At 36.0% G+C, this 72089-nt stretch overlaps 3 protein-coding genes across 12 annotated transcripts in view; 1 reads left to right on the forward strand and 2 right to left on the reverse strand.

Moving 5' to 3' along the window:
- Nucleotides 1-12447: 12447 nt before the first annotated feature.
- Pten (phosphatase and tensin-like protein) lies at nucleotides 12448-37801 on the reverse strand. Of its 9 annotated transcripts, XM_017627685.1 has the most exons (11): nucleotides 37748-37797; nucleotides 31440-31483; nucleotides 31201-31365; nucleotides 30761-31090; nucleotides 30511-30680; nucleotides 30305-30449; nucleotides 30042-30229; nucleotides 29848-29952; nucleotides 29593-29749; nucleotides 29414-29523; nucleotides 12448-17490 (listed from the first exon to the last, which is right to left on the reverse strand). In XM_017627685.1, exons 4-11 carry the CDS (start codon nucleotides 30858-30860, stop codon nucleotides 13873-13875), a joined length of 4593 nt encoding a protein of 1530 aa, XP_017483174.1. In that variant the 5' UTR covers nucleotides 30861-31090; nucleotides 31201-31365; nucleotides 31440-31483; nucleotides 37748-37797; the 3' UTR covers nucleotides 12448-13872. The 9 variants fall into 9 exon arrangements, with proteins under 9 accessions (XP_017483174.1, XP_017483159.1, XP_017483207.1 ...); XM_017627670.1 differs by having other exon boundaries at nucleotides 30761-31365; nucleotides 37744-37801; XM_017627718.1 differs by lacking the exon at nucleotides 37748-37797 and adding an exon at nucleotides 37527-37737 and having other exon boundaries at nucleotides 30761-31365.
- Nucleotides 37802-57833: 20032 nt separating this feature from the next.
- Nucleotides 57834-60976, forward strand: LOC108372115 (HEAT repeat-containing protein 3). Its single transcript, XM_017627770.1, has 10 exons — nucleotides 57834-58389; nucleotides 58449-58866; nucleotides 58928-59107; nucleotides 59170-59319; nucleotides 59632-59786; nucleotides 59868-59944; nucleotides 60017-60260; nucleotides 60318-60458; nucleotides 60518-60655; nucleotides 60724-60976. Exons 1-10 carry the CDS (start codon nucleotides 58048-58050, stop codon nucleotides 60844-60846), a joined length of 1968 nt encoding a protein of 655 aa, XP_017483259.1. The 5' UTR covers nucleotides 57834-58047; the 3' UTR covers nucleotides 60847-60976.
- Nucleotides 60977-68353: 7377 nt separating this feature from the next.
- The window catches only part of LOC108372124 (general transcriptional corepressor trfA), a 14980-nt gene continuing 11244 nt past the window's right edge, over nucleotides 68354-72089 (reverse strand). For both annotated transcript variants that reach the window (XM_017627784.1, XM_017627778.1), the window contains exon 5: nucleotides 68354-70630. In XM_017627784.1, the coding sequence (XP_017483273.1) occupies nucleotides 68798-70630 (1833 nt within the window). In that variant the 3' untranslated portion in view covers nucleotides 68354-68797. The remainder of the gene's footprint in view (nucleotides 70631-72089) is intronic.

Here is a 72089-nt window from a genome sequence, read left to right on the forward strand (position 1 = left end):
AAAGTTTTTTGAGATAGAGCGTTTTCGAACTGGCTGCCGAGATAGGTCGATCTTCCACTCAGCCATCGATATGTACATATGTATAAAGCAAAGACCATATAAATGTTAAAGATGACAAAACAGAAGCATTTACAACACCATCGAGCTGAACTCGCAGTTTATTGCAGCTGGAACCTTTTCTGGTATGACGCGCATACTCAAGATTTGCTTATTCTGAGAATATTTCCGCGCCCTTCCTTGGTTCTTCTTAAATAATGCTTTATAAAATTAACACTTTTAAAATTATATACAACGTAAATTATGTGGACTTTCATGTGAAATGACTTATGTATTTCAGTATTCAAATATGTATGTATGTATATGAAAAAAACTGGTCATCAATCAAATTGAAGTATTTTATATCCGCACTAACTGGAAAATAAGTTTAAGTAATTGCATATAATACATAAGCGCAAATTTATTTATTTTTTCAAATAGTATGACTTATTAATTAGAATTTTTTTTTTTTTTAATAAATCTGCGTAATTACCCTGCAGAAAAAAAACATTATCAATTGATTACAATAACCAACTTCTAGTTAGCTTTTTTTGGGGGGGTTCGATAAATAACTAACTTTTAATTAGCTATGACAAAACTAACTTTAAGTTAGTTGTGAAGTCGTGCAGAAGTCATGCAGACTCAATCGGGGGGTTGTTTCCTTTACAAGTTTCTATTTAAAAATTCTCATACAAAAATTATTTTGAATAAATTTTTTTGTGCACTTCACAAATTCTTTTTCGAATTCAGGACAAATAAAAGGAAGATCGAAATTTTATATTATCATTTTGAAGTTATGTCTGACGGTGTTCGAATATGGGCCCACCTACAGCAGAATATGTAAACAAATATGAAATGGAATAAAATAAAGTAAATAAAAAAATAGAAAAGTAAAAAACAAAAAAAAAATATTTTGTTTTTCTTATTGATATTTTATGTCCTAAAGTAGTAAGCTACAAGTAAGTTGACATTGGCCATCGTCCTTCAAAAGTAGTTAGTTACGGCCAAAGGAAATAGTTAATAAATAGTTACTAGTCGAGTGCTAGTTCGTTAATAGTTAGCTACAAACTCGTCCCATTTCCTGCAGGGTGGATTCCCAGAATTAGCTAGTTCGTTTTTTACTATTTTTGGCCGCTGTAGTCCCACCTGTTGCCCTGTTGTGCAATTTCCTCCTAATAAAAAATTGTCAAACATACTCTATATGGTAGAAAATGCGAGATACCGACAGCAAGAAAAAAAATCAGAAATCAACGGATTTTTGGGAAATACCAATGCATACGAAAAGTTATGCTCAAAATTCTGATGAATTAAATTAGACGAATTTTCTAAAATTGTGTACAAAGTTTGAATTTTGGATTTATATATATGGTTTTGGTTTTTTAAGGAGCTAGTATACTTTTACAAACAATTAATGAGCATTATACAAACAAAAGCACATTAGTCAAAACTGTTCAAAATGTTGAGGTGCTACATTTTTTACCGCCACTATATGTACATATATGTATATTATAAATGTATTGTAATATCTTTATTGTACGCTTTATGAAATCTTAACAACTAAATATCAATTTTCATCACCTAAATTTCTTGTCTCTCAATTTCGCATGCTGCCTGTTTTATCAGTTATACAATTTCTCATTGATTTTACCATTTATTTTAACAATTAATTTTTGTATATGTCCTTTTTGTTATTAGTTGTTATTTATATTTGTTTTGTATGAATCTTTTTTTGTTTCTCATGAAAAGACGGTTACGTTGCAAACTTCACCTAAATACATATTCTACTCTCTTCCTCGCTATCTATCTCTCGTCTCTATATCTTTTTCTCTCTCTCTCTCTTTTGTATCTTCAATTTGTGATTTCACTTTCGCATTACATATGTATATGCACGTATAAAATCGTGCTGCATTCTAACACCGATTAGGCAATTGTTTGTTTGTCGTGTGCTGCACGGCATACTATTTTCATTTTAGTCCGTTTTTTTTCATTTTATCTGTTGTTGCTACTACTGACGAAAGCTCTGCTGCCTTAAATGCTGCACTTTGTTATTATACTTATATTAAGTAATATGTATTAGGGTGCATCGCTCTCTACATAAAAAAAAAAAACAAAATCCCATCGGAATTATAAAACTTATTATACTCCAAGACTTTCGCAAAAATATTTCGAAAAAATATTAAGATTTATTTGGGCCATACCCGATTTGAAAATACCTCCAAAAATCTCCTAATTTTGATTCCGTGGAAAAATGTTTAAAGATTTTTGTGTATCCTTTTAAACTTAAACTCTTCCATAAAATACGGTGATTTTTTGGGAAAAGATATTTTTAAAAACTAATTTTATATATAAAAAAAATCGATTTTTGGAGATCTCTTCAAATCGGCCTAGCTCATGTAAACGTTAATATTTTTCCGAAATATTTTCCCGACATTTTTAAAATATAACAAGGGTACATCTATACGCGCAAGTTTCATATTTGGGCAATTGGACAACTTTGCGCAGTGTGTTTCATGAGGACAATTTTATATTTTATGCAATTTCTGACATGTAATTATTTAACAATACTTAATTTAAAAAGTTGAGAAATTGAAACTCAAATTTAAGTAAATATTTAAGTCTTACGAAAAAGCGTTGAACACAAATCAAAATGAAAGTTAACAAAATAGTTGATTGAGAGCTGCACAGCAACCTGCGAAAAATTTGCGCGACGAAATAGCCGCGCAAAGTTGCCCTTTTTGTGCAAATGGCTTCTCATACAAATTTTGACATTTCTTTTGCGAGCGTTTAAAATTGCACAGATTGCCCTATTTGCGAGAGTTTTGCGCTTTTACCCTTAATAAATTTTATAATACCGATGGAAAAACTGCGACTTTTTTTGTGATGCACACTATTATGTATGTACAGTGGTGGCGAAAACACAAACGAATTCTTTAGAAAGGCTGCCTAATACTAGTTTTTGAGGTAAAAACCGTATTTCTATTGGTTAAGTTTAATAGCTTAGTGCTGGAAGAAATGTAAAGGTGGCAAAAGCTTAGATTTTTGCATCAAAAATAAAATTTTCATTAAATGAGTTAATATAGTGAAAAATTTAAGGATCAAAGTTCATATATGGATGGTTGGTTGGTCATATATAGAACAAAAACCAATATGATAAAATTTCACATTGTAAAATAATATTTATTTGCAAATCCGTTACTATCAAAGAAAGCTTTGTATTGGCGAGGTATGTTAGTAATTTGTTTAAAGAAACTCCGAAATATAGCTTTCCATGCGTCATCCGATCCTCTGATTTTTAAATATAAGAATTTTACTTTAATGCGCCATTTTATTATTTAGTTGCTGATAAGGCTGTTCTTTTCAACTTTTCAGCAGAATGATTGAGAAATCCACATTTTTCAGGTTTTGAATAGAAATTAAAATAATTTGGACACATTTTTCAAAAATACGGGCTACATAAAAGATTTTTATAATTGGCATTTTTTTCTTTCAAGCGAATAGGTGCCTCTCGGTCGTCAAGGGTTAAGAATTTATTTTTGAAAAAATGTGGGAAATCATATGCTAACCAATAAAAAAAATCATGGATTTTTTCTTACAAGGAAGTATTTAAAAAAACCGCATTTAACATTTTTTAATAGATAAAATATCAAACGAAAAGGTGACCTTTTGGACCCCACGGTCGTCAAGGCTTAACCATTTTTTGTTTGCAAAAATTTGGGAATAAAAAATTAATGATTGTTAAATAATCTACTTGTTTAGCCATACTTAATTTGCCAAAAAATTTGCTAGATTTCCCATAGTGGAAAGTAGTGAATTTGTTTCCTAATTTTGAAAACTATAAATAAATACTTTAAAATCGGCAGTTTATTTTTGACCACGCCTGCTCCAAGGCCAATAGTAAGTAAGAATAGAAATCTGTTAAGCGAAGTTTGATTTCAGTAAATTCAGTATTTCTCAAAGATGCCATTGATTGGATAAGATTTAGGTAGAATTTCAAAAACGAAGATGTACATATTTGCTTATGTTTTGACCGCCACTGTATGTATGTATGTCATAGTAACATTGACATTTTCAAATCATACATACATTCATCATTTCATTTTTTTTATACCTACGCGTGTATCTAAGTAAGTATGTATGTATAATATTTACTATTTCGATTTATGCGCATCACATTTACTGCTCATTAAAATTTCAAATGTTTTTCTTGTTGTCGTCGGTCTTAATTATTTGTTTGTTTTCAGTTTGTTTGAGAGGTTACCTCTCATTTTTGCTCATTTAATTTTTCTTAATCGGCTGCCTTTCTTTCTACGTGTATTACATTCTTAGCTCACAGATGGTCAATACATTTACTTGAAAGCTTGCAGTTTTCGTAACATTTTTTTTTTCATATAGTACAAATACATAAAGCTTTTACTTATACATACATATACATAAATACACTCTCCTTTTTTAATCAATAACTACTGTCTGATTTTCAACTCTCCTATTCTTCTTTTTCAAATTAACGAGCCTAGACTTTTTACTTTTTTTTTTTTAGTTAAGTAGTTAAAGAGGTTTAGCGCTCGCTCATTTGTATCTATATGTATTTATAATAGGTATTTGTGTTTTTTTATGATTTTGTATTTCGACTGCTGAGTGGAAGATCGACCTATCTCTACAGCCAGTTCGAAAACGCCCTATCTTAAAAAACTTTTCAAGAACGCCGTTTTTCAGAACTATATTTAAAAACACTCTATCTCAGAACTTGGATGAAGAACGCCCTATTTCAGAATTCGATCCAAAAATGCCCTATCTCACTTCAAAATGTATTGGAAATGTGCTGATATAGGGCGTTTTTGAAGCGGCAGCTGAGATAGAGCGTTTTTGAAACGAATTCTGAAATAGGGCGTTCTTCAACCAAATTCTGAAATAGGACGTTTTTGAAAAGTTTTTTGAGATAGCGCGTTTTTGAACTGGCTGCCGAGATAGGTCGATCTTCCACTCAGCAGTCAATTTGTTGTTTTTATGCTTAATTAAATATACACAAATGCAATTGTTGATTGGCTGGCTCGCGTTTCCTTCCATGTACGTAGTACGTAGGTACTTACTACATACATACATACATTTAACATAATTAAGTACGTACGTAACTTTGCGCACACGCGCCCCTAATTCGCCTTATTCCAGGACCATTGCGTTCGTTCGCTCATTCACTTCTAAACGAACGAAAGTTTAAGCATTCGCAATTTTCCAATTGCCAATGCGCATGTGCACACGGTTTACAGTTATACATATACATATGCAGGAAGGCAAGTGTTCGCTGCTTCTTAGCTTTCAGCTTCCGGCATCCAACATGGAAGCTAGGAGTTAGCATAGCATAGCTTAAGTAGTTTCACGGCGTGGAGGGGGATGGGAATGTGGATGTGAATTTTTCGCACTCATATTACCGGCCGTGTTGTGGTTTAGCAGCAATTTTTTCAAGTTATGACCAGTGGTGGTCTGACAGCGCCTCATGAACAAAATAGCATCGTATTCAGAGTCGCCTAAGCTGCCACCGCTATCGCCGTCACCGTTACCACATACGCTGTCACCGCCGCTAATTGTAGACCCGCTTTCTGTCATTACATGTTGCCCCTCCTGCTCCTCCTCCCCCTCCTCTGTGATCAATTGATATTTAGCATCGCCATTGCTGTTGTTCCCACTACCATTACCGCCAATAACAACGTTATTACAATACTTGTTGTTGGCGTACGCCATGTTCTTATGCTTGCCAGTAGTTTGTCGGGATGTCAGCGCTTTCTTACCGCCGCCTTTACTTTCGCTTACATTGTTATATACGCCGCCGCCATGATCCTTTGGACTCAAGTTTGTTGCAGTAGTGTTGTAAGGGTCAGATTGTTCACTGTGGTGGCTGATGTTGTTGGTAGCTGTAAGAGAATTTTTCAAATTTTTTGTTGTTTTGTGGGTTGTCATAAAAAGTTTTGGAAAGGTGCAAACGTTTGCTCTGAGCGCATACCAAAGGAAATCTAAATATCATAGATGTGCGCTGAAATCAAGTTTAACAAACTGAAGTAAGAAATTTACACAAAATGGAAGTGAAACTCAAAAACCTACAAAACTTAGCAAAATTTAAACAACCGAGCTTGATTACCAGAAGATCCAACCAACGCTGAAACACGATACATATGTATAACGCTAATTTTTAGAAGCGTTGATTAAACGAGTCTTCTAGAAAAAAGGCTAAAGACCGTTAACAAAAAGCACGTACCAGGTACTCATGAAATTTGATGTGTAAACATCTGCGTCCTTAACTAGACCAGAAAAAATCCTGAAGTAGTCCCGGAATTATCCCGAACTAGACCCCAAAAAGGTCCCGAACTAGCCCCGAAGAGGTACTGAAGTAGTCCCGAACTAGTGCTAAACTAGTTCCAAACTTGTTTCGAAACTAGACCCGAAGAAGCCAGAAATGGTCCCGAGAAAAAGTCCAGACCTAATCTCGAACTAGACCGGAAAAGGTCTGAACTAGCTCCGAAGTTGTCCCGAAAAAGTCCCAAACTAGCGCTGAAATGGTCCCGAAAAAATCATTACGTAGTCCCGAATTGGTCTCAAAGTAGCCGGAATGGTTCCGAAAAAGTCCTGAACTTCTAGGCACAAAAAGTCCTGAACTCGTTCCGAACTTCACCCGAAAAAGTCCCACCCTAGCCCCGAAATGGTCCCGAAAAGGTCCTGAAGTAGACCGGAACTCACCCCAAACTAATTTCGAAATGGTCCCAAACTATATCAACGCTAGAGCAGCTGATTAGATTTGTTTTCATTTGTACTACTTCCGAATTCGTATTGGTTAACGCATGCCCAACTCGGTAACATAAACAAAAACGCCAAATAAACAAAAAAAACCAAGTGAATATAATTTCAGTATTTTTTAAAATTCCCTTTTGCTTTTTAGCAATGCACTACTGTAGTGCATATGCCTAAAACTATTCCACGAAAGGTTGTAGCCGTTCATATTTGCCTTGTGGAATTCTATCAGCAAATACTACAACCACTTGCAACAGCAGTAAACACCGGCTGTTTCTAATGAAATAGCACAAAGCTGGGTTAACGAAAGTTTTTTTTACACATGCCGGGAGCAAAGAACTTTATTTATCGGTTACAACATTTTTGTTAAAGCCCATACACCTGGCAACACTAATCCAAAAGTTGACATTTCAGGCAACATTTCTAGAGAAGACAGTTCTGAACTTCGTCCCTCATGCAAAAAGTTATTTTGATTCGCAAATGAGTGAAAATTTTAGGGACAATTTTAAAACGCTGCAAAGACGTGGCGAAAAAGTTGTGTACGACGAACCCAGGAATGGTTTGGTTGCCAAATGAATTAAGAGACAAAGAAATTTAGTTGACCGTTGCTGTAACGTAACGAAATCAAAGTATTTTTGAAGAGAATGTTGTTGTTGCTGTAACGGCGTAAAAATTCCCCAAATACTTTTTGAGGAATCCTTGGCCGGATATATGTAGATCTGGGTCGGTCCTTCCGGTTACGTACTGTCATGGGAACGAATAAATATGGGCGATGAAAAATGGGGTTGAATAAGAGATAAAGCAACGCAAGTGAATTATGGCCATAGACCCTCCACAAACGACTTCATAGGCTGCTAATGTTAGCGCTTGGTGGGGTTTGAAGGGAATTGTCCATTATGAACTTCTAAAACGTGGCTAAACGATTAATTCGATGCTCTACTGTGCATAACTCGACCGTTTGAATGAAGCTATTAACGAAGATCGACCAAAATTGGCGAACAGAAAAGGAGTTGTGTGCCCACATGACAATGCCAGCCCACACAACTCAGAAGGAACTGACGGAACTTGACCTTGCAGCGTGTAACTTCCATTTGCTTCGGTATCTGCGAAACTCGCTTGTTGGAGAAAATTAGCCGGCCGAAGAGCTGTTGAAAATCACTTGGCCAAGTTTATCGTCGATAAATCGCAGAAGTTCTACACCGATGATGCTATCCGAAATTATTATGAAGCTATCCGAAAGATGGCAAAAGGCCATAGATAATAACGGTCAATATGTGCTAGAGTAAAAAATTCGCGTGGAGTTTTAATATTAGCAAATATTTTGGAATTCATCGACCATCGATGCAATGTTGGAAATGTGTTTTCACTATCTTTGCCTTGAATATGTCAAAAAACACAGCCCAACCAACATATAGAAGATAATTGGAAGAGAATTTATCAAAGCGGCGGAAGATACGAATTGGAATTTTTAAAGGCATATTTTCAAATAAGATAGGTCAAAACTTTTTTTCGCTCTTATTACTTCACCTGGTATAATTTCATCATGGTAAGGTCTAATGTACATAAAAACTTTCGTTGAAACTAAAGTAAAATTCGAATTTAAACAAAAACAAAAATTATTATTTTTATACAGTATTAAGTGCATTTCGTTCTTTTTCTCTTAAACAAAAATTTGTTGTGGTTTGTTTTTATTTTTTACGCAAAAGATAAAATTTCTTGTAGAAACAAAAGAATTAAAAAAAAATATTAACAGATCGTAATCCTTATACTTATGGTTTTCATACGTGTATTTACACAAATTTTTTACGCGAATTTTAATGCAACTCAAATATTTTCCAATTTTCCAATTGTTTTCTTTCATTGTTTTTGTTGTCGTTTCTACAACTTATCATTAACAAATTATTTATGTATGTATGTATATAAGTAATTCAATTACTTGTGCTTGAGAACTTGACATTTAAAACGTAGACGTAAACTAAATCTAACTTAAAGAGTTATTTGTTTGTTGGTTTTGAATTTTTAGAAAATAAACAAAACAGAAAATTAAATCAAAATTAAGAAATCGTTATACAAGCTTTAGTTTTTGTATAATATCGCACTAAAATTAAAATAAATATAATTTGTAATAGTTAGCAACCTAAACTAATATACTACACATATAGCAATTAAAACGAAACGAAATATATTTGAAATTTCTAAAGTTTACAAAAATTCCAATGCAACGATACAAAAGTTTTTTTTACTCGCATATTTTCATTTAGCATTTTCCATTTGTAAGCAAATTTTTCGTTTTATTTTCTTTTTCTTTAATTAACAAATCATTATCAAGTGAAACAAAAAAATTATTAAAAAATTTATAGCTAGCTAGCAAGTAACAAAATTAAAATCAAATATTATAGATCGAAATATACAAAAATTTATGTTTTTTACACTTAAAAAAAAAAAAAAAAATAAAATTAGCATCGAATTGTAATTAAATTACATTAACTCAAAATATGTACGTACATTTAATAATAGTTAATAGTTTTCTGTTTATACATATGTATATAATAAATTTTTTTTAGATTTGTGTGTACAGATTGCGTGCGTGTGTTTGTGTGTGTATATATGTATATTGTGTGTGTGTGTGTTCCACGATTTCATACAAGGGGGTATATGCAACGCTCGCAGTATTTGTTGATTTTGCTTTTTCTTTGTTATCGTATGTATATTACACGCGCTAATAATTTATTGTAAATCCTTAAGTGTCGGCCCCTTCTACACTTCTCATCTGCTTGTATAGAGGAAGTATTAACGGTAGTTTGCACGTAGCACACAGTGGTAAGCACCCAGGTTGAAAATGTGAATGCGAGAAAAATAAAATTGGTAATGTTCTAATTTTCTTTATAAACCGGCACGCAGAGGACGGCAACGGTGTGGAAATGAACTTCCGGAACGAAACTTCCAAAAAAAAAAAAAAAAAACTTAAAATGTGTTTTACGGTTAGTGCGACCATGGAAATGGGTTCCTAAACACAAGAACAGCAAAATGGTATGTTTAAATTTTTTTAAAGTTCATTGCGTACTGTTTTCATGTAAAAAACGAAAAAAAGTGAAAACCCTATATTTTTTAAATTCATTTCAAAGGTCAAGGTAGCTAGCTGCTCTCGTTTTTGAGGTATTAGATTTTGTCACAAAAAAGGTTGATTTTCCACACTGTGGAGTACTAATTTTTGCTACATACCTAAGTATGTTATTTCTGCTAAACTTTTACTTAGTGCCGTTAGGGTTTAATGTCTCTATGTATGTAAGAGAGGATAAAAATAAAATGTATTTTCAATAGTTCATGTATTGGGGTAAACAAAAATGTAGCCAAAGAATGTTTTTTTTTTGAACTGAAAGAAAAGTTAGAAATTCGAAAGTATTTTTCATATCTACAAATTTTAGCATTATTTTTGTTTTTTAATTTCGAGGCTTTCGAGGCATTTTGAATACAAGAGAGAGTTCCTGCACTTTTTCTGTTTTCACAGTTTTTTATGTAAAAATTACAAACAACAAAAGAAAAAAAATACTAGCGAAGCATGTGGCTGGTCCCTTTGGGTACCATAAAATGGTTTACAGCCAATTTTTTTTTTTTTAATTCAATTTTACACTGGGCGCCTACCAAGTTCAAATGTATACGTACTGTGTGTTATTTTATAAATTATTTATTCCCTTTTTTATATACTATACATATATATGTATGTATTATTATTGAAGGTGAAATAATTTTCTATACGCTATTCGCATTGTAAACTACACACATTAACTGCTTTTTTTCTTTTGGTCGCACGTGTTCCCAAAAAAAAAAATAAAAATAATTAAGACAAAAACAAATATGTATTCAAATAATCAGTGAATGATAGTGATATTTTTTGTTTTTATACACAGACACAAAAAATGCGATAATTTAACAAATTAAAACTATCACTTAATGAATTTCTTGTTTAATAAGAAATCAACAGAGGAAAAATTATGCGAAAAATTTCGTAGTCGAGCGAAATCACAAACGAATGAACGATCGAGTTGCTGCCGCTGTGACGTTTTTGGTTGCGGCACGGCAATGGTAGTTGCTTATAACAGTTTGAAATTGTGAAAAATATACTACACTCAAAAAAAAACAATGTGACTGCGACTTTCACTTGTGAGTACTCAAAGGGGGAAGGTGTGAAGTGTTACTTTAAAAACTGTTACTTTTTTATTTTCGCTTTATGTAGTTGGTGTTGAAGTTCTTTTGTATATGTAAACATATTAAAATACATAACTATATATTTATTTATATGTATTAAATTACTAAAAGTGTTAAAATCTGAGACAGAAACTAAAGACTTTTTAATGGTTGGTATTTTTTTTGTTTTTCGTGTAGCTACAAGATCTTTTGTTTTGAGAATTTTTATTTATTTTTGAACTTTTATTTAATCGATTACAGTTTACAGATATTTTATGATTCTTACTCTTCGACAAAAAATGAACGTTTTGCTTGAAGTTTTTTGATCTTTTATTTATTGTTTATAATTTATAGATATTTAAGGATATTCTTCGACAACTGATCGATAAATCGACCCCTTTGTGCAAAATTATCGTATGTTACAAAAGCCAAATTGTACAGGAAAGTATTTTTTTTTTGTATTTTTCTCTGATTTGGCTGGCACCATCAATACCAAAGTTTAGATTTGTTGAGATAATTGAGAAATATAACTAAAGGCAAAAAATTTTCGTAAATAATTTATCGATATATGAGCATATTTTTTGATAATAACCGATCGATATTAGCTGATATTTTTCCAGCTAAGTATACCGAATTGCATAGCTGTATCGCTTTTCGTCGTTTACTTATTTATACACGACAGTAGATAATGCCAATGTTGTCGAGTCGTACAATTTAGTCTAATTTAGGACTTACGCAATGAGGCTCAATAGCCCATAAGAAGAAAATGTGTCTTCATTTTTGGAGTAAAATTTAAGTGCGTGTTTATACACGGAAACTCTTGCCGACGCGATTTTTCATATTCCCTTTTGGTGTTGCTCGCTTCATTTACACACGGCGACTGTTTTGTATGCAATTGTTGTTGTCAGCTGCGAACCGCTAACTGAATTTAGCATGAGCACGAGCAACTCGGTGCCCCTCTCCTTTCCTCATCGCGCTCTCTCCTACAAACTTCCAGTTGCCGCAACAAAAATCGTCGTGTGTAAATGAGCATTTTTTCGAGTTTTTGAAAACGTTATTTGATTTTAATTTAATGATCTTAATTGATCGTTATATTTGGATTTCAATTTTTTCGCACATAACTGAACTATTAAATTATTTTTATTATTGCGAACCTTGCCATTTTTATTGGTTGAATGTATTTGATGCAATACATGGAAATTATTTTCTATTAGTATTTTAGCGAAAAAACCGAAATAGAGTATAAAAATGGTGAAAAATTCAAATCTTAAAATATGGATCAGGAATGATCGAAAAAATAAAAATAATAATACATCGATCAGGAGTGATCGAAATAAAATAAAAATCAAACACACGATCACATATCTTCAATGTCAAATTAAAATCGTAAGTATCGATCAGTTTTTTTGTTTTTTACTTAAAAATTACTTGTTTTAATTACAATATGATCAAGAATGATCGAAAAATAAAAATCATAAAACATCGATCAAGAATGATCGCAAATGATTAAAAAAGTTCACAAAACTTTCGAAATATAAATATCGTTAAATAACGATGAAATATGATGTAAAACAATTACTACGAATAACTTATTAGAGAGTTCACAAGGTGTTGTATACTGTCGTGTAGTTGAAGGTCGTATTTTCCTAATTGTGAAACTTTACGGTCTACAACTACACGACAGTATACAACATCTTGTGAATTCCCTAAATGATTTTTATTATAAACTTGATAGCCGTTATGATCCCTGGTTAAAACTACTATAAACGCTGTATCTTTCTATGTATGTATGTGCAACGTTATGTGGTAGCTGTGTAGTAGACAAATAATTAAAAACTATTGTTTTCAAACCGTCACATAAGATAATTTAAAATTATTTTTAAAATTGGGTTATGTATATATTTTTATTTATTTATTTATTTTTTTTGAATATGTAATATATTTTTATGCCTGTACAAAGTTTTAACTGAAAGTTGCGCTAACAAACGTGTTCTATTTGGTTGATTTTCGGTTAAACCGACTTCTATTTTTTATAAAATACAGTTTAGATAAGAAATTATTTTTCTTCGTTTGTCACTTCGTTCGAATGTGGGTTATCGATAGTGAATAGGTTTTAGTACTGGTATAGTGTTTCATTTGAAATATTTTCTGCTCTGCCATTTTAAATATTTGGCAACCTAAAAAGCTACTTTCATTACGTTACTAATTATTTATGTTTTAATATTAAAAAAATAATAATCATAATAATAAGGGCACAAAAACGTATGCAAATGTATCCGTTCTGTGCCTACAATATTTGTTATTTATACGAGAAGTCGTATGAGATCTTGATACACGTATGTAGTGTGTAAGAATGAATATAAAATTTGTGGCGCAAACGACTGCGACGCTGGCGGTCGGACGCATACATGTAGAGCATAGAGTGCCACTAATATATAAGAAGCCAAATACAGCACAATTCTAAAACTATTTGGACGCACTGACGCTCTATAATAGCAGTTACAAATAAACGCAAACGCAAAATATTTGCCGCTGTGATGGCGTATAGCAAAAAAAAGTGATAGTGAGAAAAGACAGTGAAGCAATTGACTCTCAAACAGATTTAAAACTAAGCTTGTTTGGCAGGCGAAAGAATTCTATGAAAGCAAATATACGAATATTTACTGTATATGTACTTACATACATATTAAATTCAAGCTTCATTTTCATGGTATAGTAATAATAAATACGCTCTATATCACAGCGACAAATAATTTTTAGCGCACTGCTAACTAGAGCATTCGTTCACACCCCAACATATTTCACCCGTTAGCTGTTTTTCAAATACATACATTCGAAAAAAAATTTTCAATACAACCGCGAAACAGTGCACTGTCATTGCTCAGCGGTGTGCTCGGCGGCATCTGCGGCATCGGCGGCATCGTTCGTTGTCACAGTTGCGCTTGCGGAAGCTGGATGGGCTGTAGACGCCGCTGATTTTGTTGCGGACACCGCCTCCACCGTCTCAAGCTTTACATTTGCAACACCACATTGAGTCGATAGCCGGCATTTTTCAAGCGTCATACATGCAAACGCATCAACATTTTGATCGCTATCAGTGGCTGCTGCACGCACATCATTCGCTTTAGGACAATCACTACTATAAGCTATATGGGCAAGTTCGTCTTGCATATTTGGAAATGTGAATGGGTAGTGTGATGTGATTGCTTTAATGCCGCCTCCGTCAATTTCAACCGCACCACCCGCACTAACCAGCGTGGGCGTGTAATAGATGCTCGACGCAGTTGTAGCACCATCTTCATTACAATCCTCATCGACTTCATCGATTTTCGTATCTAACATATAACTGTTTAATAACGGTGCTTGACATTTGTTGATCATTGCCTGCTCCTCACGCTTCTTCTCATTTTTTTCGTCCAGCTGCTCGTCGGTTGTTACAATGGTTACATTTGCGCCAACCGTTATGTCACTAGCGTTTATATCATTTGCTTCGCCAGCATCTTTTTCATTGACTTCGACTTCGGCTTCGCCATCATCAGCGTCTGTGTCATGTGTCCTTTCCTCGGCGACATTGAAACCAATCGCATGCGTTTTAGCTGGTTTGGCTGCAACCACAACAACATTCAGTTGATGTAACTGTTGTTGATGCTGATGTTGTTGCTGCTCTGGCATGTGTGCACTTGCAATTCGTAGCATGTGCAGTTCGCCGCGCTTTAATGCGCGCAAATTTGAATTCCGCTCGTTGAAGCTGGTGGCATAGTGAAGCTCGTGTGATACACTGTAAGCGCTTGAACTGCCAATATCGACTAGTGAACGCGGACTTTTACATGGCGAGTTATTAAAGCTTAGCTGATTATCACAATTTGATGAGTAAAAATCCTCAAAAGCGTCACTACTACCGCTGCCGCCACCACTGTGACCAACAGCACCAACGCCGCTACCACCGCCTACAGTCGACAAACTGCCATTCGAAGCAGTCATCGACTCGGACAATGATATTTTTGTGCATCCGCCACCACCACCACTGCCGCCGCCATCGCCCTCACCGCCACCGACCACATCGATGTTAACAGCAGCAGCGACAGCCGCTAGTGTCCCACCTTTGAGCACGCCTTCGACATCTCCATAAATATCACAACTTTCCATTTGTGCAGCTTCTTCACCTCCATCAATAATGCAATTTTCACTAATAAACTCTGATGTTGCCAGCAGTGGTCGCTGCTTTGGCAAAGACGACACCGGCGTGCCCGTTGTCGATGACATGGACATCTTGTGACTGCGACTACTTACGCTACAATTACTGTTGCGTCTAATAGAAGTCGTATGTTGTACAACATTCTCGCAAAATTCTACAGGATTTGCGCGAAAATGATTCTGCAACCAATGCGATAATTTTTTTGTATTATTTTTCAGTTTATTTTTCAGTTTGCGACGCGAAGTGCTTGCCAAACCGCTGCAACCACTCGTCGCCGGGGAACAGCTCAACGCTAGTACTGCCCCATCAGTTGTAGCTGGATTGGCTTTAGCTACAGCAATGGCTGCTGAGCTAACCACGCCCAAATCACGCATTTTCTTGCCACCAAGTTTATGTTGAAATAATAGCGGCTTGTGTGTCCACGAGCTGACCACGCTGCTGACATTGCTCATGGGGCTTGTTTTGTTACTGCTGACAGCGGCGCCATCAGTTTTTTTGGGCGACGACATTGATACCTGAACTAAGACTTTGTCTCTACTGGGTGGCGGAACTAATTGTGGGTACTGTGAATCAACGCTATGCAAACCTTCCGTCGCACCAATGGGGTTAGGTTTTAGAGCTGCTAGCTTACCGTCAAAGGCATTACCTGTTGCAGTATTATTTGACCTAAACTCAGTATTAGACCTATTTTTCAAATCTATAGATTTAAGAACTTTTTCTATACCGCCATTTGATTTAGAAGCAGTGCAACTCGATCGTCGCTCGTTGGTGATAATCGATTCGATTTCTTTCAACTTTTCCGTATTTTGGACATTGTCACATTCACATTTTAAATTGCGATTAATTTCATCATCATCACAACAATAACTACAAGTATAACTACCACTATTACTGTTTATATTCATATAAAATGTAGAAGGTAGTTGAGAAATGGGAGTGGAAATCAATTTGGAGTGAGTAGTAGCAGTGGTAAAGGGTATAGTACTTGTAGTAGTAGTAGTAATAGTATTGTTAGCTGTAGGAGGTTTGGAAGGCGCTAATAGTGTAGATGACTGTAATGCTTTGTAGGCAATTGTGTGTGACATTTTTGGATGGCACTCACCGGACTCCCAGTCTTCTTCTTCACAATCTTGATCACCAGCCGATGTCGGTACCGACGACGATGCGGACGATGTGGTTGATGCAGACGACGATGATTGGCTGTTAATGCTGCTTTTGCTACTGTTGCCACTAATGCGACCGTTCATCACCTCACCACCGCCACCACCGCCGCAACCGCCAACTGCACCATTACTTTGCGCTGCTGCTGCTATGTTTCCTTTATCCACTTGCCTGCTATTACTGTTGTTATTGGTGGTGTTGCCAACCAGTTGCAATGCTGATGATGCTTGTTGGTGTTGCAATATATTTTTTTGGCCACCAGTAAACACTGCTGCTGCAGATGGCGTCATAAACTTCGCCGCATTGCTTTGTTGTTGTATTGCCGTTGCCAGCTTAAAAGAGTTGATCGCTGTTGAAGGTGCAGTTACTGTCGCTAGCGTGGCCTTAGCTACATTTGGTGTTGTGGTTGTTGTTCTCAGTAAGGACTTCATTACCTCATGCTCCTGCATTTGTTGTAAATATTGTTGTTTATCCGCCGCAGGCCTAATATTTTCCAAATTCACATAAGTGTGTTGTGGTGGTTGTTGTTGTGTGGGCAATGCACAAGCAACATTAGTTGTAGCAGCGGTTATTCGGCCACCAAATGGTGTAACGTCTGCATCACAATTGTAGCTATCACAACCAACACCACCGCCGCCGCTGCTGCCTCCAGTTATGTTTTTCGCAGCGCCGACATATTGTTGTTTATAGCTAACGGAAATCCGTTGCTTTTGTTGCTGTTGCTGAAGCGCATATTGATACGGCGGAAGCTGCTGCATAAATTGCGTACTGGCGTAGGCGCCCTCAAGGCAGGAATAATCTGCAGCATTTGCTGCATCACCCGTGCTCGTGTCGCCGATACTTCCACTGCCACCACTACCACCAATTAGTGGTCCACCAAAGCTGCTTACCGAAGCGGACGCTGATGAGGAGGACTTTTGATCACAAATATAGTTCAGATCGCTACCACTGCTGCTGTTCTGTGGCAGCTGGCAGTTGCTGCTGCTACTGCTATCGCCTCCACCGCCACTGTATTGATGCGATAGGCGAGCATTTTGAGACTTTCTTTGATTATTGCTAATTTGGCTAGCGATGCTGCTGACATTGGCTTGCAAGCCGGGCCGCATTGAACTTTCCGCATAGAAAACAAGTTGCACCTGAACGGAAAGAAAAGCCAACAATTAGTGTCCATTTGAAAGGATTTTTTTACGGTTGAAAGTTGCTTCAAAATTTAAATGGAAAGGACTTATTACCCAACTCGAATAAAAATGTATTAAAAATCAATAAAGTCTGTGTTCGGGCGGACCTGAAATTTTCTATACCCAGAGAACGTACATATCTATAAATTAAAGCTTCTTTGGTTTTTCACGAAAATTTGTTTTTGTGATTTAACTATAATTTCTGGCGATACTTCTAACTATGAAATCCAATGGTAGTATCTAATAGCAAGCGATTTATAAGCCTGAATCGGTTTATAGGGAATTCCACGTGGAAAAATATTCCCAATTAATTATAAAGCAAAAAAAAAAACAATTTTTTGCATTTTATTTTTGTTGTTAAATCTTGGGAACGATTGATTTACATCGGATTGGCGATAAGGCTGAATATGATCGATGTCAGCTAAATCAGCCTTATACAACCCGAACCTTGTATTCCTTTCTACGAATAATGATTTCACTTAATATTTACGATATGCTGAAGTAAATAACACAACCCCCATCTTTGTGCATGGACGGGCTCTAAACGCAAGCCTCATGGGCGACTACACACTCGGAGTTTGGATAGCGACTATGTGTAGAAACCTAATTGAACAGCAAATGAAACAAACTTTTTAACAAAAGCAAGTCCGATAGATGCGAAACAATTTCGAGCGATGCAGAGACGTTAAACCGTTTAACATGTCCTCTCGCGTTGATATAATGGTTGTACTTCCGTATGACATAAAAAAAAATTTAACTAAGCATAATTTTCATATCGTACTGATTTACAACAGTTGAACAGCCTGAAGGGACATATAAAATATGAAAGCATATGACTTGGCTTATTTAATATTTTGTAAGGCATTTTTTTTTAAGAAAAAGGAATGTGGTAGAAAAGTTGAATTTAATAATTTTGTATTCATCGTACGCCCTGTCACACCAATTAAAAAATGTTCAGAATTGCACGTTTTCAGGAGATACACATATTTTTCTGCAAGGAAAGATTTATATTATATGTACGGCAGGATTTCTCCCAAGGACATCGAAAAAATTAATTAATGTAAAAAGCATAGTGGATATGAAGGGGTGTATTACAAGGCTGCAAAACTATATGTTTTTTAGTCGAATAATTTGTGCATGTCCTGAAAATTTGCAATTTTAGACCATTTTTTAATAAAATTTTTATTTTCAACTTTTTTAACAAATTCTTTTCCTCCTTTACAAAATGCATTTCATAATATTAAAGAAACAAAATAAAGTGTTTTAATGTTTGACATGTCCTCTCGGGTTGATTAAAGAATAAATGTGGCAGTATTAATTAGAAAATTTGAAAAATATCCTTTGAAATTTTTATCCTTTAGTATCCTTATAAATTAAACTAAACTAAGATTCTTCCAATCTCGCTTGAAAATTAAAAATCTTGAAGGATAATATTTTTAAAGGACATTTTTGTTATGTTCCAGAAGGATAATTGACAACAAAAGTTTTAGTTAATCATGTTCCGAATTCTTCTTTCATTTGATACCCATATCTCCATATTTTGTGTAAACTTTTGGAAATATATTATAATTTATGGTCCTTTGGAAAAAAACCTGACTACTAGGTAAAAAACCAAAAACACAGATTTACTAAATATTATGTCCTAATACTGTAGGGAGTATAGTAATACCGTCTTACAAGGAAGTAAAATGAGTAAATTAACAAAACACGCGAACTGCAACAAGCTTATTCTGATAACTTTTACTGCAAGTCGGCACGGGTTGCCGTGGTTAGAATTGCATAAAACTTTATTCGGATATTTTTTAAGATAATACCAATGAAATGAGGGAGTATGCTCAAAAAACAATGTTGGTTTTTTGGGACAGTCTAACATACATACATACATACATATACATATTGGAAAAAATTGTATTCGAAAAAAGCATTTTTCATAGTATTGAAATATACTCCTCGAAAGAAAAAAAATTAGATCACTTTCCATCTTTTCCTAACAATCCGCACCGGATCCGGTAATTAGAGAATAAGCGAAAAGTTTGCTCGCAAAAATGGAACAAAGTCCAGAAGTACGGGAACGCCCACAATTTTAAAAACGGCAGCTTCATGTTGTCTTTGTCACTTAAATGCAAATCCTTGGAATATGAATTTTGGTTTCACAATTTAAATTATATAAAGATTGAAAATACACCTACAAGCCATTCACTATTCCTTAAAGACACCAAGTAAATGCAGGCACCATGTAAACACAAAACAGCTGATATGCACTTTGACTCTTTATCCATTTTTACCCGGAGAAAAAGTCCGGGCTGTTTAGGGCAGGAAGAAGCAGACACTTACGAACCAATGCGTTCTAATTTTCGCTCTCCATTACCCATTTAGTTGAGTACGGGAATGATTTCTGGACTGTTTTGGGCACCCGCGGAATCCCGCGTTGCGTACGGGAATGAACCTACAAACGGTAAAACTAAGAGTTTAAAAGATTTTTGATTGTATTTTTAAAATCAACGAAATTTTCAGATTTTTAGATTCAGTGGTTGATTTTTTATACCGAAAGGTTAAATAGTAAGTCAGGAGATGACCTGTATTTTCGGCCCAGAACAGTTGAACAGTCGCGTTGAAACGATGGACGGATGAACCACAGGCGAAATTGAATGTGGAACTTCGAAAGCCCAATTCTTAGCAGAGCAACAAACCCGCCGCTAGATAAAGTTAACTCTGATGATTATACGATTATTTCAACAGGATAAAACATCGACAGCCTTTAAGGCGTAATTATGAGCTAGCTCTCTGATCTTGCTAACTTCGTCACTGCCAGAAATCTCGACATCTCTGGAGCGAAATCCATATCCATACGTATCCTTCTCAGTGCAGGCCTCAGCCACCTTTGAAAAATTAGGTGCCAGGAGCAAAGACCTAAAATCGCTAGCCGGCAGCAGATAAAGAGATTTTGCTCACAGCTAACAAAGCGGTGGGCTGGTCGGTGATAAACTACGTAGCGCCAGTAGTGGAGAAACTAAAAGCTGCCACCTCATGTCGTCTGAGGCATCTCCACGAAGAAAGCCAATTGCTGACAATGAGGAGACCTACTTCCTTCTATTCTTCGTGGAATGTCAACCAATCCAACAATGCTCTGCTTCGAAACGGATACCAGATGCACCCTAGCACACCTCCGTTCTCCAGCTGCCTGGGAAGAGGAAAGAAACCCTATGTATATAGGTGAACTCTTTCCTAGAGATGCGTACGTGACTTACGACGTCAGCCACCCACACGCGATTATTCGAAAACTTTCCTCGCGTGTGCGTGAGTGACGTCGTGAGTCACGTGCGCATCTCTACTTCCTGCCGGTCCTAAGGCAAAGAATACCCTATGCATGCACAGATGTGTTCATTTGGGTGAATCACACCCCATTTAAAAAAAAAACGGCTACTGCTTTTCCATGGGAATTATAAAATTTAGCATATTTTGTGATTTTAGCCAAAATATTTCGGAAAAATATTGATATTTACCTAAGCTATAACTATAACGAATTGAAAATAACTCCAAAAATTGCACTGTTTTGGTTCCGTTGATAAAATGTTCAAATATTCTTATAACTATCTGACGTAACTTTTGGAAAAAATATTTTTGAAAACATATTTAATTTCGATTTTGGGAGGTCTTTTCAAATGGGTCCATCTCACGTAAATCTTAACATTTTTCTGAAATATTTTGGCAGAAGTATTTAAATTAAATATAATAAATTTTATAATTCCGGAGTAAAAACCGCGACTTTTTTATGTGAGGTACTCTAATGTACATGTGAGAAAAAACAGCTAGCTGGCGTATTTCGTTGTTGGTTTTGGAATCCATATACGTAAACCAAGGCGAATTTATATAAGGTGGTGTCGATTCAACAAATACAACAATTACTTGCATTTTGTTTTTTTGCTTTTAGCGAACCATTGTCAAATTTCAGCTATTTTTCTTCGAATGAAAAAGTGCGACAGAAAATACAAACACTCTCACGTTTTCACTCATTCACTAGCGAAATACAAAATAATAGATTTAGATTTAGATTTATTATTATGATTTTTAAGTTTGAAATAACTTATTAGAACTGCAAATGTATCGGAAGAAAGCAAATACTCATTTACTAATGTTTGCTTAGCAAATTGCTTTGGGAAAACTTTTAATTTATATGATTTTCATGTTTTCTGTTTCATACTTTTGTATGTAAACAAAATTTCGATCAGCTGTACTAAAAACTTGCAAGTTTTTCCTAGTTTTGCCTTCCCGTACTTTTGCTAACATTTATCTCTTTGAGAGAGAACAGATAAAAATGTATTAGAGTTTTGCTGCTGAGTTTTCTGCTGGAAGAATACGCGAATACGCCTAGTTTCTTTATGCAAAATTATAACTTTAGAAACCATCTACATACATATGTGCTCCTCGATGCGATTTAATAAAATTATATTTTAAAAAACTTCTGCATCTTTTGGGCGCATCAATATTATATACAAATAGAACCTGCTTCATAGACATGCAATTTTTAAGAGCTATTAAGGAGCCAAAAACCGGAATCCCGGACAAATACGGGAGATTAAAAGAAATAGAGAACATTTGGCGTCCCGTATGAAATAAATAAATTACCAGGACAATTGAGGAAAGAAGAGGACTGTCCCGTATAATACAGGACGGATGGTCACCGTAGTATTTCATAATCGGTCGACGCAAAAATACGTTGGATTAATCTACTTTCAGTATATACCCGAATATCGATTCTATAAGAACTGATGCAATTTAATAATTGTGGAGGAAGATGAGAAAGCAGGGACTACTAACTAACGAGCGCAGCGTCGCGACGTACCAACTTACAACTTTTGTGGCATAAGGTGCTCAACTATGTAGACAACAAGTAAATGTGTAAGTATTTGTAGGATGTGCCTAAAAAAACTTTACATGGCTCTTGTCCGAGTATAAAAAACGCTGTTTCGGATGTATTAGCCATTTTCTAAATCGAATTTACTTGTATGAAAATATTGTCAATTTTAGTAATTTTTAATTGAAATTAAGAAATTTCAAGGCTCTTGCCGGTACCGAAATCTTCAACGTACAGATTTCTAATTTTGCACCGTTTTTCTTGACCCCAATACACAACTTTCTCTTCTCCCACTTTTGTATATTTCGAGGCGCCCTAGTGCCGATATCATGCACTTTCTAGAAGCCGTACCAATGTACTGCAGGTCCCAGATGGTGTGGGAATAACCGGACTAACAAAACCTCGCTCAGCTACTACTGACAGGACGCCAATTTTAGTGCAAAACGCACCCGATTTTTTTTTTTTATTGGCACGATTACTTTTTGAAACATGGATCATTAATCTTTTAAATATTAAAACATAAATAAAATTTTTAGTTATAGATGCAGATATATATTTTAAAATAAGATATTTCGATTGGTGTTATCAGTTTGGAATATCTCCTTTAATTTCCGAGATATTGAGCAAAAATTATCGTTAATTTAGTACAAATTTGTATCACAATTTGTCGAATGTTATAAAAAGTGCCTGCAAAGTTGTTGTCAAATGTAGGTTAGGTAAAGTTGATGTGGTAGTCGTTACACTGACCAACTCGCTTGCAGGTCGCCTTGCTATCCGAGAAGATACTAGTCGTAGTCTTCGTTACGGCATGTGTATTAACGTAAACAGCCAACTCTTTTATAGCTAGAACTTCTATCTGGTAGACGCTGCAACGGTCCGAAATTCGGGAGGATAATTCCAGTCCTAGTTCTTTAGAAAAAACCACGTAACCAACCCTATTGTCTAGCTTGGGTCAATCCGTGTGAAAATTTATATACCCCCTTCTCCACGGTCTTGGTCTTTGCCACTCTCTTCTTGACGGGGTGTTCGTCTTAAAGAGCCTGTCAAAGAAGGGTTTGCCGAACCGCCGATCTTTCCATAGCGCCATACTTTTTAGACTGAGCGCCGAAGCGGCGGCCGATTAAAGCCAATATGGATTACGGGGTGTTAATCCCCATCTTATTTCGACCGCTTGTTTGCATGTGTATAAAGCAACCTTGCACTATGGTCTGGCAGCTACTAATTGTTGGCCAAAAAAAATCTGCCTTATCCTGAGTTTCACCCGAAAATTTGTATACCGCTCATAGTAAATACATGGAAGCCAAAAGAGAAAAGAGAACCGGTTCGGGGAAAATTTGACTCATAATAAGGCAGAATATTTTAAAGAATCGATAAATCAATTTATTTTGTCCCTTCACTAAACTAATTCTCCAGAGTAAAAGAGTGCATACACATTCTGCCTTATTCTGAGTTTCACCCGAAAATTTTTCATCCGCCTATAGTAAATACATGGAAACAAAAAGGGAAAAATGAACCAGTTCGGAGAAAATGAAACTGATGATAAGGCTGCATGATTCAATAATACAAGGTTCGATAAACTGACAGTTGTCTCTCTCGCACCGCTCCCTTAGCAGTGGCACCGTGTTGCTTCTTTGCAAATTTACATGGAAACAGTGTAGCTTTGGTGTGAAATAAAAGTATAAGCTTTTGTGCAATATGTTTATTTGTATATGCATATGAAGCATATTTAACTGATGAAAACATAAGCATTGGATGTTTGCATCAATCTCATAATCTCTTATTTTAATTTTGAGTCATTTTGCAGTTTTTATACGGCTAAATAGCATATAAATTACGTAATTCACGTAGATATATCAATATTACGCTCAACATTTCGTTTAAAATGCCAGATTTCCTGCAAATACATTAGAATTTACAAAAGGAATTTCACTACTAATTGCCTACTTTGCGTACTTTTCTACTACCATTTTCGAAACAAGGGATTGCATTCTTGCCCTTTCTCTGTCCTTCGTAAATGCAACCTTTTGTAAGGGAGTGTCAAACCGCAGCTGTCAACAATTATCTAACCTTGTATTATTGAATCATGATAAGGCTGATTATTTTCTGAAAAAGTTCTCCCGTTGAGATATCAGCTGTTAAAGTTGACATTTCTACAAAAAGTTTACAATTTTTTCTTTCGTAGTCAGCATTTTTATTCAACGTACTGTATCAAGATTTTTTGTAACCAGTACTCTGCAAATAAGGAAAAAAGGAGGACGAAAACTTTATAAGTCACAACAAAGGCTGTGTAAGAGCCTTAAATTAGTAAGCAGTCCGTGAAGTAGATATTCAGGGTAAACCTTTAGCCAAAGGCTTATAAACAAAAAAGCAATTCGTGGTCTTGACGGGTTGCAATGCAAAAAGAAAAAGGAAATAATCAAAGTGCTACTAGTGTAGCACACAGAAACAGAAATTATATTTTTCGACGAGATTATTTCATAATCCCAAAGATATTGAAAATTACGCAGCTAAAATGTCATATATCTCCAGAGCTAAGACAAGTATTAAATGGTTCCAAAAAGTTTCTCTCGCGATGGGGTTAGGCGCGATTCGCAAAATGTCAAGCATCAAATTAAATTTTTCAATAAAAGGGCCAAAAACTTCGAATATTATCTTAGTATCGCATTTATAGGCCATCTGATCTTAATGCAGTGCAAATATCTGGAAATGGTACATTTTCTTTTCAACAGGATTCTTTCCCGACAAGTAAAAGAAAAAGCGAGAAATTCGTAAAGCTAGTGAAAAAAATTGTTCGCCGAGTTTTATCTCAGCGGAAATTTTGCCCCAATCTTCTTTATACTTTGACTCATCGTTAAGAGAGTTTGGGGCTGTATGACAAGCAAACTAGGTAACATAAATAACATGACCTTGGATAATTTCAAAAAGGATTTAACAAAAGTATGGGACAAAATATTAAACGAACTCGACCTGCGAAAACCTTCTCACATGTTTAAAGCAAGTCCTGCAAATCAAGAGGACGAGGATTGAAATTAACGGCTTAAAATATGTCGTAAATAGTTTATATTTTTATGAATGAATCATTAATTAATCGATTAAAGCTAATCACATCGTAATTCAAAAACCCCCAAACACCAGGTTTCAAAGTGGTTACCCCTGGACTTTTGGCTAACAAATAGTAGTCGGCAGACCATAGTGCGTTGGCCTTCGTAACTCTTTCCAAAATATTAAGTTTTCACGAAAGCGTCCTATCTAATATCAGACCCAGATATTTAACATTCTCATTTAAAGCAATATCCACACCTTTGAAAATTAGCGTGGAGACTGCAGGGAGCATGTGCTTCCTTGTGAAGAGAATTACTTCATTTTTATCGGCGTTTATTCTGAGTCCCCTACTCTCTGTCCACCTTCTAAGCGTGACCCTTTAGGATATATACGACAAAATTTTACTAAAGAAAATGCTTCATAAACTAAAAAACAATTAAGAATAAAAATAAAATAATTTAAGAATATCGAAAACTAGTAACATTCTCCGAGACTTGAGAGAAAAGCAATCGTCGCGTTTTTGAGAAATTGCAGTCCAAACTTCAATCGCGATCTCCCCAAAAATTTTGCCAATCTTTTAACCAGGCGACGATATGTATGTACTATGCCTTATTTACATTATTCCAGTAGCAAACCTTTTATGCCTTATTTACATTAGTCCAGGAGCAAACCTTGTATCCTCACTGCATCGCCACTGTAGTGTTCATTTCAGTGGTTTTTAAATAACAAAATTGATGTACAGAGTCGTAATTTCAGACCACTGGATTAGCATGCTACTGGAATACTGTAAACGGGGCATTGCTGTTTTGTATTATAATAATTTCTTGTATTTTGGACAAAATTTGGAGTAATATTCTTAACTCAGGGGATGTGAGTGAATGTTTTGAAACTTTCCTACTCCAACTAACTGATATTTTCTCTCTCAAGCCCTGTTGTTGTTGTAGCAGCATACAAATTCCCCAAAGACTTTTTGGGGAGTGTTGCTGGAGTGACAGTCCTTGGCCAGATATAAATCTGGGTCGTTCCGGTTACGTAGGCCCGACTGTCGTGGGAACGCCTCAAGCCCTCTTTAATTCTGCCTAGGATTCATAAATTGCTTTGGTTACTAATAAGCCCAAAAATTTTAGAAACAAAAGAAACAAGTATCATAATCTATATAAACTTAATAATTACATCATGAATCTAAAAGAAAAATATCTTAGTTTCATAAAAAATTGAATTTTCTTGACAATTTCGTTTACAGCAAATACATCGTTTTACTCTAATATACCAACCTGAATGAGCTTAAATGGCATTAGCTTTCAATCATTAGCTAATCGAGTAAAATTTTCAACTGAATCTTTCAAATCTCACTTTGCCGTTGATGAAGATATTGCTTATGCATACGCCCATTTGCCTCGGTGTATCACAATGTTTTAGACTTTGAGTCACTCTCCATAACCGAATCAGATCTTATGATTGCTATTTCTAGCCAAATTCGTCTTTAAAATATAATATTGAGGGTCTTTGTGCTTATTTTGGTAAACATTTCAATTCTTCTATTAGCATAGCTCTATGTATTATTTTCAATCTTGCTTTATGGCAGCAAAATGTTTTGGGTGGTTCACAAGGTGTCCAAATATTGTTGTATGTTGTAAAGTTTTTAACGGCTAAATAAATGTTTAGAGGACTTGAAATCACCACCAACTATTTTTTAATTGTGTGAAATTTCATAATAAAACTTTTATGTTACCTTGCGAATTCCTTAAATATAGTTTTAGCCTTTAAAAGTTTATGACATACAACAGCACGACAGTATACAACACCATGTGAACTCCCAAGATGTAACAATCTATAGATCTCTTTCTAAGTAAGCGGTTTGCTCTAAACTCTTCGAAAAGTTGGTTAGCTTTAAACATTAAAAAATGTTTCCCTTTGACCATATCTATTCCTTCATCATACAACATCTTAAATAATCGGCTCAACACTTTTAAAGACTTCATCTTAACTTAGGCTGTTAAAAACTTAGCTTTTCTGTGTAGATATGTGAATTATTTTAGAAACTCTATACCAGGTAATTTTACTTTACAAATTCATTTAACCTTGAATTTGCAGTTGAATTGAAAGAGTACAAAATTCATTATATTTGCTGTTCAACCTCTTAACTTATCTTAGCCCCTTCCATCTTATAAGGCTCGTTGCAGGCTTAGCAATCTGAACTCGCTAGAAAATAGCAGAACTGCCAGTAACTAATGTTTGTTTTCCATCCGACCTCTGGTAGCATTGACCCCCTGGCCTTCCGGGCCTGGGTACTACTTAATGGTCCTTGTCTTAATTGACAAGTTTTTTGTATTACGTATTGCAACAAACGTCGAAACCTAGCAGCTATTCCATTACTATATTTTGGTGAGAAACCTATCAAATTCGTGCCAAAAGTAACTACCCTGGGGTTTATTATTAATACCGGTTTTAAATGCATTGACCGTGTGAATTCAACAGCAAGCAAAGTCTATTACACTAGAAGGAACGTTCCCACGACAGTCGGGTCTACGTAACCGGAACGACCCAGACTTACATATATCTGGCCAAGGACTGTCAATCCACCAACACTCCCCAAAAACTCTTTGGGGAATTTGTATGCTGCTACAACAACAACAACACTAGAAGGAATTTACGGATGTCTGCTCCATTCACACTAATTGAATCAGACGTAAACTCGCAATCCAACTCATTATGCCAATTATCTGTTATTCTGAGGTAATCTATAGCAGGTAAGATTCCAAATAAGCTCACAAAATAGATGTAGTATTTAACCAGATTACGCGCTATGTGTTTGGACTACCAAAATATGAGCATATTTCTGCTTGAAGAACGCGCCTACTTAACTACGAAATTTCTGAATATCTTAATACTTGAAATTGTAGATTTCTCTTTCATCTCATGACGATTAAGGCATCCAAATATTGTTTAAAAAACTAGCGTTCTCCAAAACACCTCGAGTAAACGACTTGGCTGTTCCCACGTTTACCTATTATTTGTCAATGCCATCCGCATCTGGAACTCTATTCCATCTCATATTCGCAGTAGTTTAAACAAAAGCAACTCTAAAATGTTCTGCATGCGAAGTAGCCTAACTTCAGTCCCTGAGATGTGTTCACTATGTACTTATTTAATTAAGTCTTATTATATGTCCCGGAATTGAAAAACTCACTTGAAAATAATACTTTCTTTGTTACTTATCTAATGTTACTTATATTTAGTTTTAAACAAATTTCATCGTTTAAGTTATATGTACTATGTATATGTACTGTTATGAATATTTTGTTGCACTATGAAAGATATTTATTGAGCTAATGGTTCGATTAATATAATTAAATAAAAAATTATATATTGTATTTGTTGAAATTTTTCTAATCCAACTTAAAATATGTCCTGAGATATCCTTGCACAGTTAAAAATTAATGTAAACTTTTTAACTTTTGATTCAATATACATATCGTCACCTGAAAAAGCAAAAGCTGCAACCCACATCGCCACTGAAATGCAAATAGTCGTAACTTATAATTTTTTTTTTTCCATTTCAGGTGACGATATGTATATAAATATTCAACACCGGTCCACTATATGAACTACATAACTTATACTACAATAAATTTCAGAAACGTATATTATTTAAAAACTGGCTTTGTATTAAAAGTAAACTAGTAATTTTTAGCAAAAACAAAAATGACTTCAACTCCCATATAAAAAAAAATATATATATATATATATCTCATGATCCGCTGATCGGATCTTAACCAGATTAGTATGGGACCACCTCTGAGACACTACCTTTCCGATGCAAAAAGAATTATCGAAATCGGTTGACGTGGTCCAAAGTTATGCGGTAACATACATAAAAAAAAAAAAAAAATATTCCGACGAACTGATAACCTCCTCCTTTTTTGGAAGTCGGTTAAAAAATAATAATTAAAAAAACTGTAATGAAATAATCTATGTATTTACCTTAAAGCCTTCGGAAAAGCTTTTGTGCTCTTTGTCTTTGTGTGCATCATCTATTTCACATTTATTAAGCGTGTACACGAGTTTCGCTTCCTCCCCTTCTTCTTCAATGACTGTAAATTTAAGGAATTCATTACAATTCTTGTTTAAATACAAGAACTAAGTAAAATATGCTGACATACCAGAATCATCACGAACAAAATATGTATTAAACCAGAAATGAAATAATTTCTTTTTATGTGTAAGCTCCACTTTAATGTCACCAGCCACGCATAGCGAATGATTTTTTAGATCCAATGTGTAACTTTTTCGAAAATCGATTGGCAATCCCAGCAAAGGCTAAGAAAAACCCAAGAAACAATTACAAAAAAATGCACATTGAGTTAAAGATTTAATTCGGATTTCTCTTAAAAATTGTATACAAACTTTACACATACCATTACTTTAACCGAACATCCATTATCTTCCAACACGGAAATTGAGCAATGCACTGTGCCATGACTATGCAACAAATTAGCCTCAGTAAAACGAATTTCACAAAACTGAAATGTGTTTTAAAAAATTGTGAATTGAGTCAATTTAGAAGAAAAAATATATGTATACATATATACTTCAAACTGTTTCAACTTACCTGCAGAATACGCTTTTCATATGTTACACCAGATCGTATTAATTTTGCGAAATACTGTACATACCGTCTTTGCGATGGAATCGTTACACCTTTGCGATCCTTTGTGCGCTTTTCAGCATAGCATTCTAGAGCATCTTCGGCAGTTTGCTGTTGTCCGCTATACAGCAGATAGCAACAAATCATTGTACCTAAATATGAACATAATTTATACATTAGTTTACTTTATGCTTTAAATTATGTAGGTATGAGTTAAAATGTGTTACCAGTTCTGCCTTTGCCCGCCTTACAGTGTACAGCAGCCACATTTTGGCTATCTGCTTTTAGCCAAGTATCGACATCCGCACAAAATCTTTGTATCAATTCTATCGTTGGTGGGTTATGATCCTCAAATGGATAAACAGCAACTCTCTGTAGTAAAAAATTAATTAAATTAGTAATATATACGTGTTCATAAATTTTTGCAGCTTACTCCATGAAATTTATTGCTATCATAGCTACGCTCAAGGCAGAGATTATAAATTTTATAATGATTCTGATGAATTTCCTGGAGAAATTTGTAAACATCTTCCAATCGATTTCGAAATATACTCTCTATATTGTCTGCCGGATAACCCATTGCAATTATATTGTCGCATATATCTAAAGAATAAGTGTAAATTTGCATGGGAGGTATTTAGGATGAAGAATTAGCATCAGTAATAAACGAAATACAAACTTACAGGCCAAGTCTAAATTATATCCATTCTCCTTGTAGCGTATACGCTGCTTGCTGACAACATTCCGCAAAACGTTCGTCATGACGGAAAGCGTATTTGCCATCTTAAGCTTAAACTTATGAAAATTGATGCCACTTGATGCGGCACCACAAATCCTTTCGGATTCCTTTAACTTCGCCGTGACCGTCACGAAGCTTTTCTATTATTAAAGGACTTGTGAATTTTCAATACTATTCAAATATTTTGTTGTTTTTGTTGTTGGTGCGGTTTCAGATATTGCTCTCTCTCCCTATTAACATGCTATTGGGGCGCTTATTAACAAATGTCATCGGCCTATTTAAACATATATACTTATATCATTCGTTATTTTTTATAGTTGATTTAAAACGATGGGATATCATAAGTGTAAGTTATCATTGATTGGATTTATCGTATGCCGTTACCAAATTTGTTCATAAAGGCGTTTTCATTGATTTATAAAACTAATGCTTGACGTGTTGTAGACTGTCAAACCCTCGGAGTGCAGTTCTCTTTAAATCTGTGTGTATTTGTCTCCTTGCTGCTCCAATACTCCAATTCAGTGGAGCAGTTCTTTGGAACAACGAACGCTGGAAGATGAAAAATTATATATATGTATATATAAATTGTTTAAATGCTCAAAAAATAACTTTTTAGACTTTACCTAAAGGAGCTAACACGTATTTCTAGAAGCAAATCCATTTTATACTGAAAATACAAGATTAATTATTGCAAATATTAGTATTGGAAAACTATAAGTACACTATAGTTATATTCGTGTCTTAAATGGGAGTTAAAGCTATGCTTTAACAGCAGTTTGCCCTTAGCCTCTTGACGTGGTCTGACAAATGCAGAATATATTCGTAAGTTTAACGCCCGACTGCAGATAAAAAAAATCGTGGTAGGAGACACATTTGTAAGTTTATCGCCCAATTGCCGATGAAAAAATTATTGACGGAAATGTTGCTGTTTGATTATTGCCTACGGAGTAATGGCCGTAGTAAAACTAGAATTTTAAATATCTTGAAAACGAAATCAGAACCTAATGATTAAACTCTGACGATATACATATGTGCAAAGGTATGTATGTGTGTAGCTATTCCCAACTCTTACATCCTCATACTTGATGGTAGGGCTGACATTTATTAACTAAGCATATTTAGCACCCTTGTATCAAATCAATACGAACTTTCCGGTATCATTACTAGCCGCCTCTTTATTATCTGCAGCTTCAAATACCTTTACTAAATCAAACATGAAAGAAAAAAAAATGGCACACACTGGAATGAACTAATAACTTTTATCTGTGTATCCTGAATAGGTTGGATATGAAATCTCAAGACATTGTAACAATCTGCACCTCCTACAATTGAAATGCTGGTATTTTGCAAATATTTCAGCTGTCTAAATCACGATATAGATTTTGATAGCACTTGCAGCAGCAAACCTCTATCTACTTCATTTTCTTTCCAAGACCCAATGTCAGCCCAAAGAACCTTGTAGGGATCAGCTTGTGCTTCACTTATGCCTTGGAACTATACAGCTAAATGTTATGACTGGACAGGAATTAATTCTTGGGTGTTCTGATGCACTCGTGTACAAAATTGAAACCATCAGTAGAACAAACCAACGAATTAAAAACCGATCGTAGAAGAAAATTGCACTAATCTGCTATACTCACGGACAAACCAATGAAGCAAACGAACGAATTGAAGTAGAAGAAAGGAATTAGAAAATCTGCGAGAATCGCAAAGAGTGATATGTGTATGAAGTCGAGTCGGAACAGCGGAGTTGCCCATCTAGTTCGAAATGTTCTTCTTTCCCCAATAAACACTTTTTTTTACCGATATAAGCCTTTTTCTGACAGGACGCCTGATTCAAAATACCTCAATTGAAACCGAACAAGTAACACGGGATTGGACAAGTTGAGTCAAGTGTTTGGTTATGGAACGTTCAGATCAATATGCACAGCCTACTTTATATTGTAGACGTATTTTGTAAACTGATTTGTTTTAAACATAAATTCCAAAGATAGCTTTAAAGTATTGTACACAATTTATATAAAAACCTACTTTTTCACCTTAGGTACTTGCCGATTTCTTCCACCTACTATGCGTATGGCGCTCCTCTTTCGTTCTCCAATAATTTCTTTTATGTACACTTCGCAGTTATTACATTTCTTCATTCTCCTCCATTCTACTGTACACAGTCTTGCACGCACATGATGTACGTGCGATGGGGTAAAACCATGGTTGCCATTTTCGCCGAAATGTATCATTTTTGGAACATTTTTTCCAGTTTGGTACACTGGTACATACCTTTCAGACTTGGTACGTTTTTGATATCTGGTACAACAAGATAATTGTTGCTGACATCATATAAGTACCTATTTAATAATCTAACAATTCAGCTGCGTTTCATAGTACATCATATGAAGCAAAATCCAAGGCCATGGCAATAAACCATATTTCTAATGTAATTAGTGCATGTATCAAACGTGAATGCAGAGCTATAAGGCAGAAGAAATTATGAGACAGTAGGCAACGCTTTTTGGCTTTTTTTTGTTCATATTAGGCCTGGGTAACGGCGCAAATTTTTTGGCGCTGACACACCAACTCCAGCGCAACTGTCGGAATCAGCACAGTGTGTTGGCGCAATTGCGCCTCTTCAGGCTAAAGCTCATTTCCTTTATTGCTGCACTCTGCACCAAAGTGAATTAATACAAGGTGATATCGGTTGAGAAAAAACTCAAGTATACCCAAGTTCAAAACCCAAAAATACAACAAACCCATTATTTGCACATTCAGAAGGACCGCGACGAGTTCTAGCTGTGCTGCACATTTTACAAGAGACATTTCTGTTTCGGGTGTTCTTTGCTGGTTCTTTGCGACACCCGTCGTTGTCAGTGTTCCGGTGTTGAACTAAGGTGAATTAATACAAGGTGGTATCGGTTGGGCAAAAACAAGCCAAGTTCAAAACCCAAAAATACAACAAAGACATAATTTTCACATTCAGAAGGACCGCGGCTAATTTTAGCAACAACACCTTGTAAAAATTCGCCTTGTGCTGCACATTTTACAAGTGACACTTCGCTTTTGTGTGTTCTTTGCTGGTTCTTTGCGCCGCCCGGTGTTGTTAGTGTTCCGGTGTTGCTGGCGCCATTGCGTCACAAAGTTGTGAAAATCGGTATCGGCGCCAGTAACTCAGCTCTCGGTATCAGCGCAATGGCGCGGTGCCGCGCTGTGTTACCCACGGCTAGTTCATCTACGTGGTGGCGGCAACATTGCCGCTAGATTGCAGGTAACCATAATACTGATTGAGAAATGGTGCTATGAAAAAGGTCTATCAATAATTTCACTGAAGTCCACCATCGTCAACTCCACCAAAAGCGACTAAGCCAACAGGGCTTAGTTCCAATTGGAAATTTCGAATATTTAGTCATCGCTGAGGGGATATCTAGAGTAAACATCAAGGCTTGTGGACAACTGAAAGACTGTATTGGTTATTTAATTAAGCACGCATAACAGGATAATGGTAGCCCTTTGGTTGGTACCGGGACATGGGGGTTTTTATGGCAATGAATACGTTGATCGAGTTTATTCGCTCAACTAAGAATAATAAAAAACTGTTCGTCCATGTTGGTTTATAGAGAATTTTTCTTAAGGTAGGTCTGTTAAAGCTTAGTATCCAGCTCTTAAGAAAACGGTCAAGAAAAAATTGCCATTATTTCGCGTGTGTGTCCAAGGAATTTTGACATTTTTGATAACGCACAGCCTGTTGCCTCACTCTTTCCTCAAGAAATACTGGAGCGGGCATATATTTCTGTTGCAAACCTGGGTTGCCTTGTGCTCTTTTTTCACAAAAAACTTTAGAAAACCGTAGTAGAAAGCGTACTAAATTTCTGAAGAACTGCGTACTGCCTTAAGGAAATTTGACTCAAGAAAATTTCTTAGCCATTTCTTGTACGTCATTTTATATGGAGTTTTTGCTTTTCTTAAGAGCTGGATACTAAGCTTAACGCGAATACGCAAAAAGTTTGTTAACTATATCACCAACGTTTATTTGTAAAATGTTTGAATAATTAAATCTATAGCTAAAATATATTTCGGCAAATTTTTTACATACATTATATTTTTACTGGAAAGTGGCAACCGTGGGTAGAACCGTAAAAATATTATTGCCATAACATATTTATTTTCATTTCAAGTATTACCCGCCCAATGAAGTGAAAATAAAAAATTATAAAAATATGCCTGTATAACTGCATTCAACATCGGAATAAATATTTGTGATAGTTACTATATAAGATACTTATTAAATAAAAGTTGGGTGTCCCAAACCATTAAATATTATAAGGTAAGGCTATTTTTGGTTATTTACAGCAAAAAAAAAAATCAACAATAAAAAAAAACTAACAATTTTAATGTATTAAAAGTTACGAAAATAACGTTTTAAAATTTGTAAATATTTTCGTTGGTATATAAAACTGACTGTTCTATTTCAAATCAACATGAAATCTAGCTCAATTTCCTATTTTAGTTCTGCGTGAAACTTTGATTTTCCGTTTCCCTAAAGCTTGCTACAGCAAAGAATTTCATTTGTATTCTTTTGGACGCTCACACACATCTGTCAAAACTTGTCGTTCAATGTGAATGCTTTGCGTACGCACACAGTTGAGTATGAGCTTGAAAAAAGGGGATATTATGCATCTTCGTGAATATTCTCGAAGTATAAAACTGCTGTTATACATGCATTTGTATTGGTTTCGTTCCTGAAATTTTCTGCTTAAAACTGTCCAAAAGCAATATTGCTCAGAGGAAAAGATAGAAAAACATAAAATTACAGGAACGCTTCGGGAAAAAACTGGTTCTCGGAAATACATCGTAGACGCAATTTTTTGGGTTGGGCCATTAAGCCGGATATGTTTTAGGAAATCAAGACCATAATTTCCTAACTTTTAAATTAAAGTATTATTTTAAAATTTTACATTGCAAGACAACGGGCCGTATGAATAAAAAATCAGCGATTTCTTTTTCTAAAAATTTCAGACCTTTTCCTCGATTTTACAAAAAAAAATTTAATAGGCATCAAATGTTAAGAAAAAGCAATTCCTTAATTTTTATTCAGCCGACTCAATGTTGCAATTTAAATACTTAAGGTGCGGTTAAACGTGGCAATAAAGCGCTTTTTCAAAAGTCTACTTTCCCGTGTAAACAGCCAGAAAGTCCTTTTTGTAGATTTGCAGAAATCACTTTCGGAAATAAAGATTGCAAGGTGTAACTGCAACTCTGCAATTATCCTTCCTTAATTTTTATTCAGCCGACTCAGGGCCGATTGCTCATAGCCTGGTTGACACTAATCCCCGGTTAAACATCTTATCTACGTTACCGACACCTTGTTATATGCATGGAGTCGAAAACGTCGATAAAGGTGTTAACCAATGATTAGTGTCAACCAGGCTTTGAGCAACCGGCCCTCAATGTTGCAATTTAGGGCCGGTTGCTCAAAGCCTGATTGACACTAATCACCGATTAACATCGTTATCGACGTTTTCGGCTCCATGCAAATAACATGGTGTCGGTAACGTCGATAACGATGTTTAACCGGGGATTAGTGTCAACCAGGCTTTGAGCAACCGGCCCTTAAATACTTAAGGTGCGGTTAAACATGGCAATAAAGCAGTTTTTTAATTTTTGTATGACCATAAAAATGTTTCGTAACATAGGTGAAAGTGGGCTTGTCTGCATTCACCGTGTAAACAGAGTAAAAGTAGTAACGGAAAGTTGATTTTCAGAAAGAAAAATTGCTTTCGAAAGCCACTTTACATGCAGAGTGTAACTGTTCCTGCAATCTCTTTTGGAAGTTCTTGTGTTTGACAGACTTATGAAAAGGACTTGCTTGACTTGCGTCTAACATCCACCTTAAATAGGAAGCATACGACTTTAGTACAATGTTGATATACTTCATATAAAGAGTTTACAAAAATAATCGAGGATCTGTAATGAAATCTGCAGTCTAAATATAAACTTGCGTTTTACGGAAACAGAACTGTCATGTAACCTTTTTTTAAGATATTTTAAAGTTTTAGAAGAACACGATTTAATTATATATAGATTTGAACATTATCTGGCCAAATAGCTAATTTTCAACAAGCAACAGTTAGATTACATTTTCTCATTAAAAAAGCGGTTCAGACCTTTTTTATTTGTACATAAATTAGGGTTTAAATTTTTGTACCACCACTTTTATTAACAGACAAACTTGGCAACACTTACTCGGTTCATATTATTTTAATAAAACAAAAACCCCTCTTATATTTTAGTTTACCTCTGTAAACAAACGTACTTACCGGTACCTTTGCATAATTCAAGAGTCAAAAAAGTATTTTTGCCAATCCCCACATGATGGGTAAGAACTCAATATTTTACACGAATAAACTTGTGCTCTTTGCCTACTGCATGCTTACAACGCCGAATAAAACCCCCCAATAGGTATGCGAAATCCTCCATATACGAATGCAACTCTGCTCGCTCCCCATGCGCACAAGCTCCGAAAGAGCTTTCTACAATGCCGACCCGCGAGCACCCCAATTGGGATTTTCGAAGTTGACTTGATGTGCCACAGACTTCATGTGCCTTCTCGCGTGTTTCACCTTTCTTCTTACTTAAACACAAACACACATACATACACTAATTGCACACGTTCCTCCTTTGTTCTCTTTTTACATTTACATTCTTATTACGCTACACACCATTCGCATATTTGTCTCTCACGCTATTTATCGCTTCTCCTCCTTGTCGAATCAAATATGGAACCGTGATGGGCAAATAAGAATTCACTTAATTTTTCTCACTTTTTAAAACTGTTTTATCGAATTTGAATAGGCCAATAAAAAAAAGCATACGAATTAACTGCGAAGGTCACACTTTCCCTGGCTGCAAACAATTTTTTTTTTATGGCAATGTTACCTACACTAGCTGAAAGCTGCTGCTGGCTGCTACTTTGCTTCCTCAATTTTATTACTTCATTGCTTTTACGCTTCGCTATGGTTGCCAGCAACCCGCATTGATGCGCCTTGGTTGCCAAACTCTTGTTGTACGAATACGAATTCTACCTGCAACATTGCCTACAACTTGAGAATGTTTCAGTGGATTTTTACTTTAATTCCCAAAGCAGAGATTGAAAACGAGAATGTGTGTGTGTTTGAAATTTTAATGCAATTTTAAAAATGCCTCTCAGCGGTTCTACCCAAGGTGTATTAAACACTTTGGTTCTACCTAGGGATGGGTAAATTCGATATTCGAATATTAATCGAATTTTAGCTCCAAAATGGCGAATTTTTGAAATCGAACTTTGTGTTGCTAAAATTCGGAAAAAATCGAATTTTTCCAGAAAAAATCGAATTTCATCTTTATTTCCAAAAAATCAACTCTTCAAATTTTTTCTGTCTGACTAAATTTGCCATCACTGTGTGTCACACTCCATTTGTCTTAGGGATTCAAGGAAAAAATACATGTTTTTCGATCTGATGCATAAAAACAAAAAATCCGTGCCAGGAAAGAACTTTTATTCCAAGTTTCTTTGTTGATTTTTTATTTTAAATTTTTAAAGGCTTTTACGTTAGTAGCTGAAACTTTTGCCTGAGAAGACCCCTAGTAAATTTTTCCGGAGAATAATTTTTTTAGAATATATCAATCCATAAACGATCTGCCAAATTTGCGTTTTGCGAGATTGCTTGAATTAAGGGTCAAATATGACCGTTTTAGGCGGGAGCTAATGGGTTAAAATGGTATACGAAAATATTTCCCAAGAAATTTTAACCTTTAATTTCGCTCGGACAGTTATTTTAACTATTTTTTCGACTTTTTTGAAAACTACTTAGGCCGAGATATGAAAACGTTAGTAGGCCATAAAATACGAGCTAACTTTTGCAATCCATCGAGCGTTTTACTACTGGATGGGTAGACATTCAGAAAATGTTAACAAAGTACGGGCTGGTTTCGGCTGTCGCACAGTGTAATTTTAGATTAACTTTTTAAACAGGTGCCCACTCTCTTCAAGCACCTCAAAAATATTTTAATTGTTGCATAGTATTTTAAGTACAACACTTCTTTAAATAAATTCGACTTTTCAAACAGATGGCAACCCTCCCAAATGTAATTAAAAAATAAAGTTTATTCAAAACCATTTCGATTGATACCCATATTGGAGTAATTTAATTAACTTATTAAATAATTTGATTTTGATTTTCTTACATATGGCAAAAAACTAAAACCATGTTACACATCTACAGGGCAAGCCCTTTCATTTGACACCTACCCCCTTCTTAAAAGTAAAACGAACGATACAGATTTTATGACTTGGTGTTAAATATTTAACGCAAACATCTGCGGGAGCGATTATTTGAATTCGATTTTCTAACCTGTGGTAATCCATTTCATAGAATTAAAACTATGATGCAGACTCAAAAGAGAAGCCTTTAATTCGCCTCCTATTTTTTTTAAAATTGAACGATACAGATTTTATGGCTTGGTGTTAAATATTTAACGCAAACATCTCCGAACTCGGCCAAGAAGTTTCACTTCAAAAAAATCTTGTGAAATTCGAAAAAATTCGAATTAAATCGAATTTGCACCGCCGAATTTCGAACCGAATAATCGAATGGTTGGGCAATGTTCGAGATTCGGAAAAAATCGAGTTTCAACCCCCCACTACCAATCCCTAGTTCTACCTTATACCATGTTCTGACCGACAACGAAAACACTTTGAAAACGAGTTTTGGAATTGTGGGCTGAAGGCTGTTCACACCGGCTGTTAGTGTTTTCGTTGACATTTCTTACATCCTCTGATTGGAGTTTTTCCACACAACCTCTTACTTTCATTCTTATTTTAGTTTGGCCAGCCAATTAACAATAAATACGAAATAGCGTATTAAAGATGAGAAAATACGACTTCCACTTCGATAAATAATCGAAAAAACTAGTGAAGACACCGATTGGAATGTGGAACGTGAGTTTTCAAGTAGTTTTCAGCGAAAACTGGTTTTCGTTTGACAGATTTTACATGGACGAAAACACAATTATATTTTATATCATGATGGTGTCTACGACATGATCAATACGATGCAAGCCTATCTGTCCTATCTAAAGCTGGATTTACATAAGGCGATTTCCTAAGTCTAGATTCAGACGGAGAAACTTTTGTCGTGGCAACTCGTTAGTTTTGGAGAGGTGGAGACGGGGAAGGGCACCGAGTTGTTCGTGCTCGGGCTACACGCTTTGTGCTCTCGTTCGTCTGAGTAATTCTAGTTGGCCGTTCGCAGCTGTCAACAACAATTGTGTACAAAAGAATGGGCGCGTTCATAAGTCGTAGCTGTTGGGTAACCGTTGGCTGTTTGTCTTAGAAACGCACAGTTGAGTATATACGCTCAGCAGTTGGCAACTTTCCGCCATTTTTTCCAGCGTAAAATTTTACGCTACCTGAATTCAACGTGTTGGGCTTAGCCTAAACAGCTGATTGAAAAGACTTACGCCGCTTATATTAAATTTAACGCCGCTTTGTTATGTGGCAGTTGCAAACAAATTTATTATATTTTATATTACTGACGTGATAAAGTAACTAAAATATTTAATAATAATACTACGTTCCTAAATGTATGTTTTTAAGATGTTTGCTATACAATTTTACACTGTTTAATTCATTGTAACATTGAACGGTTTTTTTCAACACGGCGCAACTATCTCTATTTGTTACAATTTCATTTGTTTACATTTATCAGCTGTTCATTTGGCAGCATATTCATCAAGCCGTTTCTAAAACCTAAAGCTGATGCCAGATAAAACTTTGTAGCTTTGCGTGACATTTATAACTTTGCCAGCAAAGCGCCAGACGCAAAAGGTATGCCACAATGAACGCCAAGAAAACAATGTTGTACCGCTTTTTTACTCATCAAAGTTGCTGTGGATTTTAATTATTTTGATTTAAAATTATCAGCAATGTAATTAAGTTTTATGTTTCTGCATGAAAACCCGAATTTGGACGAAACAAAATAAATATTAAACCGGCTGATTGTCAAAGCGCGCAAAAAGATGGGAGTTGACCATCTTTTCGCTTCGCGCTGCCGCTTCAACGATTTATGTGGCATGCTTTGTGCATTTTCATACAATTCATCTTATCTGTCAAAGCGAATCTGTCACGTAAAGCGAAGCAAAAGTTTTATGTGACATCAGCTTAATTGTTGGGTTCAACAGTTGCCAGCAGTTTCGTAGCATATGAGCTAAACAGCTACGTCTTATGAACGCAACCAATTTCTCTGTGTGAACGCGAAGGGCAACACCAAAAGAGAAATTGCCGAAAATGAGCAACAAAAGTTTCTCTGTGTGAACGTAGTCATTGCTTATACGGTGTTCACATGAGGCGATTTTACATGCAACTTTTAGTTGAAAGCAACAATCGTGTGGTGTGAACGGCATTTCAACTAATCACTTTCAATGAAGTTGGGGTGCAGTTAGGGTTGCCAGATTTTTTGTGCGCTAAATCAGTACATTAGACTTTTTCATGCTAAAAAACTCAGTACTTTTCAGTACATTTTTATTCAAAGCAAAATCAAAGAACATAGATAACTCCCCTGTTGCGCACTTTCTCTACAATTAAAAGTTGCGTTCCCTAACTCGCAAGAAGTTGCAAGAATTTACAGGAATTTGCCAGAAAGCGTTCCCGTACTCGGTTGTCTGGCTTCTTTTGCCTTTTGACAGTTTTATAGGTTTTAACCCAGAAAAGTTGGGGAATGCAACTATAACGAGTTGTCCCTTCTTGTTATTTACGTTCTTTGGCAAAATGATGAATGTAAGTACCAGAAAATAACTAACTTTAAAGTCGACTTTATTTTGACTATGACTACGGGCCATTATATTTGTGACTTTTTGAATAGCAATAATGAGATAATTCCCATTTTCAGTATTTAAATAGTCATAACATTTTATACATTTCACTTTAAAATTACTTTTAATTTGAAGTTCACTTTCAAAAATTTTAATTAGAACCCGGTTTCTCTCTTTGCGCCAGGAAACAAATTTTATTCTTAAGATCTTCTCATACGGTGAAAAAGTATCACTTTTTAAGGAGTTCATCTATATTTCCTCATGGCTTAAATAATTTTTAACTACGCAAAAACTTCCAAAGACTAAGAATTCGCTAAAAAGAGTATCTCTTGTATGCAAAACTCTTTTACAACTCATAAATAGAGAAAAAGGAGTTGTAGGTTATAGGCAAAAGCCATTCGAATATTGTTATTAAACTGAAAGTTATTTTCGAGATAACTAACAACACTCGACAAAAATGTAAGCCTTCTTTGGTGCGTTACGACCCGGCGATATGCCCATAAAACGATTGATCTTTTCATTGTATTAATTTCTTAGGCATATCAAACATTATCTAAAACATGTCAACTATAATTACATTATTTTCTTCTTATTTTTTACAGTAAAGTTTAAGGAAGTACCAACGTTATGTAAAAACCTTAAGAAAATACCAAAGTATTTTGTTTGAATAGAAAATTCAGTACAAATCAGTACAAATTTGAAAAAAAATCAGGACATTAGCGTACTGATTGAAGAAATGAATAAAGTAAGTACAAGAGTTGAAAAATCACTACTGTACTGATAAAATCAGTACGTCTGGCAACCGTAGGTGTAGTCAACTTTTGATTCAACTAATCGCCTTTAAAATCGCCTAATGCGAATACCGTATTCAGAAAAATCGCTCGCGTAAATGGTGATTCAAAATCGCTTGCCTTAAAGTAAACAGCAGGTCAACTTTTGCAGGCGATTATCGCGTCAAAAAATTGCCTCATCGTCGCCTGGGTAAAAGATTGTCGTATGTTAATTTCGGTAAGTTGTAGGAAATCGCGATTAAAGTTTGGAATACAATTTCTAAAAAACGCGAAGATAGATTTTCTCCAAAGTCTCTGAAAATGTACGAGTTCACAAAACTCTTAAATTATTTAATTTTTAATGTTATTGTTAATTTGTTTTGAGTTTATGAAGGATTTTCTTTAGTAAAATTTTGTTGTAAGCGCCATTTGTCCACACTTTGGCAGCCACTTTGTATGAAATACGATAAAATGTGATCAAACTTTCTACTAAATTAACGACTCTTTTTACTCAATATCTTGGAAACTTAAGGAGATATACAAAAATTGAGAACATTATTTCTAAGATGTTGATTAGTTTAATATGACTGAATAACTAACTAAATTTTTACTAAATTATCGAAAAAATTGTAGTCAATATCTCGGAAACTAAAGGAGATATCTAAAAACTGATAACACTAATCGAAAAATCTTATTTCTAAATATATAACTGCATCTAGAACTAAAAATCGTCAAAATGACGCACACGACAATCTTTTACCCAGGCGACGTCATGTAAAGGCACCTTAAACAAAAGCGTTGGGCGGAGGCCCTAAAACAAGTGGGTGATGGAAACTAACACATACTACCTTTATACGTAAGCTATTTGCAAATAAAAATAATAATGAATGCCTGATTATAAAAATGCAATAATATGACCATCGAAAAAGAAAATAAAGTTAAAAATGGCAACGTCTGGATTATAAAAAGGCAAAAGGATGACCATCGAAAAAGAAAATAAACCTGAGAATGGCGGCGTCTTGCGCTTATTTGCAAATAGTACCACTAATCAATACTTCTTTGCGTGATTTAGTTATTCACAAATAAAAAATTAACTCAGCGTTTATGCGGCAAATTTTACCATTGTTATTTGCAAGTAATACGTGCGTATAAACGTAGTAACATTCTCATTTATCTTACTAACACATTTGCAAATTTTGCGTTGATTAAAAAGAGCCCATTAAATAAAGCCATAAGTTGATAAAAGATAAAATATCACATGTATACATTTGTTTTCATAATTTTTTGCAATTCGGCCTTAAAAACGTGATGGGAGTGTTTGATGGACATTTCCATCACCATTGAGGTACACATGATCACAGTATATACAGTAATATACCTTTTTCAGTACTCCTCGGGGGTAAAATCTGATCAGGGTTGATGATGAGAAGGAGCATGAATTTTGCTGATTCAGAGTTGCATACAAAATTACTGTGGTATGAAAGGAAGCAACAAGCATACTAAGGCAGAGTGGCACAGGTAATTTTGTAAACAAACACTTTTTTTTATCATTTTAAAAAGATAATTGCTATTTATTTTCCAATATTCAGATATCCAGCTTGTAGCCAGAGGCAGTGGCTTGTGAAGTTAACTAAAATTTACTCATCATATTAGAACAGCTCCGGGTAATGGACCATTGAATGTGTTGGCTGAACTTACCGTCATAACCAACGCACTCTCCAACCAAATGCGTGTCTTGAATTTATACAGTAGCAATTCATAGCAATTGCTATTGTATGTGTGTATGATTCATATTTGTGATATTCTATACTTTGATGTTACGTATTTTTGGGGAGTTCCGCTCAAACTTGAGTGTGCTTAATGAGCTGTCTGGGCGAATGCGCTGGCAAGCATTGGAGTCTCTATAACTAAACAAACCTTGTTTTTTTGTAATAAAGATCTAAATAAAATTTTGAGTTTTCTTTGATAAATACACAAAATTCACGTTTTTTAATAAAAAATACGATGTGAGTTTCCAGTTTATAGAAACACTAGCGTTAATTATGTACTTAACTATTGATATTCTTCTTAATTAAGCATTGATACTATACTTAACCTACATTTTGTTCATAAATAACACAATTATAAAAATTTTATCCTAAAAAAGACCTTTTTCTAATCATCAGACGAAATTCCCCACAGTAAGTGTTGCCGTGCACACAAACCGAAAACGCTGCACACAACCCAAAAGTACTCCTCGGGGACCAATTGGTGAAAAACTGCAAAAAGGTTTATTACTGTATATACTGTGCACATGATTAATGCTATATTTTTTTTTGTAAGCGAGCGACAAAAGAACGCTCAACACTGGTAAAATTTCCTTTTAGCTACTTAAGCAACCCTGCTAGTAGTTGGCAAGAAACATGTGATTAGTTTAACGGGATTTAGACACAAAAAACAATAGAAATTAGTTATTATGCGAGGTATTTGCGTAATATATATACTTATTTAAAATATAAATCATGTATATACGAAAACAAAAATTTCCATCTCCAATTTCCCAGTAACAATTCACAATAGAACAGTTTTTTCACTTAACAACACTACTCTTCAGGTCGCGTATTTTTTAACCGACCTGCCTGAACTCGGATAAATTGCCGAGTTTGTTCTGTTGCTTTGCGTGTATTTCGTCATTTAAGCGAGTGTTCTTTTGTAGCTCAATTGCAAAATAATGGACCTATTGTTCTTGTAGGGGCATGAACGAAAGACACAAGATCACGTTAGAACAAGAGAGTGAAAAAAGGCGATTTATTTTTAGCGGGTTCTACGCCATCTTGTTTCACTGGAAAACGAGCGAAAAGTAAACAAAGCAAAGAAAACAACGAAAACCAAAATTAGCCAAAATTATTGTCAGCCACTTTAAACGCACAATTTAGGTAAAATGATGCAACAAAATGCTGTCATGTTGAATTAACTCTTAAATAAAATCTTAAAATAGTGGTGCTTGTGATGTAAGCAAACGCTCAGCTGACGAACCCGCTTTCGGAAACTTTTTTCTCAAAACCAGTTACAAATACAACGTCGCGTTCTTACGTGTTCTTGTATTTTTGCTTCATGTTGTAGGGGGGGTTTTTGACGCCTAGCGTTAAAGGCCCACTACACGAATCGATTTATCGGCCAACCGCTAGAAGTTGGTGGTAAATAAGCCGTGTGTAGGTAAGCTGGCAAACCTTCGTCAAGTTGTTCGTCAGGTGGGAGAAAAAACAAAATTTTTTCAGTTTTGAGGCAGATCGGTTAACTTTTTGCTCTCTGTGTAGACAAGTTGGCAACCTAAAATGCGATTTAATTTTTTAAAAGCGCATTAACGATGACATGTGTTTTTCGGTTCGTTTCGCTAGTGAAAATGTGTTTATATTTTGAAAACGGGGCGTTAGCAATACAAATACATAAAATTGAGAAGCATTCGTAGCATAGCTAGGGACACGATATCGAACCGAAAGTATCGATATGGTACTCATTTAAAGTATCGCTTTAAAAATATCGGGTACCCATTAATATCGGAATAAAAAGACTCGATATTCCAAATATCGATACCAAAATCCAAAAAATTTATCTGAATATAGGTTTCGCATATAGGCCGTTTGGGTGTAGTGGTTAGAAGTGCGCAAACCTTGAAAACGAAAAACAGCTTTCAGAGTCGACATAAAACTATAGGCACCCCCTTTGTGCCACAACATTAAGGCCCACGCTACAAATCGGAGGAGAAGTTCGGCCAAACACTAACATATTGTGTAAGCGCCGGACTTTATTATTTTTACAATACGTAGAGATTGAGGTGCTGACTTAAACACCGAGGCCGCGGGTTCAAATCCCACCACATGCAATCCTAACCATAGTACAAATTTCTGCACTTTAAAGTCCAATAAAGCCCGGTAATATTAGGTTCACTGAGAAAAAGCGCATTATAAGAATACATTTTTTTTATTTGATTACCGTTTAAAAATGTTCGTATTTAAATCAAGTGAAAAGTCTTAACAAAATGGATTTTTCCATTATACATACACTACGTACATATAATGGAAATATTCAATTACAATACTCCCGTATTAAAATGAAGCATTTTTCACTACACGGATGGCGTTTTGCACGTCTCGGATGTTTTTTCATATAAAATTAAGAAAGTATATGTATACAAAGCATTTACAGCGGTGACAACACATACACATATACATGGTATGACCTAATGCACTAATTGCGCGCTGTGTTGTTGATTCAAACACAACATTTGAAAACATTTTTACATGTATGGCTGTAGCTGAGTGTGCAAAGACGCTTGATACAATTAGTTGCGGCCAATAGGGTCCGGGTTCAATTCCCATCAGACGGAACATAAATTTAATTATTTTTTTCTTCTTAATTACGAAAAAGCATCTGTGCACTTCACAACCACATATTTTATAACGTATATACTCAAATTTAAAACGAGTTGGGTTGGTGCTCTTTCATATGAGTATTTTTTTCAATTTAGCACGTTTTTGTTTCCCTCAATGTTGGATGTGAGTTTATGACATTCGATACGATACTAGGGTTCTGGTACTCGATTCCAAAAAATATCGTTTTAAAACTATCGAGTAGAAAATATCGGTATCGAATGTCAAAAGTATCGATATGGGTATCGTATCGAAATTCGCGTCCCTAAGCGGTCGAGGTGCAAAACGACTACGGAATTTTAAGTGGGAGGAACCGGATTTAGCAAGATGTGCTTAATGCAGTGCAGCTCGTGGATCGAAGGCTGGGAGTCATGGAAAGAGGAAGCGGCATAAATCCGGCCAAACGGCAGAAGCACGGCCATGTGAGATGGTGCACTCCCGGAAGCAATGATGAGTAACACATTGTTAAGAATATTTTGTTAACATATGCATAATATTTCTGCAATGTATAAATTTCTGTCAACATTCTCATAAACATCTCTTGTAAACATTTATTGGCAACATGCATATAAATTACATAACATGTACATACATTATTTTAGTAACATTTTATATATATAAATAAATACTCCTTTTTGCTGTATTATTATTAGATCGAAAGGTTGCGTTTCATTACGCATCGAGCCGAGAGGGTTTCCAGGAAGGCCATTTCGTGTTGCTGTACAAGCCACAGCGGAAGCAAGGCTTCACCTCCAAAAAACAACGTAACTAGAAAGGTGCGTATAAGATTGTCAAACGACTGAATGACGCAGTGTATCGAATCCAGAGAGCGAGAACCAAGATGAGGGTGGTCCACTTGGAAAGACTTAGGTGGAGGGCAGTGTGGCGAATGCAGCGGCAACGCGAAGCGAACAACAAGAAAATGGCAGAATGTCTGATGAAAGAGCAAGAATATTCGAAATATAAACTTGGTGTTCGAGGCTACGTACCCGATTAATACCTCGCATGTTACTTCTTCTATCCTTTGGGTGCACTCACAAAGTTGCAGTCTGCAGCTTTGCTCCAGGTAGTGGCTTCACATACCAAGTAGCCAAATCAGGTCGAATAATGGAATGTGACGCTCCAGTATCCACTGTCAGCACTCGCTCTTGCCCATTCACACGTCCACCAATAGTGAGGTTGCTCAATTTCTGGCCAATTTGTGAGACGGAGATTATGTAGCATTCAACTGCTGGACCCAGCACGCGTCCTTCCTGCTGGCTCGTTGAAGCTTAACGACTGATTGGAGATGGGTTCGTCTCCTTCAGCCCTGCATTTTCGTCCTGCTGAATTGTTGAGCCCAATGGAACTTGCGCTGCAATCGCGGGCGAAGTGGCCTGGCTTCCCACACTTAAAATATTTCCTGAGCCATTATTATCTTCATCAGCATTTCAATTGGCTCGTCCAGTGTTTGCACTTCGACTCGATGAGCTTTATAGGCTGGTCTACTTAGAAACGCCTCCGTTTCACGAGTCTGAGCATACGAGACAGTGCGCTGATGAGCCTCTGGATTTTTACCCTTTCGAGGTGTTCACCAGATGCGTCTCCAATAGCTAAGTGAGCCAACCTCTTAATCTCAGGGGTGAATTTCTGTAGAGTCTCACCTGTTTTTGTCTCGTTCACAGTCGGGCACAATCTGCAAGATTTCCGCTGCAGGTCCTTTCAGTGCAACGAATAGCGCAGCGGATTTATCATCCATGCTCCAACGGTTTGCTGTAGCCATATTCTCGAACTGAAAAGGAATCTTGCCATCAAAGTATGGAGTCTGTACCTTGGAAGAGTTTGTCGAAGCAGCTGGACGATTCAACTTCAAGTCTCGGAGACCACCTTCCAACTCGCCCATCTTAGCCTCAACTTTGTCCTGTTTGCCTTAGATTTTGTCCTGTATTTGTCCAACATTTGCATCCTGTGCTTCCAGTTGGGATGACAAGTGCGTTGATACCCCTGATGATATACGTGACATCTCCAACATGCGTGTATCCTGTGCCTAAATCATCTGTGACATGGCCGCCAATAGCGTGTTCATGTCCATAGCTGTTGATGATCTTGGAGGCTTTTGCTGTTCTTCAACCTTCACAGACGTCTGCTGCACATACTTCGACGAACCAGCAGCCTCATCCTTCTGTTCGGATATCGCGTCGTATTTGTCAACGTCGATGCCTTCCTCTTCAACAGCCTCTCGCAGCCGTGATAGTAACTTCACTTTCCTTCCGGAGGTTGATCAACTTCGCTTCTCCAACTCCTGTTTGAGTTCCACGATCTGCAGCTCTTGAACTTTTCCATTTTCAGGACTTCCTCCTTTGGGTTTAATTTAACAATCCCAATTCTGACCCCAATTGTTACGATTATCCTTGCACGATGTAGCGAACAGTAGGTGAGGCACTCCGCAAACCGCTACTTTGGTTTTGCCGTTCTCAATGTTTTACAGTTCTCAATGTACGTAAACAACGCCTCAAAAACTTTAAATGCACTGAAATTGACTATACTTTCACTAAAATCACCGTTTTTTCGCATTTCCTTTACTAATTTTTATTCATTCCATCATATATTTTCACAATTTAAAGTAATTAAAACACGTTTCCTATCGAAGATGGAGTATTAAGATAATTGACTAATCTCTCATTGTCTTTTATCCTCCTATTCGGCTTCGCTAATTTTTACCCACAAATATCATCGCCTTCGGGAATGAGCAATCTTGTATTCATCGTTCTTGTAACGTTATCCTTGACCATGATGCAATAATACAAGGTGTTATCGGTATTGTTCCAATTTGGTAAGCCTACTCACAGTGCTGACAAAGTGACACTTTACTACAAACCAGATATGTTTTCTGTTTATAACTGCCGTCCCTAAATTGGCGCGTCAAGCGCCAAGCAACTGTCAAAAATCCTCAAGCGCCACGGAGACGGTCAAATATCTTTATCAACGCTTTAAAGCTTGCTATACAGTTCAATGCGAGCGGGAGCGTGAACGTTCGCAAAGGCAAAGAATTCCATTTGTATTCTTATGGACGCTCACACACATCTGTCAAAACTTGTCGTTCACATGCGAATGCTTTGCGTACGCACACAGTTGAGTGTGAGCTGAAAGACATTTTAATTTTCTATCCTTTCATGCATCAACTATTGCAAAAAGTCAAGTAATAACGAAGATATTGGTAAAAATAAAAAGCTCACGCTCGCGCTCGCATTGAACTGTATAGCAGGCTTATGCAGCGTTTTTGCTGCATTTAAAATGCAACATTTAGCACTTTCGAACATATGTTTTCGAAGAGCGTTCATGCTACCGCATTTAGCAAATGTGCATTTACGCGAGTTCGAAATCGTATGCTTTTGACAAACAGCCGTGTTCCAGTCGCTTATTCAGATCCGTATCTATTACGATCAATTCTCACGCAGAAGATAATGTGCAAAAACCCTACTGAAAAGGAAAAAATAAATTTTAAACCAAAACTTCCATACCAAAAATTTGAATTATTTTAACCATGACCGACCATTTTTTTATGTATATATTCATTTTTCGGTGCTGTCAATTAAAATTTCCTCACTTAATTAGGAAACAAAACAGACAGAAGATTACAAATTGATCCAGATTTCTATCAGCATCACATCGATATTGAATTTTCTTAACTTTTCTTTATCCAAATAATGTAAAATAATAAATGAAATCTCGATCGGCGATCACTGAAACGCAGCTAGCCACTGTATACTCGAAAATGCAATGTTGCCACTTTTTCTCATTAAACCATGTTCGAATCGTGGAAATTTTGGAAGATCGCAGGGCTGCTTTTAGCATTTAGATTCTTAATGCAAAAATGGAGTTGCATTTAATTGCATTTAGGTGACGAATTTATCNTTTTCGGTTTAGAATTTATTTTTTCCTTTTTAGTAGGGGTTTTTGCACATTATCTTTTCCGTGAGAATTTATCGTAATAGATACGGATCTGAATAAGCGACTGGAACACGGCTGTTTGTCAAAAGCATACGATTTCGAACTCGCGTAAATGTACATTTGCTAAATGCGGTAGCATGAACGCTCTTCGAAAACATATGTTCGAAAGTGCTAAATGTTGCATTTTAAATGCAGCAAAAACGCTGCATTAATTTCATTGGTGTCGTCGGCTTTTGTCGGCTACACATACACTACAACGACACAGTGTCGGCTTCTTAAGGCCTCTGTTTAAAGCTGAAATTAGTCAAGAACGTAAACCTACCGGTACGTAAACCCTAGTGAGCTGACACGATCTGTCTTACCAGAGCGCCATGTAAATGAAAACTCAACACCGCAGACTTTTTCTGTAGTTGTAGCCCGTAACGCAGAAATCTGCGGAATTTAGATGATTTCTTCCTTCTATAGATCGTTGCCACTTCGTCAGTTTTGCGATGGTAAAAAAGTCATACAGGCATGTTCTGAAATTCGAAAATTTGAAATCGACTCGATTTCGATAATTTTTTCGAAGGTTTTTAACCCAAAAATTTCAAAGTCTCGCATTAAAATTATGTATTTCATATCGCTGCTACTTCTTTTACGGTTTTCAATTAGAATATTCACTCTTTTCATCAGATATAATTAAAAAATATTTGGCAAATCGAGTCGATTTCAAAGTTTCGAATTTCAGAACATGCCTGATAAAATCCTATTCAAAATACGTTTAAACTATTTGAAAATTGAATAAGGTTTTTTGTTGAAAACTAAGTAGTTTATATTTAGCTACAATCTATTATAGGACGAAAAATTGTAGTTGAAAGGTTAAGTTTATGAAAAGGCATTGATGAGTGGCAACACTGAAGCTGAAATTAGTCAAGAACGTAAACCTACCGGTACGTAAACCCGAGTCAGCTGACACGATCTGTCTTACCAAAGCGCCATGTAAATGAAAACTCAACACCGCAGAATTTTTCTGTAGTTGTAGCCCGTAGCGCAGAAATCTGCGGAATTTAGATTTTTCCGTGTCAGCTGATTTCTCCTTCTTTAGATGGTTGCCACTTCGTCAGTTTTACAGATGGTAAAAAAGATATAAGTTCCTACTCAAAATATGTTTAAAATATTTGAAATTTACTATTGAATAAGGTTTTTGTTGAAAACTAAATAGTTTATATTTAGCTAAAATCTATTATAGCACGAAAAATTGTAGTTGAAAGGGTAAGTTTATGAAAAGGCATTGATAAGTGGCAACAGTGTAGTAAGCAACACTGAGGGCTCCAGTAATCGACAAAATTCTGCGTATACAGACTGCGTTTAAGTATACGTTCTGCGTTCTTGACTAATTTCAGCTTTACTGCCTTAAAATTGTAGGGAAATTTCTACGGCGTATTATATGTGAATTGGTTTTTATTTGAGTGTCGTCGCCTGGGTAAAATATTTTCGTATGTTAATTTTGGCAGGTTGTGGGAAATCGCGATTGAAGTTTGGAATGCAATTTCTCAAAAACGCGAAGATAGATATTCTCCAAAGTCCCTGAAAATGGTACTAGTTCACAAAATTCTTAAATTACTTAATCTTTAATGTTTATTGTTAATTAGTTTGGAGTTTATGAAGGATTTTCTTTAGTAAAATTTTGTCGTAAGCTTCATTTGTCCACAATTTGGCAAACACATTGAATGAAATACGACAAAATGTGATACAAATTTCTACCAAATTAACGACACTTTTTACTCAATATCTTGGAAACTAAAGGAGATATCCAAAAATAAGGAACGCCATTTTTAAGATATTGACTAGTTTAATATGACCGCATCACCAACTAAATTTTTACTGAATTATCGAAAAAGTTGTAGTCAATATCTCGGAAAGTAAAGGAGATATCAAAAAACTGATAGCAACAATCGAAAGACCTTCTTTCAAAATATATAACTGCAAGTAGAACTAAAAATCGTCAAAATGGCGCTTACGACAATATTTTACCTAGGCGACGGTGTATTGAGAATCGGCCAGTTTAAAAAGTCCTTTTCTTGTAGGGTGGACTCATGACCACACAAGATCTGACAAGATGAAGCAAAAGAAAAAAGGAATTTTCTGGCTGACGTTTGTAATTTTGGCGCCATGTTAATTTCTTTGAAATGAATAGTAAACAAAGAATATGAAGACTAAGCACAAAAAAAATCCAAGCAAATTTTTAGCGCATGTTTGTACTAACCAATTTATTATTTTTGTACGTGTTTTTGAAACCATTTACCACGCACTTCACTTTAATTATATTTAAAAAAAAAAAATTATTAAAAATCACTGAAATAAACCATCGACAAAATACACATAAAGAAAGAAATGTAAAAAAACAGGGTAATTATCTAGGTGGGCTTCCAACCTTTAAAATTGATCATAATTTAGGAGAGGGGGTACCATTAGACGCGTCTGGACTCCAGTAACAGGATTCCGAAAGCGGAAACTAACTTTTTTTACCCGATCAAACGTTATTGAGAAAAAGCTTTTTCACAATAGCACCTTTTTTATTCACTTAATACACACACACAAACGCACAAATCGCCCATATTTCACCACACATACAACAACCATACTTCATTTTAGCCACATATGTCAAAATATCGCTAAATACATCACCTATATATTTTGTTTATTATTATGTAAACAATTTTGGCGTGCTCAACGCAAAATTCACATGCTGATGTGCGGTATTGCCACTCTCTAGCACTCCAAATTAACGCAATTACCCAACGTCTACACCTACCAACTATTTCCTTTAAGAATGCGGTCTGTAATGCAATGCAACCTTGTTTCAGAATTTGAAATTGGTATGGGGTGGCATTACGATTATCACAAATTACACTATTATTTTTTTCGATTTTATTAAAAATTTTCGCCTGCGGCGCTTTTTTTAACTGTTTACTTATTTCCACAATTAATTATCCCATATAACCGTCTGTACTCCGTGTAAACATATTCAATATTTATTCCATTCAGATTGAGTGGCAACACCGCACATCAGGAGGTGAATTTTGCGTTGAGCATACCAAAAATCAAGGCACATAAATACAGGTAGAAGCCAAAATGACGTTGCTCTCATGAGAACCAAACCTTTAAACTTCAACTTGTTTTTCTTTTATTTCCTATATTTCGTTACGCTTTGAATGTCATATCGGTTTTTTTTTTTTGAATGTTCGTTAATAACAAATTTTAATTAACATTTGAATTTTTGTAGTGTTGTGCAGTTTATACTTAATGTATGTGTTAAAAATGCAACACCGAAGCGTTGTTTTTTATGTGGTGTTAAATATAAAGCAGATACCATTTAACGTGCCTCAATGTCCTTCGCGTAAAGAGCGTTGCGAAAGCAGCTGTGGGCCAGAGCTGCAGCGAAATGCCCTGCTGTGCGTTAAACATTTTAAAGCAGCAGATTTCATAAATGCACCGGGAGGTACAGGAAAGGCACGTTTGATGCCAAGTGCTGTTCCTATGACCCTTATGCCGGAAAGTCCCTCCAACAACACTGCAACTCATAAATTAAAAACATAAAACAACATACAAATTAACAAATTTTAACTAAAAAAATAAATAAATAGAAACAAAACTTCAAATTTACTCAAAAACGTCAACCAGCGAAATGTAATTTTTTATTTTTCCTTACACACGCTCATTTTTATTTTTACTCTCCCGAAAACTTTGACTTTTGTAGGTTCGATGTCAATTTGGCTTCTACCTGTTTTTATTGTACCATGACCAAAATTGTTTACATTTTAATTAACAAAATATATAAGTTTTTAGTGGTATATTTAGCGATATTTTGACATATGTGGCTAAAATGAAGTATTGTTGTTGTATGTATAGTGAAATATGGGCATTTTGTGCGTTTGTGGGAGTGTAGTAAGTGAATAAAAAGAGTGCTATTGTGGAAAAGTTTTTTGTTAATAACTTTTTATCGGGTAAAATCCCAGATTCAGATTCTTGTCTAATGGTACCCCCTTTCCAAAATTTTGACCAATTTTGGGGGTTGAAAGCCCACCTAGATAATTACCCAAAACAGAAATAGCAAACTTCAAAATTACGCAAAATTACCAACGTCACGCACTTTTTTTCAAATGCTATTACAAATTTCTGCTTCTCAAACGGTCAGTTCTGCTCTAATTGGTTCATGGAGTGGACTTCGAAAAAGTCTGATTTGACGGCAACAGAGCGTCGCTTGGGTAAAAGATTGTCGTAAGCGCCATTTTGACGATTTTAAGTTCTAGATGCAGTTATATATTTTGAAATAAGGTATTTCGATCGGTGTTATTTATTTTTTATTTTCAGATATCTCCTTTAGTTTCCGAGATATTGACTACAATTTTTTCGATAACTTAGTAAAAATTTAATTAGTGATGCAGCCATATTAAACTAACCAATATCTTAAAAATGGCCTTCTCTCCTTTAATTTCCGAGATATTGAGTAAAAAGTGTTGCTAATTTGGTAAAAATTTTGATCACATTTTAGTTGCGTTCGCGTAGCTGTTAATTGTTCATGTTTAACCAAAACTTTCAGGTTTTTGCGTTCGCGTACGCAAAAAACTTGCAAAGGAGGGAAAATTAAGAGAGCAAAGTAACATTTCATTTTGAGGGGAAGCTGCTGGTTTCTGCTGGAAATAGGTTTGTTCGTCGAAAATCCAGCAAGAATTATCCAACACTCAAAATATCAGAGAGTAAGAAAAAATTTTCCCAAATTCTCTCTCATGTTGAGAAACTTGCAAATTTCTGCACGAACGCAAATTTGCAGGAATTTGCAAGTTTCCCTGCCAGCTGGCGTCCACGGTTGCATTTCAAACATTAAAATTTTTATAGAATTTTTAAAATTCTTTCGGATGGCCAAAAACAGGATATACATGTATATTTCTTGTTGTTCTGACTTCCTTTAACATACATTTCAATTTCTTCATTGTACTAGCTGTCGGGTTTCTTAAATCGACTCTGGTTGCAATTGCATTCCGATAGCGAATACCATTTTTTTCAGCCGAATTAAGTTCAAATCATTGGAATAAACTAAATTAATTATATCAACAATTATTTCCTTTCGTTTTTCAATAAAAAAATCGCTCGTGTTTATAAATTTTTAAATTTAACGAACTAATTTATTCAAATTATTGTAGACAAAAATGCAACCATGCGCCACAACCACATGTTTTTCGTGTTTGCAAATTCTTGCTGGCAAAATTTTTTCCAGCAAGAATTTGCAACATCTCTCCAAGAGAACTATAACTTTGCTCTCACAATTTTTGAGTGTTGGATAATTTTTTGGTCTGCACGAACGCGATTTGGGCAAAAATCGTGATAATTCGTACAAATTCGTACAAATTTTTTGCTCGACGAACAAACCTAATATTTTTGCCAACAGGAAAACAGCTGATCAAAAACAGCTGGTTTGAATTTACGCAAATCACAAAATTGAATTTGATGGCTTGGAAGTTAAAAAATACAAAATGCGACTAATTAACCTTGTAAAAGTAGTTATTTGTTTAATCAATAAACTGTGTCAGGATACCGCTTTGTGATGAGTTTTCGTACGTTTTAAACATTACACTTTTGAATGTAAACAAAAATTATATCAGCTGTTCGTCCAACTTGCAAGTTTCTGCAAATTTTCTGTTCGCGTACTGTTTTGGATATTTTTCTCTTGTGAGAGGACTGGTGACATTTCGCCGGAATTTTGCTGTTGCTTGGTTTTTACTGGAGATTTTAAAGCTGTGACAGACAGCAAAGCTTATGCATATAATCTGGCACACATATGCACATAATAATTTTGACCTAACAGACGGCAGTTATGTGGATAAACGAGCCGCAAGGTCGTGGGTTCGAGTCCCACGGCCAATTGAATTTTCATTTATTTCGTTTTCATTCTTTTTTTTTATAAATTCTATATTTTTTTACGTTGCTTTCAGTTAGTTGTTGTTGACTTTTTATTAAAATTCAACTCTAAAAATTTTAAATAACTAATAGTAAAATGAAACATGTGATATAAGATAAAGTAAATAAAAACAAAATAAGGTAAAACTAAATATATAGATCAAATAAAATAAAAAATATATAAAATAAATAATAAAAACAAAAAAAAAATTCGCAATCGCTCCAACCGAGGATCGAACCTGGCAGCTATAGGCTTGTAGCCCGTAACTCGCGCGCTTTGTTTGCTTACTTGTGCAAAAGAAAAACAGCTGGCCGTTTTTACCATTGTTGTCAACGAAAACTACCCGGATCCGAGTTCGGTGAGCTGAGTATAACGGTATACTTCTTTTTTTGGGCAAACAACAACAACAAAAATTATCAAAGGTTAAATTTCAAAATAAGCAATTTTTGAAATCAAGATTTCTTAAAAACGGATGGATGGATCGGTAATTCTCTAGGGTGGGGTAACAACCCCTAAAAAAGGTGCGGAAAAGTCGGGAGGGGTACCAAACGACGCGTTTCGGCCCCACTAATAACAATCCGGAGGGGGGGGGATTATATTATTAACCATTTAAAAGTTATGAACAAAAAACTTTTGTTAAATTTCGTTGTTTTCTATGAGCAATTACCACGTCACAAATGCACTAAATCACCAGTTTCCACTTTTAAAACACTACTAAACCGTTTCCGGTTATTATTTTATGCAAACCAAATCATTTATTCACTTTTATTTTATATATTTCGTTAATAAAACAGAGTAAACAAACTTTGCGCCTGCTAAAATTATTATAACCTCAAATCGCTGGTATTGCCACTTTATTTCACATTTCATTTGCGCTATTATACTCAGTTTACACTATACACTTCTTCTTCTTCTTCTTTTTACTTTCATCTAAATAAGATATTGTAACCAAAATATAATAGCAAATTTCGCTATACAATCGCGCGATTTTTTATTAAAAATTTTCATTATTTATCGAAGTATTGATTTTTATGGAAAAAGCGACGCAGGCGAAAATTTTTAATAAAAAATCGGCCCTGTTGTTGTTGGTTCATGAACGACTTCATGTGTTGCCAAGTGACAATGGAAAGTTCGAAAAATACGAAAAGGAAACAAAACAAAACGAAACTCGAAAAGGAAAGCCTGCAATAAAACCTGAAACGCGCTAAATGGTACACAGGGCAAATTGTAAAAATCACTGTTGTTGTGTACGTGCACGTGGGGGGCGTGAAGTTGTTCCAGGATTTTGCTAACTGCCAAATAGTAGGGGAAGAATAGTAGCATATCTGGTGGATTTTTATTCAAAATGGGAAAAACTAGAAGAAACCGTGTGCGGCATATAGCCAATTCCAATCCATTGGGGATAGCTAGCATTAATGATTTGTTGAATGGTGATGAAGATTCAATGGATAATGGATTAGGCCCAGTGGATTCAATGCGGGAGCAACTACTGACTGCCAATGTTGAGGAAAAACTAAATGCTTTACAATCACTGGCGGTGTTGGTGCAGTCTGGCAAAAAGGACAAACTGGCGGCAATTTGCGAAAGCGACATTATACGCATAACAGCACCTTACCTGTACGATCGTGATCAACCTTTGCGGAATGCAGCTGCAGGAGCTCTTCGTAACTTCACTGTCTGTGTGCCAGTAAGTAATGGTTTCTTGTATGTCTACAGATAATTTTGTAATGGTTCTACCCTTTATAGGAAGTATGCGACATCTTTGTTGAACAGGACGTGCTTACACCACTTTTAGCGCTACTCGGCGAATACGCACAAGATGACGATTGGGTACCTAGTTTTGACAATGCAATGGGCGGTCAATTAGATATACGTTCTGATACATTTCTGCAAGCCATAAATCTCTTATGGAACTTGTGTGAGAGTTCGATGGCGGCGCTGGAATCCTTTAATCAAACACAATTAATTGGAGGTCTCATTCGCTGTCTAGATCATACTGTTTTTGGTTTAGACATAGCAATATCAGTAGCACAGTGCATGTTGGTTGTCTCAGAAAGCAACGCAAGAGTTTGGAATGCACTGACACAGCATATAAAAGCATTGCTAAGTTTGCTGGAAATAACTGGCGGATTTGGACACCATTATCTGCGCAGTTTGGGAGCAGGTTTTCGACAATTTTTAAGTATGTTCATGTAAACTAAGTTATAATCGGGCGCTCTTTTTAGGTATTCTATCAAATGTACCAGCCTTAGCAGCAGCATACCCCATCAACATTCTGAATTGCTTAGCACAAACTTTGGCTGTGGATCAACAAGAGGCTTTGTCAAATGTGCTGAATGCACGCGTTAATAACGAACGCAATGAATGCATACCAGTGCTGGATATTAATATGGAAACCGAAGAGGGTAGGGGAAAAACCCTAAAATGAAAATTAATAAAAGTAATTAAATAATCGCATTTATTGTAGAAGAGACAGAAGAGGCGGCAGCTTTGCGTAGGCGGCGACAGGAACTGCCAACACCAGCAGAAATTGCGATCAAAGAGGTTGGAAATCTGTTGGATGCTCATCGTGTCGCCGCGGAAATTATCACAAATTTAGTGTCAAGTGATGACGAAGGTAAAAAAGAGAAGAATTTGATTTGAGAATACAGTTATAATAGTTAGATTGCCTGCAGACATGAGTTTAGTTGCTTCAGTGGGCGAAAGCTGGAGCGGTTGTATTATGGTTCTATGCGGCCAGGCCATTACAAGTAAAACAATTGCCTTCTATGTAAAACATGTTTAGTGAATTTGATAATCCTTCAGATAGGCTCTAGACTACTAAACATACTGGCCTAATAAAGAAATTAGACCCAAGCTTTAACATTCAAACAGCACTTTATTCTTACACATATGTGTATATGTTCTTAATTGAATTTTATTCCAACAGAGTGGGTTGATTCAGATGGCGAAGATGCATCAGAAGGTGAAGGTGTTGTAGATTGTGAAATAGAGAATGCAAATAGCAATGGTGACATACAAGATGGCGATAAGCTTCCCGCAGAATTAGTGGAAATGATAAAATCATTAGGAATTGTGCAAAAGGTAAACAAAGCAAAACAAAAAACGCAACATTTAATTAAAAACACTATAAATATTAATTGTCTATTAATTTTTAAACCAAAGCTTTGGCAAAAAGCGCAAGTTTTACCAGATAATGTTGCGCAATCCTTGCGGGAAGTAAACTTAGGTTTAGTAATGAAGTAAGTATACAAGTGGCAATACATTGATATGTTTTATCATTGACATACCCTTCCTAAACTGCTCATTTGCAGGGCGAAGAATTTGCGTATTTCATCATTACTTTGCCTGCAAAATTTGTGCAATGCATTGAGTCCTAACGAGATGGGCGGTGCCAAGGCTATTTACGATGTCTGGGTAGAACTTGGTCAGCAAGTATTCAAGGGAGCGCAAGATGTTGCTGTTATGGAGCCCGCGACTTCGCTAATGCGAGCGGCTTTAGAACGTTTAAAAACAAATAAAGAACTTTTCAATCAAATGGCAGAAAATGACTTGGAGGTATACGAGTTTGAAAACATAAATTTTATAATTTTTGTAAATTTTGTTACCTTGCAGTTGATCTTCAATGGCGTAAAAAATTGCAGTGTAGCTGAAATACGTGCGAATTGGTTACGCATGTTGGGCACATTGGGTTGTCTGCTGCCTGAAACATTAGTGCGCATTATAATCACCTTTATTATAGAAGCATGCGCTGAGGTTGAATTATTATTTAATTTTTTTTCGGGTCGGTGTAATTGTTTTTTGCTTGCGTTTAGGAAGAAGATGTTTGGACAATTTCCGAGGCGCTTGACGCTTTAATGGATATGTTTGCCGATAACGATTGGCCAAAAATGATTGTTGAGTTGAATTTACCCGAAGTGTTGAAAAAGTTAGAGAAAATGTTTAAAAATAAGGTACATATTTCAAAATGACTCAGTTTCTTTAGGCCTTATGTATGAAATAAATCGCTATATAATTCTAGATGCGTCAGCAGCGTCGTGAACTGAAAGATCGTTATCCAGCTGTGCAGACGGTGCGCATAAATTTGACGCGTTTCATTCGATATATGGAGACAGAGGCGGACAAGTACGTGATCAATTCATAAGATTTGAGAAATAAATTACTTTTAAAACTGCATTTAAAGTAATGCAAATTTCGGCCCCATACTATGTAAATAGATATCTACATTTTTTATTTGACAAAAAGAAAATTCTATAACTAGAATTTGAAACCAATGTTAGTACCTTTATTATTCGAATAGGGTGTTATGTGATTCAATGAATACCATTTGAGAACTGTAATACAGCCTGTCGGATTCAGTGTATGGCGTACGAATGGCTAAACTTGATCATTGAAATTGCCACGCTAGCATCCCAATAGAAATTTCTTGCTCAGCACGATGTTTTACTCCTTAACTGTGAGCATTTGTGAATGATATTTGGGAAACATGAAAGGCATTCCATTGTTGTTTTTGTAACAGCATACCAATTCCACAGAGGGTTTTTGAGGAATCAGCTGGAGTCCTTGGCTAAATATACTAGCGTAGAGCGGCATTCAAGAAAGGAATTAGATCTTGAGTCTTCCTCGACTGTGTCCTACTAGTCCCCGGCCATCACTCAGGTGGAACACACTTTAGAAACTACTCGACTAATCGCCTTTTATGTGGCTAACAACGTGTTTTTCTCTCCTGCGAAGGGCGACGATTGCGGTTTTGGTGGCAGAAGAATAAGCTGCCGGTCTGCTAAGGTTGGATTTATAATGACATCGACCCGTATGCCTAAGTTGACCTTGACCTCCTTCAACCAGGTGGTAAAAGGTATTACTATTGATTTCATAGTTGAAAGGGTTAGGTTATTAAGGGATAACAATTTTCTTCGAAAGATAAGTCATGTAGGTCAGTGTCCGATGCCAAAATCGAACATTTATCGTCGTATAAGACTAAGGAAATGCCCTTCATGGTTTTTGCTACTGGTTGTAGGGGAAGTACCAGGAAATATGGCATTACTGCTCCTACCCAGCCTGACGAAACATCTCTAACTGTCGGAAGACCAGTATGGATACCGAAAAATGCACAGCACCACTACTGCATTAAACGCCATTACCACACAGATAAGGACCTTTCGAAGGCATTCGACATGCAATCCTTTGCCAAGAGGTCCAGGACTCGGCGCTTTAAGTTACGACGAAACGGTTGTATGCACGTCAACTATCAGTTGGAATTCAGTAACGCACATTAACCAGCACATGGAAAAACCCCGTCTTCCTATAGTTGGAGTTAACTTGGTGAGCTACGCTGATGGTTGAGCTAGTAGTAGATGACGCCAGCCATTGTTAGTCACCCTAAGAACCTGGGGCTCACGTTTGACAGCCTTTTTAACGGTCGGTGGAGTATCACGCAATGTAGAAATCTACAAGATATAGGCGGTGCACAACACGATCTCGAAGAAATTCTTAGTATAATGCTACCACTGGGACCACCCCAACAACGATCTGGTTTGAAACGATCCACTGCACGCGTGAGTTGGTACCTGCACGTCTGGAGAACATACATCGAGCCGCATGTAGACCATACGTTCGACGCAGCGCGACACAGACGGGCACTCAACAACCTGCACAGCGATGCAGTCAGGACGAGCCTCACCCGTAAGGACAATATCGTCTTAGAAAGCCCCTACCCGTCAATATTGAAGAAATAAAACTGCCGAGAGAGACCAAATGCACCTTAGCACACCTCCGTTCTGGGTGGTACCATAGTCTGAACAGCCGGCTGAACTAAGAAGTGGCCAGCATGCGGGCAAGGTCCACACAACACCTAATAACTTTTCGTATGCAAATGCAAACCGAGCGACAAACGGCACAACTTCTAGTGGCGAAAGAGGCTTAGAAATCGACAAATAGATGGTGTGCGTGGATCTTTTTCTCACAAGTCTTTTCCAGGTCTAAAGCCACACTGATAAGGCCCAATCAGTTGGTTAACGGTGGGCTTGAGCCCATCACACAATACGCTTATTAAGGTCTTGTAACCTATGCTTAGAAGGCTGCTCACGTATTAATAGGCGCGTATGGTGGGGTCGTATTTCTTGTGTAGTAGTGGAAAAGTGTTCACTTCATAATTCAAGTACGTGCTGGACATCAGTCACCAGGTCACCATGGTTCTTACAGGAGAAGCGTTATCGGACGTTTTTCCAGTGGGCAGTATTTCAAGCCGCTTTCCTCTTAAACGTCGCCCTTCCCTCTTCAGCTCCCTATATCGGCCCACACATAGCTCACGTTGGGTCCGATCGTAGGGTGACCCTGTTGGAGGCATCTTTTATTCTCTGCAGCTTCCCAGTAGATAATTTTAGGAGTTAAAAGCCCTTAAGTCAAGAGACCTTCCACTATACATTCCTTTCTCCTTTCTTTTTTTTATGGAGTGGCACAAATTAGGGGCTTCTTCTTTTGCTTCTTCTAAAGTTGCTTCTTTAATTTATAAAAATCCTTCATTCCCATATTTAAATTCTTTTTTTGTAGATAGGCTCCTCATATGTTTCCTGCAGAAAAAAATATAAATTGATAAAAAATAATACACTTGTAGTTAGCTTTTTTGTGGGATTTCTATAAAGTATATAACTTGCACTACAGAAACCTAACTTGAAACTAGTTGTCGTCAAGTAATGCAGGACTCACGCAGACGTGACAACTTTACTTTGAATACACTTTTTTCTGCACTTCACAAATACTTTTTCGAACTTAGGACAAATAACATGAAGATCGAAATTTTATATAATCATTTTGAAGAACTTCATATGTGGAACCACCTATGTAATGTTAAATAAATAAACAAGTTAAAAAAAATAGTGTTTCTTATTGACAGTTTATGTCCACAAGTAGTTAGTTACAAGTTAGTATAACTATTTCGCGGCCAATGCCATAGAAGTATACAGAAAATATACAGATATTAGTGACCCTTAGTTCCATCTTAATCAACTTCAAGTTAACTTATAGTTAAATACATTTTCAGGTCTGTCTGTATCTGTCTGTGTGCGTAATTTCATTGAAATGCATTAAGCCGATTTAGCGTGCAAGAGCAATAAACATACTCACAAACTAAGTCACAAACTTGCAAATTTATGTATTAGTTAGTAGGATGTACTAAAAAAACAAATAATTGTAATATAATGCATATTTTTGTATTTCTTCTTATAAGAATTTATTAGCACAACTTTTAATTATACCATACAACTCGTCGTTTAAAGTACAAAACCGCGTATCGTCATTCTGCAAAACCGCGTAACGGACATTGGCTGCCAAAAATTGGATTTGCTCACACAAGCTCTTGGCTCAATCCTTATTCATTCGTCCTGAAATATACTAGCCAGAAATGCGATTGCTTTATAAAACAGAGAACCATTTTGAAAAATGGTAGAAAATGTAGAAAATAATTTCTACAACTTCACATACGCGGTTTTGCATTTTGCTGATACGCGGTTTTGCATTTTGTTGATACGCGGTTTTGCACTTTAAAAGACGAACTGATTTGATTATAAAACATTGGTATTTAGTCTAATATCTAAAAAACTGCAAACTTTTACAATTTGATTAAGTTCGAAGCACGATATACATATTTCTTATGTTTAAGGTAAATTTTATTTAGTTAATTTAATTTTATTGCCAGCTTGGCAGCTGCACCATTTCGTAGGTGATTTGAGCGGGACCACGCTGAAGTATATTTTGGTATGTATTTTAGATCCAGCTCACAAATAATCGAGTATGCGGGTGTACTTTATTTACTACATACAGGCATTGGTAAGATCTCTTTGGTGTAGGAATTAATTAAATTTATTAAAACAATGCGAAATATAATTTAAATTTAAATGTATGCACATAATAGTTACCAAAAAAAAAAATAAACGTATGTACATTAGAGTGGTCCAAAAAAATAAAGTCGGAGTTTTAATGCCGGCACACCCTAGGATTGATCTATATCGAAAAAAATATACCCCAATTTTTTTTTATTATTGAAATCAAAAAATATTTAGAGAGTGCTCAAAGCGCTCAAAGTTTTCCATGTATTTTATATAGAGAAAAAAACATCTTTTCGTAGAAATAGTGTAGAATTCTTGAAAATCAATATTTTTCGATCGGAAAACTTTACTTATCTTCAGGAGACTCCCAGTAATAATACCCAATTGCTCTTTTAACAATTTTTTCATGGTAACTATTTTTTATAGGTCCTCCAAAGCCCTTAGAAAATGCAATGGGGGGACCAATAAAATATCTTTTATCATAAAAAAATGGTTAAATAAACAATTGGCTATTAATACTGGAAGTCTCCTGAAGAGAACCACAGTTTTCCGGTCGAAAAATATTGATTTTCAAGAGTTTTATACCATTTCTACGGAAAATTGTGTTTTCTCCATATAAAATACATGGAAAACTTTGTGCGCTTTGAGCACTCCCTAAATATTTTTTGATTTCAAAATAAAAAAATATGGGTATATTTTTTTTTTCGGTATATAACATTAACGGCATTAAAAAACCGACCTTATTTTTTTACATATATTTTTGGACTACTTTAATGTACATACATACATACCTACGAGTAAAGTAGAGTGAAACAACAAGTACAAAAATAAAATGAATAGAAATTTGGAGCACTCTTATGTAATATTGCAATAACTTGGAGTATGCACTCACTTAGCGAGGTACACTCGTTCGATATCGTATAAATGTTTGAAGATATTTTTATTTATTTGCGTAGATGTGTACCACATAAACAAAATTATAAAACGAATATGCACTTTCCAGCACCTGCAGGTAATTTTGCCTGCCACTTTCCAAAACTGCAGAAGTTAGTTTAGTAAATAAGCAAAGTTGCGGGTAAAAAATATAAATGTACCTAAAAATACGCAATACTGAAAATATAAACATTTTAAACATACATACATTTGCTAATACTCTTGCGATCATCAACGAAATAGCAGTGGTAGCGATAAATTATTATTTTTATATCTTTCACGAACATAATGGTGTTATAATTTTGGAGAGAGATAAACCCATAAAAAAGTTGAACAAAATGATCAGAACGTCGAGCTGAGTCGATTTAGCCATGTGCATGACAGCTCTTTGTCTGTTTGTTTGAAAACACATAACAGTTTTCGGGATATCCGACTGAAATTTCGGAAGCGGGTGTTTTTTTGTAATGTATTATTCATTTGCAGCACCGGAAAGTCGGATCAAAACAACAACATATAGCTCCCATGCAACTGATTGTTCCGATATTAGATTTTGCGTTAGGCAGCTAAGAACGTGAAATTTTGCACTGTTTTCACTTATCACCAACATAGAGTTTACAGCGAAAATTCATCAAGATCGGACTACTATAAATCATAGCTACCATATAATTGATTGTTCAGATCAGTTCAGATATGTGGTTTTGCTTTATAACTCATTCATTTTGAATGATAAATCAAACAAAGTACACTGAGAAAACCTTTAAGATTGGTGTTCTATAAAGTATATCTCCTAAAAAAACTGATTGTTCAGATATGGGTTTTTAAGATAAAGCTCCTCATTTAAATGGTTAAGGATCTGGCTTAACTCTCAAGCCTGCTCAAATACTTTTTTTTTGGAATCCTTTTCTCAATTACATCAAACCACTTCAGAAAAACGAAGGTAGCTGGCACCATCCGCGGACCGCTAACCCGGGATTTGACGCCACAAAATACTGTTTTGCACTAGGGATAAAAATTAAATGTTTAAACTTTAAAGTAAATATGTGTTTTCATGTGTATACATTTCTGATAGTGGGTGGAGAACCTTTTGATACCATATCTACTTTTAGATTCACTTTAAACAATCTTCGCTCTTAGAAATGACCTTGGAAGGATTCTCTCCGAGCCGTTCAAGACAAAACCGTGTTTCAGCCTATATTTAAGCTTTTTCACAAAGAAGGGAGGCTTTTAGACAAGTTGCCCACGCTAGAAAATGCAATAAAATGCCTATCAAAATAGGAAAGAATTTCCCGACAAGTTCTTTGGCTAGGTTCCAAATGTGTTTGCTTTTACCGAATATAAATCGCTCTTCANTTAAAATGCTAGATTTCCTGCAAATGCATTAGAATTTACGAAAGGAATTTCACTTCTAATTGACTGCTTTGCGTACTTTTCTACTACCATTTTCGAAACAAGGGATTGCATTCTTGCCCTTTCTCTGTCCTTCGTAAATGCAACCTTTTGTAAGGGAGTGTCAAACCGCAGCTGTCAATAATTATCTAACCTTGTATTATTGAATCATGCAGCGTACAACATAACTCAGTACAATTGTATTCACATTTGGATCACAATTTCGCAAGTTTCTTCCACCTTCCTCTTCTTCCTTCGAAATTCTTTTTACTCTCTCATCCTCAGTATTTGATGACGTCTAGCCCAATTGCTTTCAGCTGGATTGGCACCAGGGATGAAAAATGGAAATTTCAGATTGTACCTAATATCTCTAATCTAATCTATCTAATATCTAAATGTACCTAAATGAGACGGATTGTACCTAAAAAAAGTTACATCATTCATTTGTAGTTTTTTTTATAAATTTTATTTGAAACATGAATACAAAAGATATATGTACTTTAAACATGATTAGGTTTTTCAACTGAGCCTATATCTATAGACTATAGTCTATTGGGAATCGGAGAAGCATTGTTTTTGTCTAATTTTGACTACTGAAAAATATTGGCGAAAAAGGCAAAAAACACACTTTGCGAAGTATACTTCTTTATCCAGCTTTTTATAAAACAACAGGAAGTCTGCTAATTTATCCGATTCCTTTTAATAGGTGCAGCAAATCTAGAGAATATAATCAATGTGCCGTAAGTAACTTCGAAAGCATTTTAAATATATTTCCAGAAATCAAAAAGCGAGTATGGGTCAAATATTTAACTGTAGTTCTCATCTAAAAATATGAAATTTGAAGACATCCTAGACACTGGACTGTATGGTTGAATAAAGGCTGGTTTTCACAATGTAATATTTTGACAACAAAATTTTTTGACTTATTTTGACACAACTTTCTTTTCTTTATCCCTACCTTTATCGATGATATTATGGGCCGAAAACTTACAAGTAGCCGCCTTAGCAGCGCATGTACACGCCTGAAGGCCTATTCTGATCTAAATCAAACCAAAGACCATTTTTTAGTCCCATTTGACAATGAAGGCCTATTCTGATCTAAATCAAACCATTTCACTCATTTGACCGCAAATGCCACTGAATTTGACTTAGTGAAAATAAGCGTTAAAATTAATAGAAAAAAATTACGAAGCTAAGTAAAGTGTTAATTTTTCGTAGTGCCTGCTCTAAATTCAATGTAAAATGTTTAAGATAATACATAATATGGTTTTTTTTATGTCTTCCTTTTGACCACTTTTCTCTAGAATTGTTTATTCTTCAAAATGAAAGCGAAACTTCTCCCGTACCTACAAGTAAATATATTAGCACGGTAAAGGAAAAAAACTAATAATGCATCTGATCAAAAGATGATTGTACCTAAAATCTAGTGACTGTACCTAATGTACCTTTAAGTCATCAAACGTCGGAAAAAGGTACAATTGTACCTACTTTTTCATCCCTGATTGGCACTATCTTGTATTCTACAATTTTTGCTCCTGAATTTACGATAAAGGAAAATCCACTATTTACACCTACGAACGCGGAATCAACCTTCTCCTGGCAATGGGTTCTGAAAAAGATGGTATTTTCAAATCCATAATAGATTTTATAATTTCGACGGGAAAATATAACCGAGTTTTTTTGTATGGCGAGTGATGCACCCTAATGTACATACATATGCATTTGCGTATTTTTAGGCACATGCGTTTACTTAAATTTTCTTTACTCCTCTTCTTATCTAACCTTAATACATATTTAATATTTTTCTTAACTGTGAGAACATCTCACTTTGAAAGCCTACAGCCAACAACGAAGAGGTTATCATAAAAAGTGTACTCCATGAAATCCTTACATAAATTGCACATTGTAAAATGACTATTAAAAAATTACAGTAAGTTACTTTCAAACTTAATTTCATTGTTCCGATAAATTCTTATTTCTCTTAGGTTTGGGCACTGGATTCCAATCGAGATTAGAAGTTGTTGGCGATTGCTCTCTGTAGTCGTATTGCACCTCCTTCTTTACGGTACATTTCTTAAATATTTCATTATTGTTGAGTTTTTGTGGATCTTGTTCACTATCTTGACCACCATTCACATTTTCACTACCATCTTCAGCTGCGCCTGATGCCGACGCCGCCGCCGAAGTTGTGGGTGTATCCTCTTCTTGTCTACTCTCAGTCGTGGTAGCATTGCCGTTGAGTTTCGTCCTGCTTTGGACAATCGTTGCCTGCTTTTCAATCGTTGACTGACCACTAAATTTCCGTTTCGGCAAGGGCGTTCCGTTAGCGCTATTTGCATCAGTGGAGTGCATTTCGATCGTTGACTGTCCACTAAGTCTTCGTTGTGGCAAGGGTGTTCCGTTAGCGCTACCCGCGCCAGTGTTCGGACTAGTACCATCGTTTGGTATATCTTTGTGCGCAGAGGCATGCAACAAGCGTTGACTTCTATTGATGGACTCGATGATGTCCTTGACGGACTTGCGCTTTTCGGGCGGCACATTCTTTTCGAGAGGTGCCAGCGATGATTGCTTCCATTCCAGGTATGAAGAGGATGGTTTCGGCCGATACAATGACTCTAAGGCTTCCTCTCGCAGCTCTGTGGGTGATTGAGTACGATGCGCTGGTGTTGTGGTAGCGCTGGCAACTTTGTTGTCACTTGAAATGTGACTCGTCGCCTCATCTTTCTCAAGCAGATCTTCATGTGACTCTGTGATGGTCAACGAGAGTGAGGAAGTGATAGGTACTGCTACGTTTGATAATACCTGGCTATTATTTATTTGTTGTACTCTCGTCGACTCACTCTCTGTTTCCGTTGTTTTCACCACAGCTCCTTCTCTCTGTTTTACAATTGTGCTGTGACGCACGGGCGGTACCGGGCTCGTTGGCGGTTGTCTAATTTCTTTAACCACTATTTCTTTATGTTCGTCTGTTCTTGTGGATGCGATTCCCCTGGATGGTTTGTGAAACTCAGCTACATGTGGTTTGGCAGACACTGCGGGTTTCGTTGTAGTCGTTGGCGATTTTATAGCCTTTGGCGTTGTGACATCTTCTGTGATCCTTAAATCCTCTGTTTCGGGGAATTTCAAGGTTTCGGTATTTTGTAATGTTATCTTCGTCTTTTTTGTGGAGTCTCGGCGTTCTGCGGGTGGTGTGGTGAGTGTGAATGAAGTTTTCGTTGTAATCGGTTGCTGTTGTGTGGGTGAACGCGTTTGACTGCCGCGGAAACTTGACATCTGACTGGGTTCGACACGATCGGCGGCAACGGCGGCGGCTGCGGCACTTTGGTTTCCCATATGCACGTGTATGCATTCCAAGTGGCCAACTTCGGGTGTATTGTTACTGTTAAGTGGAGCTGAGATTTTCATTTCAGAGTTGTCCGTTTCCGAAAGCTCCTCCTTTTCTGGTGGCGCACTGTTGTCTGATTTCTGTTTCGTTTCTATGACACTGACGTCTTTTGTTTCTTCTGCCTTTAGGCTTGGACTCTGTGGCGTACTGTTGTGAACCGACCTAATGTCCCCATTTTGTGACGTAGACGTCGTGCTGGTAGAAACAACTTCCTGTGCCGCCTGCTTGTCTCTAGAAGGGGGTGATATAGGTTCGTCATCATTTGTTGTTTTTACAAAATCTTCAATAGCTGCCGTTAGATTTGCAATGTCCATGCATTCTTCGATCCGCAGTTCCGGAAGTGGTTGTGGATGCAATGATCCATTAAGACTAGAATCTGGTGAAGGTGCCGCTTTGTGTACCTGTTGGAAAAATAGAGATGTAAATAATGAACGTATTAAATTGAAAAATATTAGTTTTTTAAGGTGTTAGCAAGAATAAATAAAACTACAGAAACAAAGGACTAAACAGCACCCATATTGACTGCGGATGCCTCGTCAAGACGAGATACCTAACTTTTCGGGAATGAACTCTTTGCCTATTTTAGAATCAATGCGACAAAGAGCCTAATGAATACACGCCATGTTGAGTGGGCGGGTGCTTGGGTCTCGAGGACTTACTCAAAAATCTATTATAGTGTTAAACGAGTAACGCCGACTTTTTTCATCTGTGGTCGAATAGATCATCAATTAACAGTGTGGGAGATTTGCTTACCAAATTCCAAAGAACGATCACCATGTGCTGTAGGCAAGTTTTTCCAAAACCACCTGGGTCTGCTCTAGATGTGCAGTTAAACGTTTTAGGTTCAAATGAAATGGTGTTGATATGATGTTTGTGTGGATTGAGGTGGAAATCGATGTAGCCAGAGATCAAGGCGTTAGTGTTTTTTCAATGTCACAATGTCATAGGATAGTACGCTACGCCACAATTGCCTTTGCTGAAGAGCTTACACATTGTTGAATATTTTCTGATGACTCAAACAAAAGCAAAGTGAGGATCTGTAGTCTGTATAGAAGGCTACGGAAATTCCGAACCGAAATGTTTGCAATCCTCAAGGCCATTAATTCCATCGTGGAAAATAGGTGGAGATGTAGGAGTTTACGTATCTGTAATTTACAGCAAAGCTTCAATTCAGGCATTTGCCAGACTTCTAACCACTTCCATACTAGTTCGACAATGGAAGTCTCGAACTATTTAATTTTGCGCCAGGTTACTCGGAAGCACCCGCTAATGACACATCTAAGCGTTTCCTAGAGAAGGCTCAGACTAGGTATTACTTGGTCTGCAACAAGTCATAGCACTTTCACGTTCGACCTTTGAAGAAATCATCAAAAATTAGGTGAATGTTACACTTATAAATGACTGGGCGGCTTCCCAACCTTGCTCCCAGTCTTAGAAAATCTAGCTAGGTATTTGCTTTTATTGAGCAAACGGGACTGCAGGCAAACTCGTGGAATTACTGACTGGCCACTTCTTGTAGGCCAAACACCTGAAGGAACGAACGGTGATATAACCTTCCACTTGCGCTTAAATTTAATTTACCTTTCCTTCCTTTGCTATAGCTTCTCAAATATTGCAAAAACGCGATTTTTTGACATTTTGACCTCTTTTTTCTCAAAATCTGGAGCCGATGGAAATTTTATACTTACGGATTCGTAATCAGCACAAAAAAAGTCTATCAAAGACAGCTTTAACATCTTTTCTTTTTCTACTTCCGGGTATTAGCTAAGGATTTTTTTAGAAATATTTTAATTATGGAATAGGTCACCGATACTAAAAGCAATTTTTCTCGCAAGGGGCCCGTTCGCCGATTTTGGTTTT

The sequence above is a fragment of the Rhagoletis zephyria genome, unplaced genomic scaffold, assembly GCF_001687245.7.
Source record: "Rhagoletis zephyria isolate East Lansing unplaced genomic scaffold, Rhagoletis_zephyria_1.1 Rzeph_scaffold_00072, whole genome shotgun sequence".
Taxonomy (NCBI): Eukaryota; Metazoa; Arthropoda; class Insecta; order Diptera; family Tephritidae; genus Rhagoletis; species Rhagoletis zephyria.

Bases quoted from the DNA above. Each gene is read 5' to 3' on its own strand.
- LOC108372115 (XM_017627770.1), top strand. From the start codon at position 58,048: ATGGGAAAAACTAGAAGAAACCGTGTGCGGCATATAGCCAATTCCAAT. The intron at 59,320-59,631 runs GTAAAAAAGAGA...TTATTCCAACAG, and splicing joins AGTGTCAAGTGATGACGAAG to AGTGGGTTGATTCAGATGGC. The intron at 60,261-60,317 runs GTATACGAGTTT...GTTACCTTGCAG, and splicing joins TGGCAGAAAATGACTTGGAG to TTGATCTTCAATGGCGTAAA.
- Pten (XM_017627670.1), bottom strand. From the start codon at position 30,860: ATGGCAAATACGCTTTCCGTCATGACGAACGTTTTGCGGAATGTTGTC. The intron at 30,230-30,304 runs GTAACACATTTT...GTTCATATTTAG, and splicing joins GGCGGGCAAAGGCAGAACTG to GTACAATGATTTGTTGCTAT. The intron at 29,953-30,041 runs GTAAGTTGAAAC...AACACATTTCAG, and splicing joins ATGAAAAGCGTATTCTGCAG to TTTTGTGAAATTCGTTTTAC.